The sequence below is a fragment of the Rhinopithecus roxellana genome, chromosome 13, assembly GCF_007565055.1.
Source record: "Rhinopithecus roxellana isolate Shanxi Qingling chromosome 13, ASM756505v1, whole genome shotgun sequence".
Classification (NCBI taxonomy): Eukaryota; Metazoa; Chordata; class Mammalia; order Primates; family Cercopithecidae; genus Rhinopithecus; species Rhinopithecus roxellana.
The window spans coordinates 21,939,998-22,012,086 of record NC_044561.1 but is presented as its reverse complement, the minus strand read 5'-3'; positions in this window follow the sequence as shown (position 1 = coordinate 22,012,086).

Here is a 72,089-nt window from a genome sequence, read left to right as displayed (position 1 = left end):
TAGACATATGTAACAAACCTGCACGTTATGCACATGTACCCTAGAACTTAAAGTATAATAAAAAATAAAAAAATAAAAAAAATAAAAAAACAAAAAGGAATGTCATGATCAAATTACTTCAAACCAGTAACAACAGGGAAAAAAAATCTTAAAAAAAGCCCAAGGGAAAAAAAAGGCATTTTATGGAGAAAAAGCAATAAGGTCAGTAAACTCCTCTTCAGTAACTCTGCAACCCAGAAAACAATGGAATAAAATCTTTAACCTACTTATGCCTAGTGTTCCATTACTGGAACGCTAAGCGTATGGGAATTATTTATATCCTACTGCTCAAGGTCATCACTAAGGTCTGATTTTTCACTCATGCAAAAATTCAAAAAAATGCAACCTCGGCATAAATTGGTTAAAGTGCTGGGGGAAAAAAATTTCTCAATCTAGTACTTTAAATCTAGTAAAAAAAAAATCCTATAATAATGAAGGTAAAATAAAGATATTATTAAACAAACAATACCTGAGAGAATTTATCACCAGTAAATCTGTACTATACAATAAATTTTAAAGAAAAAAAGTTCTTCAGGCATATGGATAATGACAACCAGACAAAAACTTGGATCTATAAAAAGAAATAAATAGTGCTAACAGTGTGAAACATCAATAAATATAACATTTTTCTTATTTTTAAATTTCTTTGAAGACAATTTGTCTAAATAAAAAATAATGTAGTTTAGAGTTTATAATATAAGTAGAATGAAATTTGGTGACAATAGAATTCAATTTGGGAGCTGGAATAATAGAATGAAATTTGGGAGATATACAGTTGTAAAGTTACAACATACATGATATGGAATTTCTGAAATAACCTGTTAAAGAGGTAAACTGTAAAGCCTAAAGCAAATCCTAAAAACAATAAAGCAAAGAAGTATAGTTAATTAGCCAACAGTGAAGATAAAAATAAATCATTAAAAACTCTCAATTCAAAAGAAGAAAAAAAAAAAACAGAATGGAACAGAAACAAACATAAAGGTGATAGATTAAAACCAACTATAATGAAATTTACATTAAATGAGAACAGTCTAATGTTCCATACAATAAAACAGCAGAGATCATCAGACTAAAGAAAAAAGCAACTAGTAACTACATGCTATCCATAAGAAGACCATCTTAAACATGACACACAAAACAAAATAAAAACAAAAAATAAAAATAAATAAACATAATGACACAGGTAAGAAGAGGTTTTTTTAAAAAAAAAGTATGTCATACAAAGCTAATTATAATAAATCTGGAGATATTATATTAATATATTAATTATAAATTATTGAAGTGAAAATTATCGATTATATATTAATGTCACACAGACTTAAAAATACCATTTGCGAAAAATACAAATTATATATATATATATATATATATATATATATATATAGTAAAGAGCACAATCCACAAACAAGACATAACAATCCTAAATTAGTATATAACCACCTAAAAACAGAGCTTCAAAGTATATAAGGGAAAAACTAGCAAGTGGAAGAAAAAAGTGAATAAATCTACAATGCTAGTTGGATATTTGAACTCTTACCTGACAGTAAATTATAGAACAACTACCCAGAAAATCAGCAAGATATAGAACACTTGATTATCATTATCAACCAAGTGGATCTAATTGACATTTACAGAATACTCCAATCTATAACAGCAGAATACACACTCCGGAATCGGGACTTACTATTAAATAGGTATAGACTTCCAGTTTTGCAAGAAGAAAAATGTTCTGGAGATGAATGGTGGTGATTGTTGCCTAACAATGTGAATGGACTTAATGCCACTGAACTGTAAACTTTAAAATGGTTAAAATGTTCAATTTTATGTTATGTATATTTTAACATAATTAAAAATAAATAATTTATTAAAATATTACATTAGACATCAATAATAAAGAGCTTTCAGGTTAATCCTGAAGTATCTGAATTAAAACACACGAGTAATCTATGAGTCAAGGAATAAACATAAGAGATAACAGAAAATATTTTGAAGTAGTTTAAAATGAAAACACTATATATCAAAATTTATAGAATGCAGTTAAAGCAGTACTTGGAGGGAAATGCATAGCTTCAGATGCTTATAGGAAAAAAAGTCAGGTCCAAAATCAATGATAGAAGAACAAAGTAAGTAGAAAGAAAACATAATAAAAATAAGAACAAATATCAATAAAATTTAAATGAAATCAAAACAAATTCAACAATATTCATTCATGCTAGTAATCAAGAAATGCAAATTAAAGCAACGTTGAGAAATGTTTTGCACATTACCCTAGCCAAAAATATTTTTTAAAAAACTAATTCAAGGACAAATAGAGGCCTGGTGCAGTGGCTCACTCCTGTAATCCCAGCACTTTGGGAGGCCAAGTTGTGAGGACTGCTTGAGTCCACGAGTTTGAGACCAGCCTGGGCAATGTAGCAAGACCCCATGTCTATAAAATAAAAAGTAACAAAAATAGCCAGGCATGGTGTGTGCACCTTATAGTTCCAAGTACTTGGGAGACTGAAGCAGGATCACTTGAGTACTGGAGGGCAAAGCTGCAGTGAGCCTTGATTATGCCACTGTACTCCAGACTGGACAACAGAGTAAGACTCTGTCTCAAAAAAAAAAAAAAAGAAGGAGAAGAAAGTAGAAGAGAAAGAACATGAAGAAGAAGGAGGAGGAGGAGGAGGAGATGAACAACAACAGGAGGGGGGAGGAGAGGGAGGAAGAGGAGGAGGAAGAATAAAAAGAGAAAGAAAGGAAGAGAGAGAAAGGAGGGAGGGAGGAAGGGAGGGAGAAGAGAAAATCTGAAGAACCTTATATCTATTAAAACAATTGAATTCATAATCAATTTTCCTAGGAAGAAAACTCCAGGTCCAGACAGCTTCACTGGACAATTCTATCAAATATTTAAGGAAAAAATTACAATCCTACACAGACATTTTTAGAAAAGGTACTAAGAGGAGACATTTTCAAACTCCTTTGATAATGTAACATTATATTGACAATGAAAGCAGACAAAGACATAAGAAAACTACAAACCAGTATCTTTAATGAACACAGATGAAAAAATTCTGAATAAAATTGCAGCAAATCAAATCCAACAATATCTAAAATAATAAAACACCATGACCAACTGGGATTGATTCTCAAATGTTAAACAAACCTTGTGGCTGGGTGCAGTGGCTCACACCTGTAATCCCAGCACTTTAAGAGGCCAAGGCGGGTGGATCACCTGAGGTCAGGAGTTTAAGACCAGTCTGGCCAACCTGGTGAAACCCCAACTCTACTAAAAATACAAAAATTAGCCAGGCGTGGTAGCGGGCACCTGTAATCCCAGCTACTCGGGAGGCTGAGGCAGGAGAATCACTTGAACCCGGGAGGAGGTTGCAGTGAGTCGAGATCACACCATTGCACTCCACCATTGCACTCCAGGGCGACACAGTGAGACTCCATCTCAAAAAAACAAACAAACAAACAAACAAACAAAAAAAACCCTTGCATTCCTAGAATATTTCCCACAGTTGCCTTAACATTTGAAAATGGGCCGGGCACGGTGGCTCAAGCCTGTAATCCCAGCACTTTGGGAGGCCGAGACGGGCGGATCACGAGGTCAGGAGATCGAGACTATCCTGGCTAACACGGTGAAACCCCGTCTCTACTAAAAATACAAAAAACTAGCCGGGCGAGGTGGCGGGCGCCTGTAGTCCCAGCTGCTCCGGAGGCTGAGGCAGGAGAATGGCATAAACCCGGGAGGCGGAGCTTGCAGTGAGCTGAGATCCGGCCACCGCACTCCAGCCTGGGCGACAGAACAAGACTCCATCTCAAAAAAAAAAAAAAAAAAAACATTTGAAAATGAATCAATGAACAACAATCAGAATAACAAATAAAACCATGTAATCCGTTAAACAGATATAAAAGAAAGCATTTGATAGTATTCAAGATCCATTCATAATATACTTTTTAACAAGTCTCATCAAACTAAGACTAGAATGAAACTTTCTCAACATGATATAAGGCTTCTATAAGAAAACTTAACATTTAACATTGTCAGAGGCGTTTGACCCAGAGCAACTCCATCTTGATTAGGAGATGGGTAAAATAAGCCTATGACCAACTGGGCTGCCTTCCCAGGAGGTAAGACATTCTTAGTCACAGGATGACATAGGAGGTCACCACAAGATACAGATCACAAAGACCTTGCTGATAAAACAGGATGTGGTAAAGAAGCCAGTCACAACCCACCAACACCAAGATGGCCCCAAAAGTGACCTCTGGTCATCCTCACTGCTCATTACATGCTAATTGTCATGCATTAGCTACTAAAAGACACTCCTACCACAGTGCCATGACAGTTTATAAATGCCATGGCGACATCTGGAAGTTACCCTATATGGTCTAAAAAGGGGAGGAACCCTTAGTTCCAGGAATTGCCCACCTTTTTCCCAGAAATCTCATGAGTAATCCACCTCTTGTAGAGCATAGAATCAAGAAATAACTGTAAGTATACTCAATCGAGCAGCCCATGAGGGTGCTCTGCCTATGGAGTAGCCATCCTTTTATTCCTTTACTTTCTTAATAAATTTGCTTTCACTTTACTCTATGGATTCGCCTCAAATTCTTCCTTGTGCGAAATCCAAGAACCCTCTCTTGGGGTCTGGATTGGGACCCCTTTCCAGTAGCATCACACTTACTATTAATAGTGAATTTTCTCCTGAAGGTCAGTAACAAGGCAGGTATATAAATTATCATCCCTTCACCGTACTACAGATTCTAGCCAATGCAACAAGGCTAGAGAAATCCCAATAAATCTACAAATTTTAAAAAACTAATAAAAGTGGCTAGATGTAGTGGCTTACACCTATAATCCTAGCAATTTGGGAGGCCATGACAGGAGGATCACTTAAAGTCAGGAGTTCAAGACTAGCCTGGGCAACATAGTGAGACCTTGTTTCTACAAAATATATATATATATATATGCCAGGCATAGTGGCATATACCTATAGTCCCAGCTACTTTTGAGGCTGAGGCAGGAGGATGGCTTGATCCTAAGAGTTTGGGGCTACAGTGAGCTATGATTGTGCCACTGTACTCTAGCCCAGGTGACAAAGGAAGACTATGTCTCTAAAAACAAAAAATAAAAAAACTAATATAAATAATAGGTGAATTTAGCAAAGTCACAGGATATAGTTTCAATATACAAAAATCAATTGTATTTCTAATACTAGCAATAGACAATTGGATATTTAAATTTAAAAATATATATATCATTCACAATGTTATCCAAAAACATGAAATGTTTAACAATAAATCTAACATAATACATGCAAGACTATTTAAGAAAAATTACAGAATATTGCTGAAAGAAATGAAATAAGATCTTTAATTAGAGAGGTATACTATGTTCAGAAACGTGAAGACTTGATATTGTTAAGATATCAATTCTACACAAATTAATCAATAGAATTCAATGCAATTTCAATCAAAATTTCAACAAGATTTTTTGTAGAAATCAGTAAGCTGATTCTATAACTTACATGGAAATGTAAAGAACCTAGGGTAGCCAGAGCAACTCTGAAAGAACAGAACAAAGCTAGAAGACTTATACTACCTTATTCTAAGACTTACTATAAAGCTACAATAATCAAGATACTGTGGTATGTGCATAAGGATAGGTATGTAATAAATCAATAGAACAGAAGAGAAAATCCAGAAATAGGCCTCAAATATATGGTCACCTGATTTTTGACAAAGGTACCAGGTGCAGTGGCTCACGCCTATAATGCCAGCACTTCGGGCATGGCCCAACATGGTGAAACCCCGTCTCTACTAAAAATACCAAAATTAGCCAGGCGTGGTGGTGCACACCTGTAGTCCCAGGTACTTGGGAGGCTAAGACAGGCGAATCACTTGAACCCAGGACGCCGGGGTTGCAGTGAGCCGAGATGGCACCACTGCACTCCAGCCTAGGTGAAAGAGCAAAATTCCGTCTCAAAAAAACAACAAACAAACAAAATTAAAGACTGTCAACACCATGTGTTGGAGAAGATATCAAGTAACTGAAACTCTATATTGTTGGTGAGCATGTAAAGTGGTACAAATACTATGGCCAACAATATTGTAGTTTCCTTGAAGGTACCATGTGGCTCAGTAATTCTACATCTAAGTCTTTACCCAACAGAAATAAAAACTTATTTACACAGAGACTTGCACTTGAATGTTCACAGCAGTGTTATTCATAATACTAAAAAATAAAACTAACTCAAAGGTCCATCAACAAGTAAACAGATAAATAAATTATAATATATCTAGAATACCACAACAGAATACCACTCAACAATAAAAAGGAGTAAATTACTTATGTAAGAGCAATATGGATGAAACTCAAAAACATCACAATGAGCAAAAGAAGCCAAACACAAAAGATTCCATGCTGTGCGACTCCAAACATATGAGACTCTAGAAAGGGCAAATCTGATCTATAGTGACAGAAAGCAGGTCAGTGGTTGCCTCAGGTAGGGACACAGGGATGGAGCAACCAGAAAAGGGCAAAAGGAACTTTCCAGGGTCATGGAAGTGTTCTATATCTTGACTGCACAGTCAAAATATATAAATCTGATTGCACGGGTTCATTTGTTAGGTTCATTGAGCATTGAACTATATATTTTAGATGGATGTTTTATATTTGCATGTAAATTATACTTCAATAAAGTGATTTTTAAGATCTCTCTGCGTGTGTGTGTGTCTCATACACACATACACATGGAACATGGGCAGTAATGCTACAATATTCCAGGGCTGTGCAGTCCAATGATTGGGACTGCCAAAGTTTTTCCCTGCACAAATGCAGGCAAAGATTCATTTAAGCACCAATCATCCTCCTACACTTCAGCTGAATGAATGAAGGTGAAGTAGTACAAGACTCTACACTTAATTCATTTGAACAAAGTGGTTCTACCATTAATAAACGATGTAAAACTACACACAAGATTTTTGTCTCTCCCTTATAAAGTATGCAAAACATTTTCTGCCTCTCATACAGTGTCCTCTTTCTACCCCCAGTCAATGAATCTAGTAATCTGAGTCACAATTTTATACTGCAATCAAATCAAAGAAGCTGTCATTTTTTATTTAACATCCATGGGCTGTAGTCATGAAAAATTTACTCACTGTAATATGGTTGCATTCCTTCCATAGTCAGACTCTTAATAATATGATGCAATATTCTTAAGGACATTTTAATGCTGAAGCATGTTAAAGAAAAGTAGCATAAAATAACTCTACAGACATGTATCATTTAACTCTCCCTAGTTAAAAAAAAAAAAGTAAACAATGCAGAACCGGAGCCAACAGTTAAATACTGGCTAAACATTAAACAATTTTAAGTAAAGACATATTTAATCATAGTTTCTTAGCACTACAAGCACTCCATCAAGAATACTAGATACGAAAATTGTGGGTCATTAACCTATATTTCTAACCACCCAATACTGCTGCTCTCTTTTGGAACTCTTTTATGTCATATAATTCAAATGCACCAGTTTTTTACTATTATCTAAATATCATCTAATAAAAGACAAAAGCTCTGTCAAGTGACATTTAATTTTCTTTCCATATCTAAGCACTCCATGTTTTTGACAGTGGCTTACAGAGTGAGGGGAGTACAATTTTTGTTCACCCTGAGGATACAGCCTAGCCCCATATCATCTTAGAACAAGGCCCCAAAGGAAATATGGGGCTTGAATTCTGCTCTGAGGCAGGGCAGAGACTAACTCCAGCATAAGGAATTAATAATTTGGCCACGTGCTCTCAGTCTCAGTCTCCAACCAAAGACATCAAAAGCTAGATGGAGCATCTCAGACCTAATCAACCATGTACCAACATTCTTGATGCTCCAACAAATCAAGAGTAGAACTCAATTCTTCTCATTACCAGTCCACAGTGCACAGTTCTAGCCAATCACTAAATTCAATCCTGACAAATACACTACAAGCACCCACAATAACATTAAGCCAATCTGTAATTATCTCCAGGCAAAGCTCTGAGCAAAACTGTAATGTAGATAAAATGTGTCACTGGTTCTTCAAAGTCTCTTTTCTTCCCTTTGTTCCTTAACCTGTGATGTTCCTTTACTGTTTTTCCTACTTCACCAGGCATTCGGTGAGCTTGTGCTCTTTGTATCCACCTCTCTATTAAACCCTAGTCTTAGGGAAAGATTGAGAAATGCATTTATAGCAAGCTGAGCATGAACCCTTCTCAAAAATTATATATTTTAACCATGAGCAAAGAAATAATCAATTCATTCTGGTATCTCAGGGTGTTGAGGAAGTATGAGGTGGGTAAGCGAAGAGACCTTCCAGCCCAGTATCAAACCACCATGGCAATCTCTGAACAATAAGGCAAGCCCAGCCTATCCCACACCATTTAAAGCTACATTTTATTGTAATTTAACATCACCACAAATCATCAGTTATAAAGCTCAAAGTCACACTGGTTTGCTAGCTTTCACAAAGAGCAGCTTTACTGACATTAACAGCACCATTTCTTACTACCTATGCATCTGTCAAACCATCTGAGCAAATAGCTGAGAGGCAGTGTGCCAGGCAGGCTCCTGGCAGATGGATATGGCTGGAAGCATTCAGCAGATCAGTTTGGTGGTGAATGGTAAAACTGCCATTTGGAAATTTAAATTGTCTGCCTAAATACCACCTATCAATCCAGCATTATTATAGTTTAAAGTTTTCCAAGAAGGCCATTTTTCTCATTGGCTCATAAACATGTTTCCTTACCTCTATGTCAGTCATGATGTTCCCCTACCTATGATGCCTCTTTTATTCACATCCAAATCCTACCAATCCTTTAGGGCTTGTTCAAGTCCCACATTCTTTAAGAGGACTTCACCTGACTTTACCACTATAATAAGTTTTGTTAATAGTAATCCAAATACCATGTTTGAAAACTATTTTAATGTTTCCTCCAAATTCTAACACCTCTACATTGTATTTTCTTTTTCTTTTTTCCTTTTTTTTTTTTTTTTTCTGAGATGGAGTCTCGCTCTGTCACCCAGGCTGGAGTGCAGTGGTACAATCTCAGCTCACTGCAGCCTCTGCCCTCTGGGTTCAAGAAATTCTCCTGCCCCAGCCTCCCTAGCAGCTGGGATTACAGGCATCCACCACCACACCCAGCTAATTTTTCGTATTTTTAGGAGAGATGGGGTTTCGCCATGTTGGCCAGGCTGGTCTCGAACTTCTGACCTCAGGTGATCTACCCGCCTCAGCCTCCCAAAGTGCTGGGATTACAGGTGTGAGCCACCACGTCTGGCCTCTAAATTCTAATTATTGAGCACACTATTATTGTCTATTGATCAGTCTGGTTTTCCATATATTCATCTTATTATATTTAAGGGCTCTGAGTTTCTTGAGGGCAACTATCAGGTCCTTCTTATTCATTTATTAATTCAACTAACCTTTAGTAAATGTCTACTGCTGCCAGGCCCTGTGTTAAACATCAGGAATGTAAAAAATAAAAACAAACAGTTCTCAAAGGATTTAGAGTCTCTCCTTTTTAAGTCTATCTTAATTATCTGGTACTCATTGCAATGCCTAAAGTTAATACATAATGATTAATCAACTGTTTGCCAATTAACTGAACAAAAACATCTTTAAATTTTAAAATACAAAACAACTATATTCTGTAGTTTAGATCCCTTTTCAAAAGAAGAGCTATGTGGTTACATAGTTTTTACAGTTAAGATATTTGCAGAACAAAAAATGTGCTTGATTTGCAAACTGGAAGAGATAAGTCACTGTAAAATTCATGGTCTTCAATGTTTTTCTTCAATCTAAAGATTGGACATCACTGATTTCACAAAATACAGTTGTAAATTATTGTATCATACCTTAAATCTCCAAACTTCTATATTGAAAAGTCAAAGCTTTTAAGTTTCTTCTGCTCACAATCAAATAAGATCTGTACTTTAATTCCCAAAAATTTTAGTCCTGTGAGGATTGTGATCAATCCACCTTAAGATCAATGATAACCATTTTCTCTGTGGCTGTTTAGTGAAAAAATATCTTCTAGTGAGGAGATGCAACAGTCTAACACATAACATTTGCCATTTTCAAAGAGGTACTCCTCACTACATCCCTGAAAAAAGAGATAAATGATATTACTGACATTTTGCAGAAGTAGATCGTAAATTCTTTAAAAGAATTTTTTAGGGACAGAGACCCATAATTTCAGAATTGTGGCTACAATTCATTTTGAAATTTTAGCCAAAGCAGTTTAAGATCCCATTTCCCTCTGAAAACATAAAATGTCAGTAAGGTTTATCTACATTACTATGGTTTCATTATCCTCATTCAAGCTACAAATCTTTAAAGATAAGACTATTTTAGTTTATTTCATCAATCACAAGATTTCTAAATTCCTATTTAAATAACTCAGTGGTCAGGGATTAACTGTAACAGTGATATACTGTCCCTGTAACCATCCTTGTTAAAGACTAATCAAGTATTCATGGCCTACTTCTATCATGAGTGTGCCTCTATCATTTGTATCAGTAGCAAAGCTAACATAAAAAATTACCTCCAATGTTACTTTACTCTACAAAAAACTATAAAAAGAGAAAAATGAAACATTAAAAAGTATCATAAATTCTATTTTATAGTATAATGACATAAATGCGAAGGTTTAAAAGACTAGTACTGCAGCAAAACATTTGGTAAGTCTTGACAGAATTTTATCTACTGTTCCAGAATTTAAAAATAAAAATTAAAAACTAGAAAAAAATTTGAATGGAGTTATTTTAAGTGATTTCCAAGGACTCACATAAACTTAAGGCAAAGGGGGTGGAAAAAGATATTCCATGCAAATGGACACTAAAAAGTAAGCGGGAGCAACTATTCTTGTATCGGACAAAGTAAACTCTAAAGCAATAGCAGTTTAAAAAGACAAACAGGGACATTATATAATGATAAAAACTAGTTCAACAGGAAAATATCACAATTCTAAATGTATATGCACCTAACACTGGAGCCCCCAAATTTATAAAACAATTACTACTAGACCTAAGAAATGAGATAGACAGTAACACAGTAATAGTGAGGGACTTTACTAGTCCAGGAGATTGATAAATTCCTGGAAATATACAACCCTCCTAGATTAAAGCAGGAAGATATAGAATCTCGGGACAGACCAATAACAAGCAGCAAGATTGAAATGGTAATTTTAAAATTGCAAACAAAAAAAAGTCCAGGACCAGGTGGATTCACAGCTAAATTCTATCAGACATTCAAAGAAGAATTGGTACCAATCCTATGGACACTATTCCAAAAGATAGAGAAAGAGGGAATCCTTCCTAAATCATTCTATGAAGCCAGTATAACCCTAATACCAAAACCGGGGAAGGACATAGCAAAAAAAAAAAAGAAGAAGAAGAAGAAAGAAAGAAAACTACAGACCAATATCCCTGATGAAAATAGATGCAAAAATCCTCAACAAAATACTAGCAAACCAAATCCAACAGCATATCAAAAAGATAATCCACCATGACCAGGTGGGTTTCATACCAGGGATGAGGATGGTTTAACATAAGTAAGTCAATAAATGTGTTATACCACATAAACAGAATTGAAAGCAAAAATCACATGATCATCTCAATAGATGCAGAAAAAGCATCTGATAAAAATCCAGCACCTCTTTATGACTAAAACCCTCGGCAAAATCAGCATAGAAGGGACATACCTTAATGTAATAAAAGCCATCTTCAACAAACCCACAGCCAACATTATACTTAACAGGGAAAAGCTGAAAGCATTCCCCCTGTGAACTGAAACAAGACAAGTATGACCACTTTCACCACTTCTATTCAACATAGTACTGGAAGTCCTAGCAAGAGCAATCAGACAAGAGAAAAAAATAAAGCACATCCAAATCAGCAAGGAGGAAGTCAAACTGTCACCGTTTGCTGATGATATGATCATACACCTAAAGAACCCTAAAGATTCATCCAAAAAGCTCCTAAAACTGGTAAATGAATTCAGCAAAGTTTTAGGGTACAAAATTAATGCACACAAATCAGTAGCTCTGCTATATACCAACAGCAACTAAGCTGAGAATCAAATCAAGAACTCAACTCCCTTCACAATAACTACAAAAAAAAAATAAAATACTTAGGAATATACCTAACCAAGCAGGTGAAAGACCTCTACAAGGAAAACTACAAAACACTGGTGAAAGAAATCACTGATGACACAAACAAATGGAAACACAGCCCATGCTCATGGATGGGTAAAATCAATATTGCAAAAATGACTATCTTGCCAAAAGCAATCTACAAATTCAATGCAATTCCCATCAAAATATCACCACAGTTCGAGTTCACAGAACTCGAAAAAAAATCCTAAAATTCATATGGAACCAAAAAAGAGCCTGCATAGCCATGTAAGACTAAGCAAAAAGAACTAATCTGGAAGTATCACATTACTGACTTCAAAGTATACTGTAAGGCCATAGTCACCAAAACAGCATGGTACTGGTATAAAAATAGGCACACAGACCAATGGAACAGAATGTAGAACCCAAAAATAAACCCAAATACTTACAGCTAACTGTTCTTTGGCAAACTAAACAAAAAGTGGGGAAAGGACAACCTATTCAACAAATGGTGCTGGGACAACTGGCAAGCCACATGTAGAAGAATGAAACTGGATCCTCATCTCTCACCTTATACAAAAATCAACTCAAGATGGATCAAAGACTTTTAACTCTAAGATCTGAGACCATAAAGATTCTAGAAGATAACACTGGAAACACCCTTCTAGACACCAGCTTAGGCAAACACTTCATGACCAAGAACCCAAATACAAATGCATCAACAAAATAAGATACATAGATGGGACTTAATTAAACTTAAAAGCTTCTGCACAGCAGAAGAAATAATCAGCAGAAGTCTGGCACAGTCACTCATACCTGTAATCCCAGTACTTTGGGAGGCTAAGGCAAGTGGATCCCTTGAGGTCAGGAGTTCGAGACCAGCCTGGCCAACATGGTGAAACCTCATCTCTACTAAAAATACAAAAATTAGCTGGGTGTGGTGGCACACAACTGTCATCCCAGCTACTAGGGAGGCTGAAGCAGGAGAATCACTTGAACCCGGGAGACGGAGGTTGCTGTGAGTCCAGACTGTACCACTGTACTCCAGCCTGGGTGACAGAGTGAGACTCCATCCTTCAAAAGAAACAAAAGAAAGAAAGAGGCCGGGCGCGGTGGCTCAAGCCTGTAATCCCAGCACTTTGGGAGGCCGAGACAGGTGGATCACGAGGTCAGGAGATCGAGACCATCCTGGCTAACACGGTGAAACCCCGTCTCTACTAAAAATACAAAAAACTAGCCGGGCGCGGTGGCGGGCGCCTGTAGTCCCAGCTACTCGGGAGGCTGAGGCAGGAGAATGGCGGGAACCCGGGAGGCGGAGCTTGCAGTGAGCTGAGATCCGGCCACAGCACTCCAGCCCGGGCAACGGAGTGAGACTCCGTCAGAAAGAAGGAAGGAAGGAGGGAGGGAGGGAGGGAGGAAGGAAGGGAGGAAAGAAAGAAAGAATCAGCAAAGTTAGCAGACAATCCATGGAGTGAGAGAAAATCTTCACAATCTATATATCCAACAAAGGACTGATATTCAGAATCTATGAAGAACTCAAACAAATCAGCAAGAAAAAAACAATCCCATCAAAAAGTGGGCTAAACACATGAATAGACAATTCTCAAAAGAAGACATACAAATTACCAACAAGCATATGGAAAAATGCTCAACATCACTAATTATCAGGGAAATGCAAATCAAAACCACAATGCAATACCACCTCACTCCTGCAAGAATGGCCATAATGAAAAAATAATAGATGTTGGCATGGATGTAGTGAAAAGGAACCACTTTTACACTGTTGGTGGGAATGCAAACCAGTACAACCACTAGGGAAAACAGTGTGGAGGTTCATTAAAGAACTAAAAGTAGATCTACCATTTGACCCAGCAATCCCGTTACTAGGTATCTACCCAGAGGAAAAGAAGTCATTACGCAAAAAGATACTTTTTTGTATTACACCTATGTGTAATAATACAGCAGCACAATTTCCAATTGTAAAAATACAGAACCAGCCCAAATGCCCATCAATCAATGAGCAGATAAAGAAAATGTGGTATATTTTATACCATGGAATACTACTCAGCCATAAAAAGGAACGAAATAATGGCATTTGCAGCAACCAGAAAGGAACTGGAGACCATTATTCTAGGTGAAGTAACTCAGGAATGGAAAACCAAACATTGTATGTTCTCACTCATATGTGGGAGCTAAGCTATGAGGACACAAAGGCATACGAATGATACGCTGGACTTTGGGGACTAGAGGAAAAGGGTAGGGGTTGCCGAGGGATAAAAGACTACACTTTGAATACACTGCTTGAGCGATGGGTGCACCAAAATCTCAGAAATCGCCACTGAAGTACTTATTAATGTAACCAAACACCAACTGCTCCCCAAAAACCTATTAAAACAAATTTTTAAATGCAATATTTTAGTTATGTCTTTTTTAATTCCACAAATTAGACATTACTCTTTCATACAGATATTTCTTGTTTACATTTATCCATGTTTACTAATTTTGTTGCTCATCATCATATATCAGACTTTTCTGAGATCATTTTCCTTCAGCATAAAATATACCCTCTAGTGAAGGGTTCATGGCAAACTCAGTTTTGGTTAATTAAAAAAAAAATGCCCTATTTCTTGGCTGGGCACGGTGGCTCACACCTGTAATCCCAGCACTTTGGGAGGCCAAGGCGGGTGGATCACATGAGGTCAGGAGTTCAAGACCAGCCTGGCCAACATAGTAAAAACCCGTCTCTACTAAAAATGCAAAAATTAGCTGGACGTGGTGGCATATGTCTGTAGTCCCAGCTACTCAGGGGGCTGAGGCAGGAGAATCACTTGAACTCGGGTGGCGGAGGTTGCAGTGAGCCAAGATCGCACCACTGCACCCCAGCCTGGGCAACAGAACAAGACCCTGTCTCAAAAAGAAGCCCTATTTCTCTTTCATTCTTAAAAGACCATTTTTCTAAATATATAACACTAGGCCAATTGATACCTTCCTCCACGCTATGCATGCCGACACTGGTCTCTAGCTTCCAGTTTTGCTATTCAGAAATCTAACATCAGTCCAAGTGTTATTATTCTCTAAGTAATCCATTTTTTCTTTCTGGTTACTTTTAAGATTTTTCTCATTGCCTTTGATGTTCTTTAGTATATTAGGCATCTAATGCTGCATGAGAAGTTATCCTCAAAACATGGTGACTTAAAACAATAAACATTTATTATCCCACAGTTTCCGTGGTTGAAGAACTCAGAAGCAGCTTAGATGGCTGATTCTGCCTCTAGATATTTTATGAGGCTGCAATTGAGATGTTAGCTAGAGCTACAATCATCTGAAGGCTTGGCCAGGGCAGGAGGATATACTTTCAAGGTAACTCATTCATATGCCTCATAAGTTGATGCTGGTTATTGGTAGGAGGGCTCAATTCTTCTCCACCCGGGCTTTTCCATGGTTGCCTGAGTGACCTCACAACATGGTGACTGGCTTCATCCAGAGAGAGTGCTCCAAGAATGGGAAAGGTGGAAGCCACAATGTCTTTAACCTCCAACGTCACACTCCTTCATTTGCACAATACCCTTATTAGTTATGAAAGTCAGCCCCATTAAGTGTGAGTGAGAACAATATAAGGGTGTGAAAGAAAGAATCATTAGGGATCATCTTGGAGGCTGGCTACCAGACACAGTTTCACCTACAATATCTTTAGGTGTGGGTTTAATTATTCTGCTTTGTAAAAGTAGAGCTTTTCTATATATATAAACTCAAGTCTTTCAATAATTTTAGAAAATTTTCAGGCATTATCTCTTCCAATATCGTCTCTCCTGCATTTTCTTGTCTTGCTTTCTGGGATTCTGAGTAGAGACCTGTATTAAACCTTCATATTCCATTTCTCTTAACCTCTCTGTCATATATTCCATTTCTCTGCCTCTGTGCTACATTCTATGTGATTTCTCCAAACCATCTTGTAGTTCACAAATTCTCTCTGAAGCTAGGTTAATCTGCTATTTAACCAATCTGTTGGGGTTTTTATTCCAACGACTACATTCTTCACGTACAGACATTCTATTTGGTTCATTTTCAAATCTTCTTGGTCATATTTGATACTCTCTTGCTGCTCGCTCATTTTTGTGAGTTCATCTCTTATATCTTTAAATATTTTATGCATAGTTATTTAATATTCTATACCTGATCCCTTCAATATCTTAAGTTCTTGGGGTCTGTTGTATTTTTCAGCCAACTCCTTAATAATGATTTGTTTCCTTCTGTATTTGATCATCTTGGATTGTGACTTCAAATCTAGTTGATCTTAAACAGAAAATCCTTGGTGGTAAATGAAGAAAGTTTTCCTTCAGAGACAGAATTTATATTTGCTTCCTCCAGGAACTATGGGCTCTATCAATCTTCTCTGGCTCCCTTCAACAGTCCCTGGCTTAAGGCTGGAATTTCATATTCAGCTTTCTTATCTTGTTACCTACCTAAGGCTTAGACTCCCAACTGCCATGCTGATATAAACATTTACCTCCAAGGCTACTTTCATGTGTGATTATTTTTTACTGTTTCAGTCTTAGTTCATAATTTTTAGCTGTAATTTTGTCATCGTTGTTTTTTTTTTTTTTTTACTTTTGATAAACGTTGTATAATTTCACTTAATTTCTGCAAGTCCAGCAATGCATTCGTTAGTGGTTTGTTGTGAAAGGTTCCCATAACCTAACTTGTCTGTTATTCTTCCGAAGGTGAAATACTCAAATCCTTTCCTTACCCATGCTCATCTTTTACCTGATAAATAATTCCAGAGGAACTATCATGGACTAATTTAACATTTATCATAAGTAATTTATTATTCAGAGTTCATTTACATGGTAAGATGTAAACTGTCACCAAGAAACCAAAAATGTTGGTGTATTTTTGTCAAGTAGTACCTCACTGATGTGGATAAAATGCGGATTCAGCATGTCAGAAATATTGGCCAGGCGTGGTGGCTCACGCCTGTAATCCCAGCACTTTGGGAGGCAGAGACAGGTGGATCACCTGAGGTCAGGAGTTCAAGACCAGCCTGACCAACATGGTGCAATCCTGTCTTTACTAAAAATACAAAATATTAACCGGGCATGGTGGCACATGCCTGTAATCCCAGCTACTTGGGAGGCTGAGGCAGGAGAATCACTTGAACCCAGGAGGCGGAGGTTGTAGTGAGCTGAGATTGCACCATTACACTCCAGCCTGGGCAACAATAGTGAAACTCAATCTTGAAAAAAATAAAAAAGAAAAAAAGAAAGATATATTGCAAAAACTTAATAATAGATTATCCTAAAGAATTTCCATTTCTGGCCGGGCACAGTGGCTCACGCCTGTAATCCCAGCACCTTGGGAGGCCAAGGCAGGCGAATCACCTGAGGTCAGGAGATCAAGACCAGCCTGGCCAACATGGTGAAACCCTGTCTCTACTAAAAGTACAAAAATTAGCTGGACATGGTGGCAGACACCTGTAATCCCAGCTACTCAGGAGGCTGAGGCAGGAGAATAGCTTGAACCTGGGAGGCAGGGAATGTAGTGAGCTGAGATCGCACCACTGCACTCCAGTCTGGGCAAAAAAAAGTGAGACTTTGTCTCAGAAAAAAAACAAAACAAAACAAAAAATAACACACATACACACACACACACACACACACACACACACCAAAAAAAAAAAAAAAAAAAAAAAGAATTTCAGTTTATTTCCAAGTGAATGATGACCCAAAAAGAGTTGATATGTTGATATGTAGAGAGCCTGCTCAAAAATGGTTCACATGACTTCATTAATCATGCATGCCCCTAGATATCTTTATCTTATCTATATGCTTAGAAACAGTTTTTCTACAAAGATCAATTGATATGCCCTAATCCAAAATGTTGGTTAAAATGTCATTAGTTTCACTTAGGCAAACTTGTATAACCAAGATCAGTTAAAATAATACTAAAAACCTCAGTCTCCAAAGAATCCGAAAGTACTCCAGCCACAATAACTTCAGTTTTTGGTTTGCTCATTCAAGTACTATAGTTTTTAAAGTTCAATCTTTTAAGAAGTTAAACTTAAGACCTATAACATTCAGCCCATACCCGATTACCAAGTCTACTAATTCTGCCTGCTGAATTTATCTACCATACTCCATCCCAACTGCCACCACCCTGGCCTAAGACAATATTTATCATTCCTCCCCTAAGCAGAGCAACAGTATCTATTTCCCCACCTACAGTCCTGCCTCTTTGTAGTCCATCATCCATACTATAACCAAAGTGGTCTTTTTTCAGGACATAATGTTAGTATTTGACACAATGGGTCATTCCCTCCTTCACTTAGCTTCTAGGATATCACGTTCTCCAGTTTTTTCTCTTATCACATTGGCTGCTCCTCCTCAGGCTCCTTTGCTGATCTTCCCATCTTTTCCTAAATTCTGAATGTTGAAGTGCCATAAGACTCAGTCCTCAGTCTTCTCTTTCCTATACAAACACTTTCTAAGTATCTCATCAAGTTTTATTATGGCTTTAACTACCACCTATGTGCTGGCAAATCTCATATTTATAGCTTGAGCTCTGATCTCTCCCATGGGTCCAAATACCTACTTGTCTTCTCCAACTGGATGTCTAAGAGGGATCTCAAATTTAATATCTAAAACAGAACTCTTGGCTTTGTATTACTCCCCTCCAAAAAAAGAGTTTCTCCTTCAGTCCTTCCTGTCTCAGAACTGGCATCAGCATTCACCCAGCAGCACAGGTTAAGGACCTCTGAGTCATCCTTTATTCCTCTCTTTCTTTCACAACCCGAATTCAAATCCCTCCAAATCCTACTTGATGCTATCTGGAAAACATATATCCTAAATCCAGCCATTTTTACCACCTCAACAGTTATCACCCTAGTCTAAGTTATCATTTCTTTCCTGGATTGCAGCAACAGCGCTCTAATTGATCTTCCTGCTTCTAGCCTTACCACTTTTTACTTTATTCTCTGCCAGCCACCATAATGACATTTCCAAAATATAAGTCACTTTGGTTCCCTGCTCAAAACTTTCCAATGACTTCCAATCATATTTAAAATAAAATCCAATGTCTTATCATGGCTGACAAGGTCCTGTAACTTATGACTTGGGCCCTCCTACCTCTCTGACCTCATCTCTTATCTCTCTTCTCACTCACAAACTTTCTGCAGTTTTTCCAATACATAATCACTTCCACCCAAGGAACTGTCTGTTTTCTCTTCCTGGGACATGCTTTCCCCAGATCTTCATATGACTCACTTCCTTACTTCATTCAGGTCTCTGCTCAAATGTTACCTAATCAAAGAGGCCTTTCTCAGATGACCTCCTCAGGGTGAACTTCCCTGACATTTCTACCTAAAATTGCTACCTCTCCTTCATTTTGTTTTTTTGTTGTTGTTGTTTTTGTTTGTTTGTTTGAGACAGATTCTCACTCTGCCACCCAGGCTGGAGTGCAGAGGCATGTCTCGGCTCACTCCAACCTCCTCCTCCTCCTGGGTTCAAGTGATTCTCCTGCCTTAGCCTCCCAAGTAGCTGGGACAACAGGCACCCACCACCACGCCCAACTAATTTTTGTAATTTTAGTAGATAGGGTTTTACCATGTTGGCCAGGCTGGTCTCAAACTCCTGACCTCAAGTGATCTGCCCGCCTCAGCCTTCCAATGTGTTAAGATTACAGGCATGAGCCACTGTGCCGGCCCCTTTCCTTCATTTTCTATCTCCTTACCTTACTTTGTTTCTTCTATAGGACTTACGATTACCAAAAATATACTGTATATTTATTTTTCTGTCTGTTTCCTGCATCAGAATGAAAATTGCATAAGGCAGGAACTCTGTCATGATCAATTCTAGATACCCAGTGTCTAGAATAGTACTTGACATGCAGTAGGTATTTAATAGATAAAATGTCATTCCCCTGTGAAAAACTCCTCAACAGTTCCCCATCGCCTCTTAGGTAAATTCCAATCTATGTAACATGAGTTATAAAATCCATTGTGATATGGTTCCTGCCTCAACTGGAACCACTGTCTTCACACTCTCAATGCTAAGCCTGGAACACTCTTCCATATCCTTTCCTCCTCATACCTAGCTAAACCTTACTTATTCTTTCAACTCTTGTCTTAAATATTACTTCAGAAAGGCTCTTTCTGAATCACTCAACTAGGTTTACTATGATTAATCCCCTTGCCATATTTTCTTATAGTAGTTTGTCTTTTCTCTATCATGATGTATTAGTTTTGTAATTACTCAGTATGTTGGCCCTGACAAAACACATACTCCTTGAAGGCAGTGACTACGTCTGATTTGTAAACTATTATATCTCTAGTATCTAACACAGTATTTGACACATACAACATACTTAAATACTTATGGAATTCCCAAATGAATCATGAAAATTTGCACTCACACAAAAAGGTGAATTAGACACTTAGATCACCTTTAAAACCCTAAAGCATAGTAATTAAGTACTTTGAATATAAATAATGAGGAAAAACTACATGGAAAACAAAATTATGTAGTACATGGAGAAGAGAATAAAAAATATAACCACCCTCTTTCAGGCTAATGAAAAATGGCTTCCTAGAGGACTAGCCATAGCAATGCTTTCAATTTCTCCATTATAGATGCTTTCAATTTCTCCACTGTAGATGCATAAAAGTATAGGTGTTTGAGCAAAAGAAAAGTTATTTTTCTGTTTCTGATGTGTAAAGGTGAGTTTTAGAGACACTGTCATGAAGACTAGTTGATGCTAGTATTTCTGAGAGGACAAGGTAAAGTTGGGTCCAACAACAGTAAAAATACAGTCTCAAACCAATTGGCATTGCTAGGGTGAAGAACCACTGTTGAAGTGAAACTAACAACAATAAGTAAACAAGAATGAGCATGTACCTTCTCCTACTTCTTGACTTCCATTATCTAAGCACCATGTACTGGTAGAAGGGAGCAGCTGAAAAAAAAATAAATGTAGTTTGTCCAGTCCCACACCAGTAACATAAAGAGAATAGAAGGGTAGGTTTGGAGCTGACAAACAATAGCTAAACAACCAGCTCACAAATCTTACCATCAAAAATTGCCAAAAGCACAAAAGAAGTCTTGCCTTCTGGCATGAAAGTCAATTACTTCATCAGAGGAAAGGTTTTCAAGCATTTTAAGACAGAAAGGGGCCAGCACAGTGGCTCATGCCTGTAATCCCAGCATTTTGGGAGGCTGAGGCAGACAGATCGCTTCAGTTTAGGAGTTTGAGACCACCCTCAGCAACATGGCAAAACCCTGTCTCTACAAAAAATACAAATATTTGCCAGGTGTGGTGGTGTGTACCTGTAGTCCCAGCTACTTAGGAAGGTGAGGCGGGAGAGGGTTGCTTGAGCCCAGGAGGCAGAGGTTGCAATGACCTGAGATGGAGCCACTGCACTCCAGCCTGGGTGACATGGCCAGACTCTGCCTCAAAATAAGAAGAAGAAGAATAAGACAGACAAACTCTACAAAAAAAAAAAAAAAAAAAAAAACAGAATCTATAGAAATATTTTAAAATAAAATATTTTTTAAAGTTTTTTGCTCAATGACCTTACACTGAAAATGTAATGGACGCAATAAAAAATGATAAAGGGATATCACCACGGACCCCACAGAAATACAAACTACTATCAGAGAATACTATAAACACCTCTACGCAAATAAACTAGAAAATCTAGAAGAAATGGATAATTTCCTGGACACTTACACTCCTCCAAGACTAAACCAGGAAGAAGTTGAATCCCTGAATAGACCAATAGCAAGCTCTGAAATTGAGGCAATAATTAATAGCCTACCAACCAAAAAAAGTCCAGGAACAGATGGATTCACAGCTGAATTCTACCAGAGGTACAAGGAGGAGCTGGTACCATTCCTTCTGAAACTATTCCAATCAATTGAAAAAGAGGGAATCCTCCCTAATTCATTTGATGAGGCCAACATCATCCTGATACCAAAGCCTGGCAGAGACACAACAAAAAAAGAGAATTTTAGACCAATATCCGTGATGAACATTGATGCAAAAATCCTCAATAAAATACTGGCAAACTGGATTCAGCAGCACATCAAAAAGCTTATCCACCATGATCAAGTGGGCTTCATCCCTGGGATGCAAGGCTGGTTCAACATATGCAAATCAATAACTGTAATGCAGCATATAAACAGAACCAAAGACAAAAACCACATGATTATCTCAATAGATGCAGAAAAGGCCTTTCACAAAATTCAACAGCTCTTCATGCTAAAAACGCTCAATAAATTCGGTATTGATGGAACATACCTCAAAATAATAAGAGCTATTTATGACAAACCCACAGCCAATATCATACTGAATGGGCAAAAACTGGAAAAATTCCCTTTGAAAACTGGCACAAGACAGGGATGCCCTCTCTCATCACTCCTATTCAATATAGTGTTGGAAGTTCTGGCTAGGGCAATCAGGCAAGAGAAAGAAATCAAGGGTATTCAGTTAGGAAAAGAAGAAGTCAAATTGTCCCTGTTTGCAGATGACATGATTGTATATTTAGAAAACCCCATTGTCTCAGCCCAAAATCTCCTTAAGCTGATAAGCACCTTCAGCAAAGTCTCAGGATACAAAATTAATGTGCAAAAATCACAAGCATTCTTATACACCAGTAACAGACAAACAGAGAGCCAAATCAGGAATGAACTTCCATTCACAATTGCTTCAAAGAGAATAAAATACCTAGGAATCCAACTTACAAGGGATGTAAAGGACCTCTTCAAGGAGAACTACAAACCACTGCTCAGTGAAATCAAAGAGGACACAAACAAATGCAAGAACATACCATGCTCATGGATAGGAAGAATCAATATCGTGAAAATGGCCATACTGCCCAAGGTCATTTATAGATTCAGTGCCATCTCCATCAAGCTACCAATGACTTTCTTCACAGAATTGGAAAAAACTGCTTTAAAGTTCATAGGGAACCAAAAAAGAGCCCGCATTGCCAGGACAATCCTAAGTCAAAAGAACAAAGCTGGAGGCATCATGATACCTGACTTCAAACTATACTACAAGGCTACAGTAAACAAAACAGCATGGTACTGGTACCAAAACAGAGATATAGACCAATGGAACAGAACAGAGTCCTCAGAAATAATACCACACATCTACAGCCATCTGATCTTTGACAAACCTGAGAGAAACAAGAAATGGGGAAAGGATTCCCTATTTAATAAATGGTGCTGGGAAAATTGGCTAGCCATAAGTAGAAAGCTGAAACTGGATCCTTTCCTTACTCCTTATACGAAAATTAATTCAAGATGGATTAGAGACTGAAATGTTAGACCTAATACCATAAAAACCCTAGAAGAAAACCTAGTTAATACCATTCAGGATATAGGCATGGGCAAGGACTTCATATCTAAAACACCAAAAGCAACGGCAACAAAAGCCAAAATTGACAAATGGGATCTAATTAAACTAAAGAGCTTCTGCACAGCAAAAGAAACTACCATCAGAGTGAACAGGCAACCTACAGAATGGGAGAACATTTTTGCAATCTACTCATCTGACAAAGAGCTAATATCCAGAATCTACAAAGAACTCAAACAAATTTAAAAGAAAAAAACAAACAACCCCATCAAAAAGTGGGCAAAGGATATGAACAGACATTTCTCAAAAGAAGACGTTCATATAGCCAACAGACACATGAAAAAATGCTCATCATCACTGGCCATCAGAGATATGCAAATCAAAACCACAATGAGATACCATCTCACACCAGTTAGAATGGCAATCATTAAAAAGTCAGGAAACAACAGGTGCTGGAGAGGATGTGGAGAAATAGGAACACTTTTACACTGTTGGTGGGACGTAAACTAGTTCAACCATTATGGAACACAGTATGGTGATTCCTCAAGGATCTAGAACTAGAAGTACCATATGACCCAGCCATCCCACTACTGGGTATATACCCAAACAATTATAAATCATGCTGCTATAAAGACACATGCACATGTATGTTTATTGCGGCACTATTCACAATAGCAAAGACTTGGAATCAACCCAAATGTCCATCTGTGACAGACTGGATTAAGAAAATGTGCCACATATACACCATGGAATTCTATGCACCCATAAAAAAGGATGAGTTTGTGTCCTTTGTAGGGACATGGATGCAGCTGGAAACCATCATTCTCAGCAAACTATCGCAAGAACAGAAAACCAAACACCGTATGTTCTCACTCATAGGTGGGAACTGAGCAATGAGATCACTTGGACTCGGGAAGGGGAACATCACACACCGGGGCCTATCACGGGGAGTGGGGAGAGGGGAGGGATTGCATTGGGAGTTATACCTGATATAAATGATGAGTTGATGGGTGAAGCACACCAACATGGCTCAAGTATACATATGTAACAAACCTGCACGTTATGCACATGTACCCTAGAACTTAAATAAAAAAAAAAAAAAAGAAACAAGTTTTGGGCAGAAAAAAAAAAAAAAAAGAATTAAGTCATGTCCTCTGCAGCAACACAGATGGAGCTGGAGGCCATCATACTAAGCAAACTAACGCAGGAACAGAAACCTAAATACCATGTCTTCTCATGTATAAGTGGGAGCTAAACATTGAATACACATGAACACAAATTAAGGAACAACAGACACTGGGGCCTACTTGAGGTTTGAGGGTGGGAGGAGAGTGAGGATCAGAAAACTACCTATTGGGTGCTATGTTCATTACCTAGGTGATGAAATAATCTGTAAACCAAACCAATGTGACATGTAATTTACCCATGTAACATGTACCCCGATCCTAAAATAAAAGTTGGAAAGAAAAAAACATTTAATGGTTAAAATGATATATTTTATGTTATGTATATTTTACAATAAAATTAAAAAGTAACAGCGAAAGTATATGGAAGGTAAGTTCCAAACAAAATGCTAAAAAAGTTGAGCCTTGTCGCCTCGAAAGATCAAGAAAGCTAGATGGTTAAGGGGAGGTCAAGGAGATATAAGGCACTACAGAGAAGTGTGGGAATTCCTTGAACCTTTATATATGCTTACCTTTGATAAAAATGAAAAGTAAATTTAAAAAACAAATAAGGAAATTTTAAAGCTGGCATTTTTTTCCTAAGATTATAGACTACTCTTTAATTTGCTCTTCAATTAAAGTACAGCATACAAAATGATAGTATCTTTAACATCTGAGGAAAGCATATGTCCTGAATAGGTCAATGCTCATAAAAATACATTTATGCCTATTCCTCAGTGCCAAGTATATGAGGCTATGTGGAATTTTGGACAGTTGCCAAATTAAGCAAAGTAAATCTTTGCTGAGTAAATCTTTGGCACTACTTCTACCTGACTAAACTTTCTACATCATAACTGAAGCTGTGTATATCTATTCTTACAGAGAAACAATCTAAATAATTACACATGAAATTACATAAATTCTCTATTGTATTTCCATTAACAATTCAGATACCACCAATTCAGAATTTATAATTCAGAAAAGACAAATTATTAATTTTAAGAATATGTTTAGGCCAGGCGCGGTGGCTCAAGCCTGTAATCCCAGCACTTTGGGAGGCCAAGATGGGCGGATCACGAGGTCAGGAGACCGAGACCATCCTGGCTAATACGGTGAAACCCTGTCTCTACTAAAAAAAATACAAAAAAACTAGCCAGGCGAGGTGGCGGGCACCTGTAGTCCCAGCTACTTGAGAGGCTGAGGCAGGAGAATGGCGTGAACCCGGGAGGCAGAGCTTGTAGTGAGCTGAGATCCGGCCACTGCACTCCAGCCTGGGCGACAGAGTGAGACTCCATCTCAAAAAAAAAAGAAAAAAAAAGAATACGTTTAAAAATTAAGAATTTACTTTGCTCTCAAATCAAGACTCCACCATAAATATTAGAGGTTTAAGTAGTTAAAAATGCACTGCAACTCATCTGATTGCAAATAACATAAATTGTGATAACCAAATGCTGACAAGAATGTACAGCAATAAGAACTCTAATTTATCCTGAAGGGCAGCAGGATAACCTGAAACAAATCTTTGAAACATAATTTCATATTATGTAGTAAAGGTTAACGTAATGTATACTCAGGTTGGGCATGGTGGCTCACGCCTGTAATCCAACACTTTGGGAGGCCAAGGCAGGTGAATTACCTGAGATCAGGAATTCGAGACCAACCTGACCAACATGGTGAAACCCCATCTCCACTGAAAATACAAAATAAGCTGGGCATGGTGGCACATGCCTGTAGTCCCAGCTACTTGGGAGGCTGAGGCAGGAAAATAGCTTGAACCCGGGAGGCAGAGGGTTGCAGTGAGCTGAGATCACGCCATTGCACTCCAGCCTGGGCAACAAGAGCGAGACCCCATTTCAAAAAAAAAAAAAGATAATGTATACTTTGCCACCCAGCAACTTAACTTCAAGAGAAACTCATATAAAGAATTGCTCAGCCCGGAGCAGTAGCCCATGCCTGTAATCCCAACACTTTGGAAGGCTGAGGAAGGCAGATCACTTGAGGCCAGAAGTTGGAGAACAGCCTGGTCAACATGATGAAACCCCATCTCTACTGAAAACACACACAAAAAAAGAAAATAGCCAGGCAGTAGTGCACAACAAAGTCCCAGTTACTGGGGAGGCTGAGGCATGAGAATCCCTTGAACCCAGGAGGCAGAAGTTACAGTGAGCTGACATTGCACCAACACAGCGACACTGTCTAAAAAACGAATTGCTCATAGCAACATTGAGAATATTCATAACAGCATTGTTCATAATAGGAAAAACTATGTAAGCAATATAAATGTTGAAATTACATAAATTATAGTATATCTATGTCAGTGGAATTCTATAAAGGACTGAAAATGAACAAATTATGACTACATCATCAAAGTAGATGAATATTAAACATGGCCCTGACCTAAAGATGGAAGTCTCAGAAGAATACTTAGAGGATCATTCAATTTATTAAAAAATTTTGAAAACAGGCAAAAGTAGGTAATATTAATACATTGTTTAGGGAATCTACATATAGCTAGATGACAAAACTATAAAGAAAAATAAGAGGATGATTTATTACAAACATAAGAACTATTTATCTTAGTAGGGGAGTGAGATGTGTGGAGAAGAACACAGCATCTAAGGAACTGGTAATATTCTATTTTGTTTTGCAGTTGGTTACAAAACTGTCCACTTGGTGATTAACTTTTAAAGCTATGCCTATAAGTTTTATGTACAGTTATGTAATACCTCACAAAAGTAAAGGGATGCCAGGTGCAGTGGCTTACATCTGTAATCCCAATACTTTAGGAGGCCAAAGTGGGAGGATTGCTTGAGGCCATGAGTCTGACACCAGCCTGGGCAACACAGGGAGACCCTATGTGTACAAAAAGTTAGAAAATGAGCCCGGCTACTTGGGAGGCTGAGGTGGGAAGATCACTTGAGCCTCGGAGGTCAAGGTTGCAGTGAGCAATGATTGCATCACTGCACTCCAGCCTGGGTGACAGTGAGACCATGTCTCAAAAAAAAAAAAAAAAAAAGTACAGGGAAATTAATCTTATAAAAAAGAGAAACAGGCCGGGCGTGATGGCTCATGCCTGTAGTCCCAGCACTTTGGGAGGCTGAGGTGGGCAGATCACAAGGTCAGGAGATCAAGATCATCCTGGCCAACATGATGAAACCCCATCTCTACTAAAAATACAAAAATTAGCCTGGTGTGGTGGCGTGCGCCTGTAGTCCCAGCTACTCGGGGAGGCTGAGGCAGGAGAATCACTTGAACTTGGGAAGCAGAGGTTGCAGTGAGCCGTGATTGCTCCACTACACTCCAGCCTGGTGACAGAGCGAGATTCTGTCTCAAATAAATAAATAAATAAAGCAATAAAGAACAGAAAAATGCATTGAAATTAATGTGAGACTTGTGAACAGTAATTTTTTTCAATTTGTATGGGTACATAGTAGATATATATATTTATGGGTACATGAGATATTTTGATATAGGCATATAATGCATAATAATCACAGCAGGGTAAATGGGGTATCTACATCACTTCAACTATTTATCCTTTCTTTGTGTTACAAACAATCTAATTATACTCTTTTAGTCGCTTTTAAATGTACAGTAAATTATTGTTGACTGTAGTTGCCCTGTCGTGCTATCAATTACTAGATCTTACTTATTTTGTCTAATTATATTTGTGTACCCTTTAACCATTCCCACTTCCCCCCATCCCCACTACCTTTCTCAGCCTCTGGTAACCATCATTCTACTCTATCTCTGTGAGTTCAATTGTCTTAATGTTTTTAGCTCCCATATATAAGTGAGAAGATGCAAAGTGTGTCTTTCTGTGTCTGGCTTATTTCACTTAACATAACCTCCAGTCCCATTCATGTTGTTGCAAATGACAAAATCTCATTTTTTTTTTTTTTTTTAACAGCGTCTCACTCTGTCACCCAGGCTGGAGTACATGGCACAATCATAGCTTACTGCAGCCTCAACCTCCCCAGGCTCAGGTGATCCTCCCATCTCAGCTTCCCAAGTAGCTGAGACCACAGACATGCACCACCACACCCAGCTAACTTTTGTATTTTTTGTAAGACAGGATTTCACTATGTTGCCCAGGCTGATCTCAATCTCCTTAGCTCAAGTGATCCACCTGCCTCAGCCTCCCAAAGTGCTGGGATTACAGGCATGAGCCACCATGCCCAGTCAAGATCTCATTCTTTTTTGTGGCTGAATAGTATTCCACTGCATATGTATGTATGTGTGTGTGTGTGTATATATATGTATTTTCTTTATCCATTTTCTTTATCCATTCATCTGTTGATGAACATTTAGGTTGCTTGCAAATCTTGGCTAATGTAAATGGTGCTGCAATAAAAATGGGAGTGCAGCTATGTTTTCGATATACTGATTTCCTTTCTTTTGGGTGTATACCTAGCAATGGCATTGCTAGATCACATGGCAATTCTATTTTTAGTTTTGAGGAAGTTCCAAACTGTTCTCTAAAGTAGTTTTACTAATTTACATTCCCACAGTGTATGTGAGTTCTCTTTTCTCCATATACTCAACAGCATTTGTTATTGATTATCTTTTGGATAAAAGCCATTTTTACTAGGGTGAAATGATAGCTTATTGTAATTTTGATATGCATTTTTCTGATAATTATGTTGAACACCATCTCATATGCCTTTTTGCCATTTGTATGTCTTCTTTTAAGAAATGTCTATTCAGATTGTTTGCCCATTTTTAATTCAGATTACTAGATTTTTTTTTCCCATAGAGTTGTTTGAGCTCCTTATATATTCTGATTATTAATCCCTTGTCAGATGGACAGTTTGCAAATATCTTCTCCCACTCTGTGGGCTGTCTCTTTACTTTGTAGATTTGTGGTCTGCACTTTGGGTCTGTGCAGAAGCTTTTAACTTGATATGATCCCATTTGTCCATTTTTACTTTGATTGTCTGGGTTTATGAAGTATTACTGAAGAAATATTTGCCTACTCTAATATTCTAGAGAGTTTCCCCCAATGTTTACTTTTAGTAGTTTCATAGTTGGAGGTCTTAGATTTCAGTCTTCAATCCATTTTGATTTGGTTTTTGTGGCAAGAGAAAAGGGTCTAGTTTCATCCTTCTCCATATGGATATCCAGTTTTCTCAGCACCATTTATTGAAGAGTTATCTTTTCCCCCAATGTATGTTCTTGGCACCTTTGTCAAAAATGAGTTCACTGTAGATGTATGGATTTGTTTCTAGGCTTCCTATTCTGTTCCGTTGGTCTCTGTGTTTGTTTTTATGCCAGTGCCATGTTGTTTTTGTTACTACGGCTCTGTAGTATAATTTGAAGTCCTCCAGTTTTGTTCTTTTTGCTTAGGGCAGCTTTGGCTATTCTGGGTCTTTTGTGGTTCCATATAAATTTTAGGATTATTTTTTCTATTTCTGTGAAGAATATGATTGTTATTTTGAAAGAGATTGCACTGAATATGTAGATTGCTTTAGGTAGTATGGATGTTTTAACAATATTGATTCTTCCAACCCATGTACATGGAATATGATTCCAATTTTTTGTGCCCTCTTCAGTTTCTTTCACCAGTGTGTTACACTTTTCATTGCAAGATCTTTCACTTCTTTGGTTAAGTTTATTCCTAGGTATCTTATATGTAGCTATTGCAAATGGGATAACTTTCTTGATTGCTTTTTCAGATTGTTTGCTGTTGGCATATAGAAATGTTACTGATTTTTGTATGTTTATTTTGTATCCTGCAACTTTACTGAATTTATCAGTTCTAATAGTTTTTGGTGGTCTTTTTAGGTTTCTCCAAATATAAAATCATATCATCTGTAAAAACGGATAATTTGACTTCTTCCATTCCAGTCTGGATACTTTTTATTTCTTTCTCTTGTTTGATAGTTAGGACTTCCAGTAGTATGATGAATAACAGTGGTAAAAGTGAGCACCTTTTCTTGTTCTAGATCTAAGAGGAAAGTCTTTCAATTTTTCCCCATTCAGTATGATACTAGCTGTGGGTCTGTTGTACATGGCTTGTACTGTATTATATTCTTCTCTACCCAGTTTTTTTTTTAAGTATTTTTATCAAGAAGGGATGTTGAGTTTTATCAAATGCTTTTTCAGCAACAATTGAAATAATCATATGGGTTTCAGCCTTTGTTCTGTTGATATATCACATTGATTGATTTGCATCTGTTAAACCATTCTTGCAACACTGGGATAAATTTCACTTGGTCATAATGATCTTTTTAATGTGTTGCTGAATTCAGTTTGCTAGTACTTTGGTGAGGATTTTTTCATCAGTGTTCATCAGGGATGTGACTCTGTAGAGTTTGTTTGGTTTTTTTAATGTACCTTTATCTAGTTTTCGTAGTGGCAGCATTAGCCTCGTAGAATGAGTCTGGAAGTACTCCTTCCTCCTCTAGTTTTCAAAATAGTTTAATCAGGATTGTTATTAGTTCTTCTGTAAATGCTTGGTAAAATTCAGCAGTTAAGCCATCAGATCCTGGGGTTTCCTTTGCAGGAAGACTTTTTATTACAGCTTCAATCTTGTTCCTTGTTATCGGTCTGTTGAGGTTTTCAATTTCTTCATGGCTCAATCTTGGCAGGCTGTATGTGTCTAGGAATTTATCCATTTCTTCTAGGTTTTCCAATGTATTGACATACAGTTGCCCATAGTAGCCTCTAATCCTTTGAATTTCTGCAGTATCAGATGTAATGTCTCCTTTTTCATCTCTGATTTTATTATTTGGGTCTTCTCTCTTTTTTTCCTAGTCTGGCTAAGGTTTGTCGATTTTATCTTTAAAAAAAAACTTTTCATTTTGTTGATCTTTTGTATTATTTCTTTCACTTCACTTTCATTTATCTCTGCTCTGATCTTTATTATTTCTTTTCTTCTACTAATTTTGGTTTGGTTTGCTCTTGCTTTTCTAGTTCCTAAAGATGCATTGTTAGATTGTTTATTTGAAGTTTTTCTACATTTTTGATGTAGACACTTATTGCCATAAACTTTCCTCTTATTACTGCTTTTGCTGTATCCCAGAGACATTGGTATACTGTGTTTCCATTTTCACATTTGTTTTGAGAAATTTTTTTATTTCTTTCTTAATTTTTTATTGACCCAGTGGTCATTCAGGAACATAGTCTTTAATTTCCATTATTTGTACAGTTTCCAAAATTCCTCACTATTGATTTCTAGTTTTATTCCATTGTAGTCAGAGAAGATACTTGAGATGATTTCAATTTTTTTGAATGTTGTAAGACTTGTTTTGTAGCCTAACATAAAGTCTATCCTAAGAATGATCCATGTGCTGACAAGAATGTGTACTCTGTAGACACTGGGTGAAATGTTCTGTAAATACCTATTAGGTCCATTTGGTCTACAGTGTAGACTAAGTCCAATGTTGATTTGTGGATTTTCTGTCTGGATGATCTGTCCAATGCTGAAAGTGGGGTGATGAAGTCTCCAGCCATTACTGTATTGGGATCTATCTCTCTCTTTAGTTATAATATTTTCTTTATATGCGCACTCCAGTGTTGGGTGTATATATATTTACAACTGCTATATCCTCTTGCTGAATTGACCCCTTTATTATTAAATAATGACCTCCTTTGTCTCTTTTTATAGTTTTTGTCTTTAAATCTACTTTGTCTGATATAAATATAGCTATTCCTGCTCTTTTCTGGTTTCCATTTGCATGGAATATCTTTTTCCATCCCTTTATTTTCAGTGTATGTGTGTCTTTATAGGTGAAGTGTGTTTCTTGTAGGTAACAGATGATGGTGTCTTGTTTTTTTATCCATTCATCCACCCTATGTCTTTTGATTAGAGTGCTTAGTCAATTTACGTTCAATGTTATTATTGATAACTAAGGACTTACTCCTGCTATTTTATGTGTTTTCTGGTTGTTTTGTGGTCTTTTCTTCCTTCTTTCCTTGCTTCCTGTTTTCCTTTAAGTGAAGGTGATTTCCTTAGTTGATACTTTTTAACTTCTTGCTTTTTATTTATTGTGATCTACTGTATGTTTTTTGATTTGAGATTACCATAAGGCTTGCAAATAATATCTTATAACCCATTATTTTAAACTGATGACAACACTGATTGCATAAACATACAAATAGACAAGCAAAAAGAAAACTAATGAAAACGCTACACATCAGCCCCTCAATTTTTAACTTTTGTTTTCTATATTTACATCTTACTATACTATGTCTTAAAAAGTTGTAGTCATTATTTTTGATAGGTTCACCTTTTAGTCTTTCTACTCAAGATATGAGTAGTTTACACCACTGACACACAATATGTTCTCGGTAGTTGTTGAACTGAACAAATTATTTAATTAAAATTAAAAAGAAACAAGAACTAAAGGAGGGAGCAAGATGACTGAATAGTAACCTCCAGTGATCCACGCCTCCAACCCCCACCACTACAGGAACACCAAACTGAACAATTATTCAAACAAAAAATCACCTTTATAAGAACCAAAAATCAGACGAGCAATCACAGTATCTGGTTTAACATCATATTAAGGAAAAAGGTACTGAAGAGGATAGAAAAGACAGTTCTGAATTGCCTACATCACCCTTCCCTTATCTCCTGGCAGTGCCCATGTAGCATGGAGAGAAAATGTGTTTTTAGGGGAGGCAGAGTGCAGTTATTGTGGAACTTTACATTGAAACTCAGTGCTTCCCTGTTACATTGGAAAGCAACATGGGGCAGAACTCAGCCAGTGCCCATGGAAGGAACATTTAGACAAGCCCTAGCCAGAGGCAAATTGTCTATCCCAGCTGCTGGAACCAGAGTTCCAGCAAACCTCACCACCATGGGCTAAAGGGCTCTGGGATCCTAAATAAACTTCAAAGGCAGTCTAGGCCACAAGGGGTGCAATTCCTGGGCAAGCATATATATACAAGTACAGATACATACATACATACACACACACACACACACACACACACATAGTATAGCTATATATGTGGTTATATGTATAGCTATATATGTGTATAGCTATATATAGTACATATATACATAAACACTATATGTAGCTATATATAACTAATTATATAGTTATATGTATAGTTATACATAGTTATATGTATAGTTATATATAAATATATATTCATTTATCAATAATTATAGTCATATATACAAATGTGTGGGTATACATACACACACAAAAATCATATAATCACATATGCAAATGTGTGTGTGTATATATATATCTATGTATATATATATACACACAAAAAAAAAAAAACCTAAGGGCCGAGCATGGTGGCTCATGCCTATAATCCCAGCACTTTGGGAGGCCAAGCGGGAGCAGATCACTCTAGGTCAGGAGTTCAAGACCAGCCTAGCCAACATAGTGAAAGCCCATCTCTACCAAAAAATACAAAAATTAGCCAGGAGTGGTGGCACACACCTGTAGTCCCAGCTACTCGGGAGGCTGAGGTGGGAGAATCACTTGAACCCAGGAGCAGAAGTTGCCGTGAGCCAAGATCGTGCCACTGCACTCCAGCCTAGGTGACAAAGTGAGTCCTTATCTCAAAACAAAAAAAAAATTATACACACATACACATATATACACACACACATATATATAACTAGATAAACAGATCATTTCAATGTATTGTGTTGATAAAGTCTACAATAAGGACACATACAGGGAAATAAGTAAACATAAACAACAGGCACTCTACCCAACCTGAAGGTAGTTATTGACTTATTATTTCTTCTCTGCCAAATAACAGGTGATTATACAGGCTGAATGGATAACTGCACCTTCCTAATTTTCTCATTATAGGGTTGTGTCTTATAATGTGATTCTTCAAATCTCATTAATGTACCATGACATCTTTTACCAACTCCTATTTTCAATTTACTTTTTCATGAGTCCCATGAATTTATCTATCTGCTTAGAACTAATTTTTAGGTTTTTTTTTTCTTAACTTTAATTAAAATAGAGGCAGGGTCTCACTATGTTGCCCAGGCTGGTCTTGAACTCCTGACCTCAGGTGATCCACCTGCCTCGGCCTCCCAAAGTACAGGTATTATAGGCATGAGCCTCCACATCAGGCCAACTAATTTTTAGTTTTTTTACACAAATTCCAAACATAGCTATATTTAAAGTAAGCATTTACTAAAGAAATTATAAAAATATTTACCAAATACCAGTAAGATACTAAACACTATGCAAAATCTAGAATTAAATATTCTTCCTACTGAATGTAGAATTATAATTATTTTTATCTGAATCTATTTGCTTTTGTTTGACAAATCTAGTATGAATTCCTAAAGTAATTCATAAAATCTGTTATTTTTGGAGAAAACCACTGACTCTTCAGATTTCAGCTATCTATCTCATTCTGAAAGTACAGCAAAGGCTGTCTCAAAAAGTTAAAATATTAGAAGTTTCAAACTATATCCTTTGAGACTAAATGAAAATCAATATTTATTTAAATCAAATACTCTCATTCTATTATTATTTGCCTTTGCAAAGACTCTCCTCCATAGTTAAGAAAAATGTATTTATAAAAAATAAAGTAAAATTAATTTTAATAATTTTATATATCGATATGGTTTGGATTTGTGTCTCCACCCAAAACTCATGTTGAATTGTAATCCCCAAATGTTAGAGGAGGGTCCTCATGCGAGGTAACTGGATCACGGGGGCAGATCTCTCCCTTGCTATTCTTGGGATACTGAGTGAGTTCTCACAAGATCTGGTTTAAAAATGTGTAGCACTTCCCCCTCACTCTCTCTTCCTCCTGTTCCAGCCATTTAAGATGTGTCTGCTTCCCCTTCACCTTCCGCTATGATTCTAAGTTTCCTGAGGCCTCCCCAGCCATGCTACCTGTAAAGCCTGAAGAACCAACCTCTTTTCTTTATAAATTACCCAGTGTTAAGTGTTTTATAGCAGTGCAAGAATAGACTAACACGACATCCTTTGAGATAATACACCCTATAATGTCACAAAATAGGGAGGTAGTAGTGAACTAATATTAGGAGATTCCAAAGGATAAATAATACATTGTAATTCAGTGAAGAAAAGTCTAAAGTAATGGAAGCATTTAAGGAAGGTAATTATCATGAGTAAATATCAAATGCATACCTAAAATTTAAAATTTCAATCAGGTTAGGAGCATGATACCACTAACAAATAGAATTCAACAATTTTTCTCTACAGATATCATTGCAAGAATATTTCTTCCCTCTTTGGGAGACCAAGGTGGGAGGATTGCTTGAGCCCAGGAGTTCAAGACCAGCCTAGGCTGGTGAGACCCCATCTCTACAAACAAACAAACAGAAGAACATTTCTTCCTTTTGTAATATGGCTTATTTTCATAAGTATCTATGTTACTTTGCATAATCTTACAACTAAATCATGTATCTGTAAGCCTGTAAACAATACATGGATATATGTGGTATCTCAAATATCTAATACAAGGCCTTAAACAGAGTTAAGGACTTTATAGACTTTTGAAAGAGAGTATTACTTGGAACATTTTGGCAAGCACAATGTTTTATCTCAAAATATTATTAAGTGGTTTCCTTTTCTGAAAAAAAGCAACATTACTATAATAATTTTATGGCCCATAAAGCAAAAATTCATACCTATAATTATCACCGATTTTTCTTAGATAATAATAGATGATTACTATACATGTTTTCAAATTTATCTTATCAGAATATATTGGGATGATTAACTGACCAAGCTCTGTCTAGTGCTAAAACTTAGAATGCCTTAAATATTGCTACAGCATTAAGGGGTGATAGGAAGAAGATCTCAAAAAACAGAAGCAAAAATATTTATTTCTTAGCGCCACCAAGAAGACATAATAGAGCTTAAAAGTAGCGCTTAAACAGAACAACTTAAAACTTACACACAGATTATGTCTCACAGAGGATAAGTAAAATGAACTAAATAATCCAAGATGTTGAAAATTCTTTCATATTTCTTTCAAGGAAGACATGGCTGGAAACAGTACTGTATAAAAACAGTCTAACAGCTGCAACTGTGTATTACTTAAGGAGGACTAAAGACACCATCTAATTATTTTTTAATGTCAAAATAGTAAATATAAACATTAAAATGAGAAAAGGAGATTGAAATCCATGAAATTATATATGCTAAATTTCAGGGGTAACCTAATATGACTAGAAAACTAACGAATCCCAAAAAAATCCATTAAGCAGTTTTATGTCTGAAAAATTGGAATGCATCTTTTTTGCAAATTAAAGACAGATTGTAAAGAAAGGTTAGAGCTTGGAAAGTTCCTTGCTCATCAAATTAAAAACAAAAACTCTATTCATAAAAAAAAAATACTTATGTGGTCAAGTCACATTCTCTGTTTTAAAGTTTTTATATGCAACTTGGGGTAAACACTTTACTTGTTATTCATAATGAGAAATGATCAGTATAATGGAGGTTCCTAGAGCATGTGGGAACATTCCAGGTGATATGTAAGTAGCCGTTTAAGATACCATAGGAAAAGAAGAAACACACCCTTAATACCCAGAGGAAAGCGTGTGTTCACATGATCAACAGCTGGACTTGATTAAAAAGAAATACCAGGTTAGGCTAGATGGTGGTTCTTCCAGTTACATGACGACACAAATGAGAAATGCTACATTTCTCACAGCCTGTTGCCTAGCGATCTCAATGCCTGCCCCTCTACCCACCCCCACAATGCAACCACTTCTTCTGCCTTTCTTACAGCATTTAAGTATTTTTGTCATTTTATAAAATCATTTTTTTAAATGAGGACATCATTTAAAAAAGATTGATTTCACTTATAATTTGTGATTCATTTTCATTTTCATAAGCAAGATAAATAGAAACTGAAATTTTTTCAACAATTAAGTAAAAGTTACAAATGTGTACAATATTGCTTTAAATGAAATAAATTGCACTGGGACAGCAGAATTCCTGCTTTCTGAGGATTGAAAGTTAAAATGCAGGATAAAAAGCAGATGACTAACAATTCATTCTTCCTTAAAATCAGCTGTGTAATACAACAGAAGGTTAAGACAGAACGTAGTACTATGGAAACAACACAGTTTTATGGAACTGTGAACTAAAGAGTTACATTAAATACCCATAATTCCTTGTGAAAATCTCTTTGTTTTTCTGCTTGTCAGCATCTGCATTTTACAGCTGCCTCTTTCAGTATGGACCATTTTGCAGAAGTTCAGGAACTTAAAACATTAATATCCAGGAGGTTTTAAAAAAATCACAGCATTAATAACTTACACAGAAACTTCTTGACTATAAGCTAAGCAGAAAATAAATCTGAAGACTGGAGATGACTATTTACAGAATATAAGAATAAAAATATATCTTTCAACTTGGAAAAAGCATTTATACATGCAAAATTATTTTAAAACCAAAAAAGCAGATGGGTCAATACCAGGTCTGAGGTATTATTTACCACAAGGTTAAAATCCCCAAAAACTAGTTATTCTTATAAATATATTCTGATTCTCTCAATCATGTATTATTTTCTCTCTCTCTCTCTGTTTTTTGTTTTTTTTTGTTTGTTTGTTTTTTGGCGGGGGGGGGGGGGGGGCACGATCATACACAGCTGATAGCAGCCTGAAACTCCTGGGCTCAAGCGATCCTCCTACCTCAGCCTCCCAAGTAGCTGGAACTACAGGCACATTCTTTTCTCAAATGAAGACCATGTTTTTTTCTTCTGAAATAGCCTGATGCAAGAAACAAAATTCCAACAGTATTCCATTTCTTTATTTCAACATGATCCCTTTTCTTCCTCATCATTATTCCAACATAATGACAAAAGTAGCTCTCACATCTCCTGATACCACCATTGCTCCTACTGCTCATTCAAAATATTCCTCATTTCAAGACAGGTTTCTCCCCAGGAATCTGGATTCTGCAGGTTAACAATAGGATTTCCGTAGCATCACCATCTTTACTTCCTTTATCCAACCTAGCTAAAGCTAGTGTAATTCTAGCCTGTCTCATTTTTTGATATCTTGGATCCAGATCAGCAATGTCCAACGGAACTTCATGTGATAATGGGAAGATTCCATATCTAAGCTAACTAATATAGTAGCCATTAGTCACATGTGGCTATTGAATGTTTGAAATGTAGCTAGTGTAACTAAGAGACCTTTTTTAAATATTATATTTAATTGTAATTAACGAGTTTAAATTTAAATAGCCACATATATCTAGCACCTACCATACAAGACAACACAGATTTTGATTGAGTCCTTTTATTCCTACCAGAAATGATGTACTTTGTTTTGCAGGTGATGAAGAGTTACTAAAAAGTTGGATTTATATTTTAGAAAGCTATTTACATTTAGAAAGCTTTCTCTGTCTGCTTTATAAGAGAATAATTTTAAGGGTTGGAAAGAAAAATAAATGATGAAGTTCTGAAAAGTGCTCATCAGATCTGGCAATTAGGAGATCAATGGTAAACTTGGACTAAGAAGTTATAGAATAGTAGAGGTGGAAACCTAGACCTCCAGTAGTGACTACAAATATAGACTATTCTTTTAAGAAGTCTGGCTCTGAAGAAAGAAAGGAAGAAAGGAAGTGGGGAACAAACATCATGGAGAAACTATCCTGTGAGAGAATTTGAAATAAGGACCAGGACCTTAAATTAATTACTCTATTTAACTTTTTATCAGTAGTCCCCAACATTTTTGGCACCAGAGACTAGTTTTGTGAAAGACAATTTTTCAGTGGACCCGGAATTGGGGAGATGGTTTTGGGATGATTCAAGAACATGAACATTTATTGTGCACTTTATTTCTATTATTATTAAGTTGTAATATATAATGAAATAATTAATATAACTCACCATAATGTAGAATCAGTGGGGGACCTGAACTTGTTTTCCTGCAGCTATACGGTCCCATCTGGGAGTGATGGGAGACAGTGACAGATCATCAGGGATTAAATTCTCATAAGGAGCACGCGACCTGGATTCTGTGAATGTGCAGTTCACGATAGGGTTCAGGCTCCTATGTGAATCTAATGCGGTTGCTGATCTGACAGGAGGCGGAGCTCAGGCAGTAATGCAAGCGATAGAGAGCGGCTGTTAATGCAGATGAAGCTTCACCCACGCTCATCTCCTGCTGTGTGGCCTAGTTCCTAACAGGCCATGGACCAGTATCAGTCCATAGCCCAGGGGTTGGGGACCCCTGCTTCACATGATCCTCAAAACAAACCTGTAGTAAGCCTTATCTCCATTTTATAGAAATTAAGCCTCAAAAGGGCTAGTTGATTTGTCCAGGGACACCATGGTGGAGCTGGGATTTAAAACTAGGGTTTTTTTCATGCCAAAATTTATTGTCTTAAAGATCAATAAAGAACTGAAGAGAGAAATACAGGATTGAAACAGTAAAGAATCTGTAGAAAGATGGGCAAGGGGAAGGATAGCATTAGGAGAAATACCTAATGTAGATGATGGGTTAATGGGTTCAGCAAACCACCATTCCCCATGTATACCTATGTAAGAAACCTGCAAGTTCTGCACATGTATCCCAGAACTTAAGGTATAATTAAAAAAAAAAAAAAAGAGGCCGGGTGCGGTGGCTCATGCCTGTAATCCTAGCACTTTGGGAGGCCAAGGCGGGTGGATCACGTGGTCAGGAGATCGAGACCATCCTGGCTAACACGGTGAAACCCCATCTCTACTAAAAATGCAAAAAATTAGCTGGCCGTGGTGGCGGGCGCCTGTAGTCCCAGCTACTTGGGAGGCTGAGGCAGGAGAAGGGCGTGAACCTGGGAGGGGGAGCTTGCAGTGAGCCGAGATCATGCCACTGCACTGCAGCATGGGCTACAGAGCGAGAAAGAAAGAAAAAGAGAGAGAAAGAAAAAGAAAGAGAAAGAAAAAGAGAGAGAGAGAGAAAGAAAGAGATCAATTTTAACTGTGTTTTAGTTACATCTGTATTGGACGCAGTTTTACAAATAAAAGTAATAAAAATCAATAACATATAGATTTTAAAAAAGAATCTGTATAAAGATTAAAGATAAAGTGAGAGAACAACTGACGGGGCAAGACTCCATAGATTTCTATCTATGGAAAGACAGATATCAAGTGAATACAAACGTACACATATTTATAGTATAAGGGGATGACAGGAAACAGATGAAATTAAAACCTGATGATCTTTCTTTTCCCTGTAAAGCAGAAAGCAAGACTCTGTGTAAGAGGATGAAAAGGAAAAGGAAAGTTTAAAGATTGATGTTTTGGCATAGTCACTATGGGAAACAAGAGAGGAATGAACCTCATACCTGAAAAATTATTGCCTGTTTATCACTAGACCTTAGATCTTGATGCTTAGCTAATAATGCTGAGTACCTGGCACATTTAAAGCATATATAGAAAGTGCTTCAATCAATATTTTTTGTATGAGATCAAAATTCTTTGGATATATATATACAATTTTCAGCTATTTCGTATAAATAATACAAAGATATGAAGTGTCACCTTTCATTGGACTTACTACAAATCAGAGGAAACTAAATGTGATTAATAATTTTATAACTGGCAGGGTGGTAGTTCACGCCTGTAATCTCAGCACTTTGGGAGGCCAAGGTGGGCAGATCACTTGAGGTCAGGAGTTTGAGACCAGCCTGGCCAACATGGTGAAACCCTGTCTCTACTAAAAATACAAAAGTTAGCCGGGTGTGGTGGTGGGTGCCTATAGGCCTAGAACTTTGGGAGGCTGAGGCGGCCGGATCATTTGAAGCCGGGAGTTCAAGACCATCCTGGGCAACATGGTAAAACCCCATCTGTACTAAAAATACAAAAAAAAAAAAAAAAATTAGCCAGGTGTGCTGGCATACATCTGTAATCTCATACACTCACGAGGCTGAGACATGAGAATTGTTTGAACATCACTTAAACCCAGAAGGTGGAGGTTTCAGTGAGCTGAAATTGTGCTGCTGCACTTCAACCTGGGTGACAGAGTGACAGTCTGTCTCAAAAAGATAGTAATAATAATTTTATAATTAATAATGCTAAGACCATGCATTTGTACCACAATTTGAATTTTTATGCAGGCCTTTCAGATCAATTATCTTGAATTCTGAACTCTAAAAGAATCCTCCTAATTTTTATTTATTTATTTTATTTATTGAGACAGAATCTTGCTCTGTCACCCAGGCTGGAGTGCGCAATCTCAGCTCACTGCAAGCTGGGACTATAGTCATACACCACCACACCTGGCTAATTTTTCTACTTTTAGTAGAGATCGGGTTTCCCTATGTTGGCCAGGCTGGTCTCAAACTCCTGGCCTCAAGTGATACCCCCACTTCAGCCTCCCAAAGTGCTGAGATTACAGGCATCAGCCACGATGCCTGGCCTCAATCCTTCTAATTAAAACATTCAAAGTCAAATAGCTTTTTAACCTCTAAAGTGTTGGTGATTTTCCTGAAAACTAAAAGAAAATGCACTTATAAAAACATGCTGTTATTAAGAGTAAAATATAATTTTAAAAATATATATAAAGCTGTAAACTTCAGTAATTAAACATACTTTCTGTCATCAGGAACTATAGCTTACCTTTAAATGTCATTTAAGCTTGGCTTTGATAGGAACAAAGCTTAAAATTTTAAAACACCACAACACTTTGGATGTGGAATACTGGAAGTAGGGTTACTCACACCCTTACAACAAGAAAAACGTAAATAATCTGAACAAATTCTAGAAACCAACAGAGGGCTGAAGTTGCAGGACAATCAACCATGCTCAAATTTAAAGAAAGGCAGGTGTCTCCACGGAGAAATGGGAGACGAGCACTTGATTACTGGAAGCAGACACCACTTGCTATGCATCTCATAGAAAAAATGCAGCTAAAATTTATATCAAATCACTAGAGCCAAATGTGGGCTAGTATGAAAGCAGCAACTTCTCTCTTTAAAAGGATTTCGGGTTCAATGACATACAATACCAATTCCATAGCCAACTTCTGGTTTTGGAAGGGATTTTCCTCTGCTCTGCAAATGAGTCTGTCTAGCCTCCATGTCCACAGACAGTCAATATTCAGTCAAACCAAACCATCAGAATCTCAAATACTACTTTGCTGGTTATCCACAGGACACCTGACCCTGACAGTCAATTTTGTTATAACATTTGAATCTAAGTCTCAACAGGAAACACCCCTTCTGCTATATCATCTCATCTAACACTGTTCTTGTCATTAATTTTTAATACATAGAACTCCAGGCCATGAAGATCAGATCCTAGAGGAAAAATTACCATCTTTCATTGAGTATCATACTTAATTTCTGTATATTCTATGCTTAAGCCTTCTTAGCCCTCATTTCTCTTTCTGATCTCACACAAGGAAAAGAAAGTACCATTGAAGTACTCTGAAATGAGATCCTCCAATTCTTATCTCAAGCATTCCTAAATTCTAAAGATGAAACTACCAGTCCCCTATCTTCCAGCCTCTAGTTTATCCAAATAATCCTGTTGTACAATCTTAGTGACTATTCTCCGTGTTAAACAAAATTTAGAGGAGGCCCTTGATTTGAGCTGAACTCCTATACTAGACCCTAATAGACCAAACAGAAATGGAGTTACTCTTGTTTAAGTTTCACATCACAAAACTGAACTACAACTAAGCTGTTTATCTGACTGTTCAAGAAATCAGGAGAGAAATAATGGCCAAATTCCCAAACAAGCCAGCATTAGCCACCATGATAAGAAGCCCCCTCTGCTTTAACCCTTACAAGGAAATTAACTTTAAAAGGACCAATCTGCTTTTTGTTCCCTCTTTCTGCTTTCTTCATTCAGCCTTTTCCTGTCTATATTCACTGGCCACATTGCAGATGGGAGCTCTCTGACCCTGTTCTGGTTTTGAGGGTTGCCTAGTTGTGAGTCATTCTTTGCAAACTCTGTTGAATGTATTTTGTCTAAAGTTTTTCTTTTATCACTCAAGATTGTTATATGTAAATCCACAGTTATGGAGTCTAATGAGGTAACCCTGCAGTTACCTCTAGTTGAATTATAAACATAACAGAAAACGGTCGGGCATGGTGGCTCACGCCTGTAATCCTAGCACTTTGGGAGGCCGAGGTGGGTAGATCACAAAGTCAGGAGTTCAAGACCAGCCTGGCCAAGATGGTGAAACACCGTCTCTACTAAAAATATAAAAATTAGCCGGGCATGGTGGTGGGTGCCTGTGTGGTGGGTGACTGTAATACCAGCTACTCAAGAGGCTGGGCAGAGAACTGCTCGAACCCGGGAGGCAGAGGGTACAGTGAGCCCAAATCATGCCACTGCACTCCAGCTTGGGGGACAGAGCGAGACTCCGTCTAAAAAAAACAAACAGAAAACCTGAAACTATAACTTCTTATTTGATCTCATGGGCTTCTTCCAATTTCTAAATTTTTTTTATTTTTGAGACAGAGTCTCGCTCTGTCGCCCAGGCTAGAGTGCAGTGGCACGATCTCGGCTCACTTGCAAGCTCACCTCCCAGGTTCATACCATTCTCCTGCCTCAGCCTCCCGAGTAGCTGGAGCTACATGTACCTGCCACCACACCTAGCTACTTTTTTATGTATTTTTAGTAGAGACGGGGTTTCACCATGTTAGCCAGGATGGTCTCGATCTCCTGATCTCGTGATCCACCCCCGTTGGCCTCCCAAAGTGCTAGGATTACAGGCATGAGCCACTGCCCCCAGCCTCCAATTTCTAAATCCTGCAGAAGGCTTCAGTAATATTCTCCAGCTGGGTGCAGTAGCTCATGACTGTAATGGCATCACCTTGGGAAGCCAAGTTGGGAGGACTCCTTGAGGCCAGGAGTTCGAGACCAGCCTGGGCAACACAGCAAGACACCCATCTCCACAAAACAAAACAAAACAAAACAAAACAAAAAAAATGTAATATTCTCCATGAAAATTTTAGAACAAACCTGTAAGAAGTACTAATCTTTACAGCAGTGATCCAAGATATTCACTTATATCACAAATTAGCATGATCGATGAACTTTTATAAAACAATTACAGACAGTGGCTCAAGCCTGTAATCCCAGCACTTTGGGAGGCTGAGGTGGGTGGATCACTTGATGTCAGGAATTTGAGACCAACCTAGCCAACGTGGTGAAACCCAGTCTCAACCAAAAATACAAAATTTATCCAGGCATGGTGGTAGGCACCTGTAGTCCCAGCTACTCAGGAGACTGAGGCAGGAGAATCGCTTGAACCCGGGAGACGGAGGTTGCAGTGAGCCGAGATTGCACCATGGCACTTCAGCCTAAGCACCAAGAGGGAAACTCTGTCTCAAAAAAAAAAAAAAAAAATTACAGAATTGTGACTTTTTGTTGGGGGGAATTGTTTTTTATTTGGAGACAGGATCTCACTCTGTCACCTAAGCTAGAGTACAGTGGAGTGACCGTGGCTCACTGCAGCCTTAACCTTCCAGGCTCAAGTGATCCTGCCACCTCAGCCTCCCAAGTAGCTGGGACCACAGACACGTGCCACCATGCTCGGCTAATTTTTTATGTTTAGTTGAGATGGGGTTTCACTGTGTTGCCCAGGCTGGTCTCAAACTCCTGAGTTCAAACAATCCTCTTGCCTCAGCCTCCCAAAGTGCTGGGATTACAGGTATGAGCTGCCATACTTGATCCAGAAGTTCTTATTTTTTAATATTTAATTAAAGGACATTTATAGGCCAGGCGCAGTGGCTCACATCTGTAATCCTGGCACTCTGGGAGGCTGAGGTAGGAGGATCAATGGAGCCCAGGAGTTTGAGACCAGAGTGGGCAACATGGGGAGACCCCACCTTTACAAAAAATTTAAAAATCAGGCCGGGTGTGGTGGCTCACGCCTATCATCCCAGCACTTTCAGAGGCCAACACAGGTGGATCACTTGAGGTCACGAGTTTGAGACCAGCCTGGCCAACATGGCAAAACTCTGTCTCCACTAAAAATACAAAAATAAAAACAAAAAAAAAAAACATTAGGCAGGTGTGGTGATGCATGCATGTAATCCCAGCTACTCAGAAGGCTGAGGTAGCAGAATCACTTGAACCCAGGAGGCGGAGACTGCAGTGAGCCCAGATTGCGCCATTGCATTCCAGCCTGAGTGACAGAGTGAGACTCTGTCTAAAAAAGAAAAAAAAAAAAAAAAGAAAGGAAAACAGCCATGTATAGTGGCCTGTGCCTGTGTGGTCCCAGATACACAGGAGGCTGAGGCAGGTGGACTGCTTAGGCTCCAAGAGGTCAAGGCTGCAGTGAGCCATGGGTAACAGAGTGGGTAACCACCACAGTCCAACCTGGATAACAGAGTGAGACCCTATCTCAAAAATAAAAATAAAGAACATTTACAGAAAGTGATCAGCAACTTCTGTATCCACTGAAATTACACCTAATACTTTCAGAAATTATAGTTACAAAGCATCTTTTAATATATACATTTTTGATATCTTGATCAGGCTCATGCCTAATTGATCCAATGATATTATTGCTTCCAGGATGCCACACTTTGTTTATTTCTGTATCACTATTACTCCTCCTCCATTTCCTTTGCTTGTTGTTTGTCTTCTCCCTGCCCTCCGAATGGTAGAGTACCTCCAGACTCACTTCTTAGACATCTTCTCTTTTCTGTCTACATCCCCTCAGTAATTCCATCCAGTATCATGATATAAAATATAAATTTATTTCATATTAGAGCTTAGGCCTCTCTCGCAAACTCTCGACACAAATATTTAACTGCCTACTCAACATTTCACTTAGATGTACTTTAGGTATCTCAAACCCAACATGTCCAAAACTGAATTTATGATCTTCTTCCCAATCCAACTCTAACTGCAACTTTCTTCATCTCAGTTGATAGCAAATCTAGGTTATGTTCAGGCCAAACACCTAGGAAGCATCCTTGACTTCTTCCAGACTATCAGAAAATACTATTGCCATTATTTCAAAAGATATCCAGAATTTGACTACTACTTATTACCATGATCATCTCTCATAGGGATTAGTTCAATGGCTGCCTAACACCGCTCTGCTCTTTATCCTTGACTCCCAAAGTTCAGTCTCAACACAGCAGCCAGAATATTCCTCTCAAAAGGTAAGTCAGATCATGCCACTTTTCTGCTCAAAACCTTCTAATGGCTCCAATATTTACTGAGTAAAAGTCAGGGTCCTTACAATGGCTTAAAATGACCTACATGATCTTGTAACTCTCAGAAAGTAATGTTCTATTACTTTCCCTTTCGCTCACTGCATTCCAGCCACATGAAACTCCTTCCTCAACTATGTTAGGTTCTCTCTTGCCTGATGGCCCGAGCAAGGCCAAGGGCATAATTAAGAACACTTTCTAACCTGGGGAACATAGTGATATCCTGTCTCTACAAATAAAAAAAATTAGCCAGGTGTGCTAATGGCCTTGCTCTTCCCCCAGATAACCTTCATGGTTAACCTCCTCACATCCTTCAACACTTTGCCCAAATGTTACCTTCTGCATAAAACCTACTCTACTCCACTTCTCTCACCAGCACTACCTTTACTTTGCTTTTATTTTCCCCCCAAGCATTTAACACCTTTTAATGTATATCTCTTAATGTTTTATCTCATTAGAAAGCTCCATCTGAGTTGATGCAACTTTTTCTTTGAGGTCACAGACGTATCCCAAGTGCATATAATAGTATTCAACATTCAACACTCAGTTAGCAGTTGTTAAATGAAAGAACCAAATCTCATATGCCAGTGGTCTGTCAGTGGCTAAGGACCACAACATTGCTAAGAGCCATGAGGCCCTATTCCTTTTTGTTCAATCTAACCTAATAAATAAATTATAAAACCTACTAGCCTTGCAAATAATGAAAAGCCTGGCAAACTACGGATTCAAGCTATTGTTCCTAAAACAATAAAAACATAAATATAATCCAAAGGGAGCCATACCCCATTGCAAGTTTTCGGTCTATACATACTATTGAGAGTACACTTATTGTTTGCAGGTAAAACAAAGTTTAGAAAAATTATAACTTTAGAAAATAGAACTGAAGTTCAAAGTTATTTAAATGAGTTTGTGAAATGGTCTGTTAAAAAAAAAAATGACCCTTAATAGGTAAAACTATTCCTTTTATTCCTTGAGGGTCTCGCTCTATACCTCACGTTGGAGCGCAATGGCACAATCACAGCATCAAAGCTCACTGCAGCCTCGACCTCCTGGGCTCAAGTGATCCTCCTACTTCAACCTCCCAAGTAGCTAAACTGCAGGTTTAGCTGGCTATTTATTTTTTTATATTTGTAGAGACAGGGTATTGCTATGTTCCCCAAGCTGGAAAGTGTTCTTAATTATAAGAAGTATACAATTTTAAATAAAATTTACATAGAGCTCTGCTGTCTACAAACTGTTTTTATAAAGAATCTTGTTTGAATCTTATACCAAGCCTGTGACAGATGTGTTACTAACCTCATTTTGTAAATATGGTAACTGAAGCTAACAGAAGTTAAATGACTTTCCTAAGTGACTCAGCTGGTAAATAGAGATTCCAAGACTCAATTCCAGGTCCATGCGCTTTTAAAAAATTTTTTGAAATAATTATAGATTCATAAGAAGTTATAAAAATAGTACAAAGGACCCACTGTACCCTTCACCGAGTTCCCTCCAATGGTTTCATCTTATACAGGTGTAGTAAAACCTCAAAACCATGAATTCTCATTGGTCTATATACCTTTTCTTATAGTGTCTGGGAATGAAAATGGACTACACTATGACTCAAAGATTTTTTTTTAATTCAGGTGAAGACAATTTACATATATGAGCTAGGAAGTAATTTCTAGGAATACACTATTTTGCTCTAAGAATTATGGGAGTATTACATCGCACTTGGATATTTATATTTAACGATGTAAACAACATAGCTGAAAAGTATTTGAAAATATGAGTAAAAAGAAAGAGGGCAGAGCTGCAGGGAGGGTGAGTCTGAATGAAAGAGACTGTCATGCAGCCGTCCAAGGGGCCACCGAATGGAAGGGTAGGGTGGGTAGACTACCTGGTGGAGCAGAGACAAGGGCAAGTTGGGCATGGAAGGGCAAGGCCTGCACGAAGTTGGGTGTGGTAGGACATGAACTAGGTTATGAAGAGAAGCTATGAGTGGGGGACCTGGAGAGACAGGATCTAGGGGGTCTATGGTGCCTGCCATCTAATGAGTGGGATTTGCTAGGTGTGGTGGTGAGCACCTGTGGTCCCATCTACTGGGAGGCTGAGGAGGGAGGATCGCTTGAGCCCAGGAGTGTGAGGCTACAGTGAGCTATGATCACACCACAGCACTCCAGCTTGGGTGACAGAATGAGACTTTGTTTCTAAAAAATTTAAAATTAGGCCAGGCACAGTGGCTAATGCCTATAATCCTAGCACTTTGGGAGGCCAAGATGGGAGGATCGCTTGAGGCCAGTAGTTCGAGACCAGCCTGGTCAACACAGGCTTAAATTAAATCTGTAATTTAAAAAAATAAATAAAGGTAAAGTGGACCAAAGTTGATGTGATAAACTTCTCTTCATTTATGTGACTGGTTATGCCACAAGATCTCTCTGCTCTGGCTAGTTCATAAAAATTACTCTTGAATCTCATGAATAACGATCCTTCCGTTTCAAACCCAGATTTTTTTTCCTCCTCCCTTCTGTATTCATGACAGTAGTGTTACAATTAACTGCTTCCTTCTTGTGGAAACTTTTTCCTTCATTGGCTTTTAGGACACTGACTCTCTTGATTCTCCTTTATTCCATCTTTTTTGTTTTCTATTACCTATTACCTTTTATCAAAAACCTACCCTTTTCTTAGAGCACAAGAATCACAGTCACATTTAGGACACAGCAATTTTTCCAGGTCTAAAATATTACTGACCATCATTTGGGCAACTTAGCACAACCATCCACTCTTCTTAGGTCTCCTCCATATTTCCCAGAACCTCTTTTGTTGTTTAGATTTGGGTTAAATTTTGCTAATGAAAGGAACCATGTAAGATTTGGAAAGAGCAGAAGCCATTATTTTCTGAAGGTGGCTGGAGGCAGAAAAGCAAACATTAATTTCATAGTAGCTTTTGGGTAAGTGTTTGAGAATCACCTGCTTATTGCTATAGCCCTAAATATATGGCAGAAACTTTCCCAGAGATGCTTCATAATTGCAGCAGTTTTCCAGTGAGCTTTTGAGAACACTGAAAGTCTTCAGTGTTCACGTTCAGTGATCTTCAGTGTACCTTTCAGTTGTAGTTTCTCTAATTTTCCAAAATGATTTATATGACATTCACTCCCCTAGCTCTTCCAATATTCATGCAAGCCCTAATTCCCAGACTAAAACTTATTCCCAAAATATTTTAAATGCCTCTTTTTGTTGTCAGGCTCAGACTCTTAGCAACCAGATAGATAGACAGACAGACAGACAGACAGACAGATAGGTAGGTAGATTGATGAACTGATTGATCATTCGATAGATAGATGAAGAGTTTAGATTGATTGATTGGTTTATATGTTCATCAAATACCCCAGGAAGGATGCAAAATAATCTAGTAATGGCAATTGCCTTTGGAGAGGAAAACTGAATGGCTAGAAGAATAGAAGAAAATAGTTTTTACCGTATACTCTTTTTGTACCTTCTTAAATTTTATTATATAAGTATGTATCAACTATCCAAAAAGGAAGTAATTATTTAAAAGTATATATTCATATAATTTTTGTTTTATTCCTTTAAGGGCCAGACAGACCCAGAAGGTTTTTCTGTCCATGGCCATTTACTAGTTCTACTACATCTTCAATCCCTGTGCAATAGGTAGTGGTGGAGTAGGGAGGGGAAGAATGACTTTTCAGGAATGAGGTATTTTGCACTCTTAATTAAAAAATCAGCTATAGAGCTATTGTCAAGGCTTCTTGAGTTTGGAAGAAATTGTTTTATTAATTCACTGGCATATTAAACAACTACTCATGAAAGATACAAAGACGAAAACAAAAAGTCCCCAGCACTATAATTAAGGCACAGATAAAGTACTAGAAGCTGTGATGAGAGACACTGATGTTGAACTTAGAACTCTGAAGACAAAATGAATTTTAGAGATTTAGCCTCCAGCATTATTTTTAAATTAAATAATAAACCAATCTTGTCTCTCATTCCCTAAGAGAACTACAATTAAATAATTGTTTATTAATATAATTATATTTATTAATATAAAAATTAATTTTATTATTTATATTATTAATAACAAATAACATTATTTTTATGGCCACTAACCTTAATTCTGTAAAGATACCTAACCCTAACTCTCCAAAGTAGTTAATTAGATAATGTAACACAAAACCTTCTGAGGTCTGGGGAAAAACTGCCATAAACTGAGAATCACTGAAGCAGCAAGCCACTGTTAGGGTTTTAAGTTTATCCTTTGGTACCTTGGGGCAGAAAAAAAGGTTGAGACTCATTGTCATAATTCATTTTAAAGTAACATTCAATTTATAAAAATTTTAACCTCTCTATAGCTTTTAGGAAAAATCTGTAGTAGAGCACAGTAATAGTATAATATAGTATAAAGTGAGGTGCTCCTATGTGTATAACAATCCCTAGATATCACTGCACTACAAGTACTGAAATAGACAGGATCTTCTCTTTGAGGAAGGAAAACTCTTGAATACAAGGTAATACAATTCTATAGGAAAGTCAAAATATCTCTTGAAATCTTCACCATCTGATCAATAAGAAGGAAAGTCTCTGCATGTTAAACTCACTAATCACTAACAGACTTGCAGTGCTGTTTAGCATGCCTAAGCACACAATCTTCTTGGTATACTACTGCCTCCTGGGGGTTACAGTATATTACTACTCTTCTGAGAAAATAGTATCGGAGTGAATCAACAGTACAGACATTCTTTGCTACTAACAATACAATCCAAAAGGTCCATGTTGTAGGCCTTTTAATAACATACTAGTAGGTTTTTCATAAATAATCTCTCTTTTTAAAAAAAGCATATTTATTTCTACCTGAATAATTGGGAACTAAGTACACAATAAAACTTAATTATAGAAAGTGGTTGTTAATATGATTGAGGACATCAGGACTTACACAGCATTTTGCATTTTCAAAGCACTTAGCCAACATTAAATGATTAATCTTTACAACATTCTTGAGGGCAATATTATCACCATCTTTTTGTAGAAAAGTAAATAGCAAGGTTAAGTAAAGTATTAGAAAGTCAAGAATTGGTCAGTAACTAATCAGCAAAGTGCCTCAGGAGAATGGTTTAATGTAAAACATGAAGCACTAATACATTAACTCATCTCTAATACCCCTTGACCTACTTCTAGGAGAAATTAATTCTTTCTATTTGTGACCCCGTAGCATTTTCTAGATTCTTTTATTTAAAAACCTAACACTTTTATATTACAGTTATTGGATTGTCAGTCTCCCTGACTAAACAGTGCCTCCACAAGATTTTGCGCAGTGTCCAGCACATGGCAAGACACAACAATGAATCAGTCATTTGTTCAACAAACGATTACACGTCTTTAATAAGTAATAATATGTGGCCAGGCGCGGTGGCTCATGTCTGTAATCCCAGCACTTGGGGAGGCTGAGGCAGGCAGATCATAAGGTCAAGAGATTGAGACCATCCTGGCCAACATGGTGAAACCCCATCTCTACTAAAAATACAAAAATTATCTGGGCATGGTGGCACACTGCCTGGAGTTACAGCTACTCGGGAGGCTGAGGCAGGAGAATCGCTTGAACCTGGGAGGTGGAAGTTGCAATAAACTGAGATTGCGCCACTGCACTCCACCCTGGGCGACAGAGCGAGACTCCGTCTCAAAAAAAAATAATAATAACAATAATAATAACATGTAAGTCACTGTTCTACACACAGGGGATATGCTGGTGAATAAGAAAGCCAAGCTCCCTACTCTCATGGAGCCTACATTCTACAAAGGAAAGGCAGATGACCAAAAAACAAAAACAATCAGACAGTAAAAACAGCTTAAGAGGAAATTCAAATAGAATGATGTGACTAAAGGTGGCTAGGTGGTTATATTAGATTAGGCAGTTATATTCAAGCTGATCTCCGAATTGTAAGAAAACAACCAGTCATAATCACACAGAGAAAAGACAATTCCAGGTGTCAAGTACCAAAGAATCAAAGTGGAGAAGAAATGCAAATATTAAAGGAATGGGGAGGAAAAAAGGCCGATTATAGTGGGCAAAGGAGTGAGTGCTAAAAGACGATTATCACAGAGGTAGACAGAGACCAGATCAAGGTTTCCTTGGGCCAGGATAAGAATTGTATTCTAAAAGAAAAAGAATTTTATTCTAAGTGAGATGGGAAGTTATTTAAGGCTCCATAATACTTACTGCTTATTTGAATTGCTGTATTTGCCTCGTAGGTGGCACTAAAAGGAAAATTAATACTTAGAAATGAAAATTACTATGCTATTGGTTAGGGAGCTTTTCTGTTTAATAAATTACTTTTTAATGAAAAGTTATTTTATAATTAAATGTTCAGACTAAAAGATAAAGCAGCAGTGTCTACTAACATTTTAATAGAAGTTAGAATAATGAGATTTTGACAGTCATTATTGGAAGAAATTGAAGAGCTCCTGCATAAACTACTGTACATTATAGATGACTGTACCAGGATCTTATGCTAATCACTTATTAATTTTGCAAAGCCTAAGATATCTCCAAATAGCTCATGATATGTAACAGACAGACATCTGGAGAGGAGGCTCCTAAGTGAAAGTATGGAAGTGTCATTAAATCTCTTCCTCTTATCAAAGAAACCAGAATGAAAAAGTAGCATATATTTAGAAGCAAGAACACTTCTCACCATATTAACTGAACAAAATACAGCAATAGCCTAGAAATTAAGGTCAGGTTCATATTTCACCTGGGATGATACAGGTACTAGAGAAGCCTCAAGGGTAACACCAAGTCATAACATCAAGATTCAGTTAAATTTAATCTCACACATAATCGCTCCAGAGAAAATATTATCATTTGCTCATTCTAGGTGGCTTGAACATTTGTTGTATTAAAGTTTGTGTATTTTTTACCTTTTTAATGTGGTTTTTAGTTGTCATAAAAAAACACATAACACCAAAATTGACTATCTTAGTCATTTTTAAAGGTTCAGTTTAGCGGTGTTAAGTATATTAACACTGTTTTGCAACAGATTTCCAGAACATTTCATCCCGAAAAACTGAAACTCTACACTCACTGAACAACTATCCATTTCCCCCTTTTCCCAGCCTCTGGCAACCACCATTCTACTTTCTATATAACTCTATGTTTTTTGAATTATAATATTACATTGTAACAATACCCAGGCCCCTACAAAAGAAACTATGCACATAAGCATCTGAATTGGTGTTTTAGTTTGTTTTTGTTTAAACACAATTTCCTAAACCAAAATGTGTATATAAAGGGCTAAGAACTGCCTCTAATATAGACAGGAATACAGAAGTGACTTAGAAATACACTGTAATATGCACTGCACTATTTCCAGTCCACCATGAATATCACCAATTATTATGGAGAAGCACGGTTACTGGCAACTAGCAGTACGGCAACTAGTCAATATACGATCTATTTATATGGGAAAAAAGTACATAAGGAGAATGAATACTGGACTTAAAGTTTTTAAAAACCTAAATTTGAGAATAGGCTAAAAGAGATTACTAAAATCCTCTTATCTTTTTTGGGGGAGTGGCGAGGGACAGGGTTTTGCTCTGTCACCCAGGCTGGAGTGCAATGGCGCAATCATAGCTCACTGCAGCATTGAGCTCCCAAGCTCAAGCAATCTTCCTACCTCAGCCTCCTGAGTAGCTGGGACAATAGGCACATGTCACCACATCTCTTGAGCTCAAGCAATCCTCCTGCCTCAGCCTCCCAAAGTGCTGGAATTATAGGCATGAGCCACGTGCCTGGCCCATTTTTAGCCTTTATATTTTACAAGGAACTTCCACATACACAAATTCATTTAGTCAAGTCACAAGCCCTCCAGATTTCAGTTTTCTTAATCATTTTCTGTAAAACAGGGATAAAAATATTCGCCATGCTAACGTCACAGGGTTAAACCATGGAAAAACTGCAATAATAAATATAAATGCAACTTAAAAGTGATAAGCAGGCCGGGCGTGGTGGCTCACGCCTGTAATCCCAGCACTTTGGAAGGCTGAGGTGGGCGGATCACGAGGTCAGGAGTTCAAGACTATCCTGGCTAACATGATGAAATCCCATCTCTACTAAAAATACAAAAATTAGCCAGGTGTGCTGGTGGGCGCCTGTAGTCTCAGCTACTTGGGAGGCTGAGGCAGGAGAATGGCGTGAACCTGGGAGGCAGAGCTTGTAGCAAGCCGAGATCACGCCACTGCACTCCAGCCTGGGCAACAGAGCAAGACTACGTATCAAAAAAAAAAAAAAGTGATAAGCACTACTGTATGGAGGTAAGTTACCTGAAGACTGCCTGAAGATAAATTTTTAAAATGCATTACTTCTAACCAACGAATAGTTACACATTTAGTAAACAGTGACTACATACAATTTATGTCAAATGATTTATAGATTATCCTGGATATAAAGAGTTAGTAAAATTTCCTCTATCCATTTGGGGAATAGGAAACAAACTCTCTGAAATCTGCTAATGGTGAGGTAGAAGTTAAAAGAAGATCAAAATATAAATCTATAAGTCTACATATTACATATAACAAGAATGACAAGGGAGTATACTTTATTCCCATCACATTAAGGAGTCAAGACTATAAGTATAGTTATTCATGATACAGAGCAGCAAATCTTTAGAGAATCAGTGATGTGATAGATTACAAAACTGTGAGTGAAATGCTTGTTCAAAGAAAATTACAAGAGCACAAGCACAGGCAAGATTCTTATAAGACAAACACACACCAAAATCAAGAACAAAACTACTCTCTGTGTGCTATATAGTAAAAATTGTGGGATTTATATGAAGAATACTACATCTCACTCCTTAGAAGTAGGTCTTATTAAATTTGCAAATATAACCAAGAAGGCCATATAAAATCCTTTCGACTCATAAGGATTAAAGAAAAAGAATAGCCATAAATGGCAAGTTCTTTATCCCTACTTCTAAATTGTATAATTTAGCCTATATTTTGCCTATACAAATCAAATGTAGGAAGGAGGTAAGGCATTATCAAATTCTGAACCTTTGGTAACTAATTTTTAGAATCACCTTTTTAATCCCTCCCCCATTTGAAAGAAATGCTTTGCTATGACACCATTTGCTGAATGTCTACAATCAGCTTGGCACAATGGCTCATGAACCTTCAGCAAAGCTGATCTGATTATGATGGGATCCACAAAATCCAAGTAATTCAGTCTATGAGCAAGCTGAGCGTGGTGGCTCATGCCTGTAATCCTAGCACTTTGGAAGACCAAGATGGGAGGATCCCTTGAGGCCAGGAGCTCACGACCAGCCTGGGCAAAATAGCAAGACCCCCATCTCTACTAAAAATAATTTTTCTAAAAAAAAGTAACTTAGTCCATGAGGGGTCCAAATAAGGGTAGTCAGTGCCATGTCAATTAGAATAAGGCTGTAGATTGAGACTTTAAAGTAGTTATAAGTACGATGAGGTATAAAGGTTCTATTTTCAATAAAATACTGACCCAAAGGTTAAAAGTCATTTGTTCCTCAGGTTCTTTGAAACCAGAGTAACAAACTCTGGTTGTTATTGGGTAACAAATTTGTCCCTTGGAATACAGCAATTTGGCAACCATCCAACTAATTTCATTTCTTTCAGTCCACAAAAAAATATGGATCATCAGCCATAATTCTTCTATTCTTCCTTTCAACAAATATTTATTGAAAGTTTACAATGTGCTAGGCACTTAACAGTTTGATCAGTCAATATAGCTTACAACTGCCATAGAACCTTCAAATAAAATTACTGCAGGCCGGGTGCAGTGGCTCAAGCCTGCAATCCCAGCACTTTGGGAGGCCCAGACGGGTAGATCACAAGGTCAGGAGATCGAGACCATCCTGGCTAACACGGTGAAACTCTGTCTCTACTAAAAAATACAAAAACTAGCCGGGCGAGGTGGCAGACACCTGTAGTCCCAGCTACTCGGGAGGCTGAGGCAGAAGAATGGCGTAAACCCAGGAGGCAGAGCTTGCAGTGAGCTGAGATCAGGCCACTGCACTCCAGCCTGGGTGACAGAGCAAGACTCCGCCTCAAAAAATAAATAAATAAATAAATAACTGCATGACTAAACCTTATTGCTTAGTCTTTAAAAAATAATTTATGGGAGAAGCACGGTGGCTCACATCGTAATCCCAGCCATTTTGGGAGTCTGAGGCAAGAGGGATGCTTGAACCCAGGAGTTCAAGACCAGACTAGGCAACAGAGTGAGACCCTGTATCTACAAAAAGGTTGAAAAGAAAAAATCAGCTGGGCATGGTGGCACACACCTGTAGTCCCCACCACCCAAGAGGCTAAGGTCGGGGGGTTGCTTGAGCCCAGGAGGTTGAGGCTGCAGAGAGCCATAATCACGCCACCGCACTCCAGCCTGGGCAACAAAGCAAGACCTTGCTTCAAAAAACAAAACTAAAAATATGCTCAAGGACATATATCTCAATGAATGTTGAGCCTGGGCAACAAAGCAAGACCTTGCTTCAAAAAATAAAACTAAAACTATGTTCAAGGACATATATCTCAATGAATGCATGCATTAAATACAACAAAAATTGATATAGAGCATGCAAAAGTAAATGTAAAAACAGAACCAGCTGAACACTTAACATTCTTTCCAATTGTGAAGTTCTACAAAGATGCTGTAAGACTGTTAAAATAACGAGATTGGATAATATGTATTGAGTATTTATCATTATACTGAAAAATTTATAATATCTTCAGAGAATACACATCAACCTACACAAGACTACCAAAAGCTACATAATGTAGAATAATCTTAACTATAAATTAAACACAAGAGGGCGCCCAAGTCTGGAAAATTCTTCATAAAACCAAAGGCAAATTGCATTTTACTCAACAATTTACAGCTCTTAAAGCATGGTCACAAGGATTTATAAAAGATTCTTCCTGCATGTACTTAGCCAATTGTACTAAAAATATGTCCTTTTCTCAATATACTTTCTAGAAATCAGATCACTGCTTCTCCAGTATCTAAAATTCTGTGTCTAAATTGACTTTAAACCTAAATTAGTATTTTATCATTAAGAAAAATTATGATTCTTACTCAATTTATACCACTTTTATGTCAACTTCTCTTTGGAAGACCTACTATTAGGAAATTAACCTACTATTAGGAATTAACTCTTAAAATATTTATTTTCAAATATCACTAGAGCTTACCCATTGAATAATTATAATAAACTTGTTTATTATAAACCTGATGATCATAATAAACTTGTAGGAAATAGATCTACAATTTTTAGATATTTAAGCAAATCTATATCAGCTGTTTAATTCTTGAACAGTGAACATTCTATCAATAATATTCCGTTGCAAGAGTTGCCAACTGATTACAAATGGTAGCCCATGATTTCATCAGTTCACTCCCTCATGAAATAACAAGACTACCTGAGAAGACTACATACAGTAGCCCTCCATATCCATGGGTTCTGCATGTGTGGATTCAACCAGCTATGGATTAAAAACCTTTTTTTAGGCCGGGCGCGGTGGCTCAAGCCTGTAATTCTAGCACTTTGGGAGGCCGAGACGGGCGGATCACGAGGTCAGGAGATCAAGACCATCCTGGCTAACACGGTGAAACCCCGTCTCTACTAAAAAATACAAAAAACTAGCCAGGCGAGGTGGCAGGCGCCTGTAGTCCCAGCTACTCGGGAGGCTGAGGCAGGAGAATGGCCTGAGCCCGGGAGGCGGAGCTTGCAGTGAGCTGAGATCCGGCCACTGCACTCCAGCCTGGGTGACAGAGCAAGACTCCGTCTCAAAAAAAAAAAAAAAAAAAAAAAAAACCTTTTTTTAAAAAATTGCAGTTGTACTAAACATACAGATGTCTTTTCTTGTCATTATTCCCTAAGTGATACAGTATAACAACTATTTATACAGCATTTATATTGTATTAAATATTGTAAGTAGTCTAGAGATGATTTAAAGTTTGTAGGAGGATAGAAACAGTTTATATGCAAATACCACCTCATTTTATATAAGGAACTTAAGCATCCACAGGTTTTGATATCCATAGGAGGTCCTGGAACCGATCTCCCAAGATACTAAGAGATGACTATACTAAGATTATAGAGCCTATAGACAGAAGCATAATCCAAAATAATTTAGAAGCACATTCTGCCTACCTAACCCAAGATTCACAGCAGAGTACACCACACACACACACACACACACGCAGGGTTCTGGGTTTGTAGCTCTCTTTAGTTTTATATAGCACTAATGCTGACTGTTACATATGAAATTATTCTAATGCCAACTCCTATTCTGATATATTCTGCTTTATTCCTATACAAAGAGACACCTGGCATAAGGATTTCTGATAGACACAAGCACAAAAATATTAGTTATCCCTTACATATTATCAACCTAGAGAAACAAAGCAAGGGATGGACTGGATGCTAGGATCAAGAGAGTCAAGCAAGCAGTCCAGACTAGCAACAATGAACTGCAGGTTAGGTACTATGGGAAAAGGCTGACAGTCCAAAGAAAAGCACATGGAATATATCATTACAGTGATCAAAGGTCAAGGCGCCAATCAAGAAAATAACCATCAGGAACCCAAGAGTGGTCAAAATCCAGTCACCCAAATAAGTTGCCTGTAATGTGAGCACCTGGTACAGAGCTGATACTACAGCTTAACTATCTAAACTAGAGAATCCTAATATGCTTCTTGCCAGATAATTGATCCTGGACCAGAAAGGAAAGGGTGTCTCTAAAGGACATTACTGGAGCAATCATTCAAATTTCAAGGGGGTCTGTGGTTTAGAAAGCAGTACTGTATCAATGATGATATCCTAATTTTAATGGTGGTACTGTAGTTTTATATCAACGTTACCAATACATACTGAAGGATTTAGGGGTGATCGCACATCATGTGTGCAACTTATTCTCAATTCAGAAAATAACAGTAATAGTAATAGAAAAAGAATTATACGCCAAACATGACAAATGTTAACAACTGGGGGATCTAGATAAAAGATACACAAAAGTCCTTTGTACTAATCTTGCAAATTTTCTCTAAATTTAACATTTCAAAAGTAAAAATTTAAAAATATATACATAAAATGTTAAATGCTTTGACAATGAAGTATAGTATATTTTAAAAGAAATATCTAAACTGATCAACACAAGAAATTATTTCACAATAAGAAGGTAAAAAATAAATGACATGATTTAGCAATAGAATACATCACAAAAACTAACTAAACTAATAAATATATACAGCGATTCTAACTTTAGTTTAGTTTTGTTTTTTTTAGACGGAATCTTGCTCTGTCATCCATGCTGGAGTGCAGTGGTGCGATCTCAGCTCACTGCGACCTCCGCCTCCTGGGTGCCAGCGATTCTCCTGCCTCAGCCTCCTGAGTAGCTGGGATTACAGGCGTGCGCCACCACACCAAGCTAATTTTTGTATTTTTAGATCACCATGTTGGCCAGGATGATCTCAATCTCTTGACCTCGTGATCCGCCCACCTCGGCCTCCCAAGGTGCTGGGATTACAGGCATGAACTGCTGCGCCTGGCCCCTAACTTTGTTCTTAAAAGCCTTGCTGGACTTCAATGAACAACAAATATTATTTCATCATTTGGACAGAAATGGGAGAAAAAAGAAGAAATAATATTTCCACTAAATTAAGTTAAAAGGCACTCTTTCCAGAGAATTGAAATGAAGGTAATAACGTAAACATTCTAGAAACTTATATACAGGTTAATTTTTTTTTTTTTTTTTTTTTTTGAGACAGGGTTTCACTCTGTAGCCCAAGCCAGAGTGGAGTGGCACAATCATGGTTCACTGCAACCTTGGACTCAGGCTCAAATGATCATCCTGCCTCAGCCTCCTGAGTAGCTGGGACGACAGCTACATGCCACCATACCAGTTAATTTCTTTTTTTAATTATTTTTTGTAGATATGGGGGTCTGGCTTTGTTGCCTAGGCTTGTCTCAAACTCCTGGCCTCAAGACATTCTCCCACCTCAGCTTCCCAAAACACTGAGATGACAAGTGTGAGCCACCATGCCCAGCCCACAGGTAGCTTTTTCAATACGATAATGTAAAAACAATCCTTATAACAGTCCTCTTGAAAACAGAAAATAGTGTAATACTTCTGAAATATTAGTAAATCTCTGTACAAAAAAAAAATCACGAACTTTAACCAATGACCAAATTTATTCAATGACTTCAAGTGTTGCTATACCAAAATATAAGAATGTTTCCATTTTAGTAGTAGTAATACTTCAATTTCCAAAAGAGACTAATTTTATTTAAGTATATTGGTCATCTATCTTATCACTTTAAAAACGTTTTTGAAAAAACTATTTCTTGGCCAGGTGCAGTGGCACACGCCTGTAATCCCAGCATTTTGGGAGGCCGAGGCAGGCAGATTACCTGAGTTCACAAGATTGAGACCAGCCTGACCAACATGGCGAAACCTCATCTCTACTAAAAATACAAAAATTAGCTGGATGTGGTGGTTTGTACCTGTAATCCCAGCTACACGGGAGGCTGAGGCAAAAGAATCTCTTGAACCCAGGAGGCAGAGGTTGCGGTGAGCAGAGATCACGCCACAGCACTCCAGCCTGGCTGACAGAGCAAGACTCGGTCTTAAACAGAAAAGACTTCTTTACCACTATTTCTGGAGTAGCTTTCATAACTTTTTATCTGAAATGCTGTTTTGAGAATATTAAAAAATGTTTCTATAAAAAGACTCTGGAAACTCCTGGGATAATTTTCTCGTTTCATTAAGACAGAAAATGCTGGCCAGGCACGATGGCTTGCGCCTGTAATCCCAGCACTTTGGGAGGCCAAAGCAGGCAGATCACCTGAGGTCAGGAGTTCGAGACCAGCCTGACCAACATACTGAAACCCTGTCTCTACTAAAAATACAAAAATTAGCCAGGCGTGGTGGCAGGCGCCTGTAATCCCAGCTACTCAGGAAGCTGAGGCAGGAGAACTGCTTGAACCCAGGAGGCAGAGGTTGCAGTGAGCTGAGATGGTGCCACTGCACTCTAGCCTGGGTGACAGAGATGAAAGAGAAGAGAGAATAGAGACGAGAGAAGAGAGATGAGAGAGGAGAGGAGAGGAGAGGAGAGGAGAGGAGAGGAGAGGAGAGGAGAAAGAGAAAGAGAGAAAGAAAGAAAACAAAAAGAAAATGCTGCCAAATCTTTATTATAAGAGACAAGACTAATAGAAACCTTTAAAAGTTGTGTCCTGATACATTTTATATATCACCCACAAAGCACATATCTACATTTTAATCAATGTCACTGTCAAGTATATATGACAACAAACCTCTCACTTCATTTTAAAATATGCATCCACATTCCTTAGTGATAAACATACCATATGAGAGTTGGAAATGAAATTTATTACTTAACATATGTTTATAACTTAGTATCATTAGAATGAAACATTCTTAAAACAAATTATGACAAACCTGAGAACATAAATAACTGAGCTCCTCTTTTCTGAATTTCCTTCACAGCATGATTTCTCTTCTTGCCAGACTTCCTGAATCACTTCCTAAGGACACAGCATCCATCTTAAAGTAGTTGTTTCTATCCCATGAAAGCCTGGTTTCCAAGGAGATGCTATGGACTCTAACATTACTTTAGGCTAACATTTATGAGAAAAATCCCTTTTGGCAAAAACTCTTAGATAAGTAATTCTCCTCTTAGATCACCAATAATATAATAAAAACTAAATGTACAAATAAGTAAACAATGACCAGTGGCCTTAAGAGAGTCATTTCAATACCAAATAGAAAAGTTACCAATCAAATGGTGGCAGCTAGAAAACATACTTTTGTTTGTAGTTTTTTCTTGAATAACAAAGAAACAAACACTTCTTTGTGTCTTCTAACATGTATCCAAGAAGAGACAGAAATCTTTCAATCACTTTTTTACCTCATCTCTTATAACAGCACACTCAGTAAAAGAGGATGATTTTCCCCAACAAAGGAGGACAGTCCTTTGATGAAAGGTATAGGAGTAGCTGCACTCCCCCTGCTAGAACCACCAAACAAGGGCTACTCTTCTATTACAGATTTTTATCTTCTTTTTAAGTAAAAACTAGAAAATGTTAAATTGATATATTCATAATATGAAATATTATGAAGCTGTTACAAGTAAATTATGTGTAAATTGCCAGAGAAAAATAAGCACATTACAAATCTAACACTTAAAAAGTATCCCTTTTTAGGAAGATGTTGATCCAAGGATACAAAGTTTCAGTTAGATTGGAGGAATAAATGTTAGTGGTCTATTAAACTGCATGGTGGCCACAGTTAATAAAAACGTGTAATTCAAAATTGCTAAAATAGATTTTTAATGTTCTCAACACAAAAGAAATATAAATTTGGTAAGGCAATGTATGTGTTAATTATCTGGACTGAATCCTTCTATAATGCATAATAGATCAAAACATCACATGGTACTCCATAAATATATATACTTGTCAACTTTTTTTTTTTTTTTTTTTTTGAGACGGAATCTCTCCCTGTTGCCCACAGGCTGGAGTGCAATTGGAGTGCAATGACACAATCTCGGCTCACTGCAACCTCCACCTCCTGGGCTCAAGCGATTTTCCTGCCTCAGCCTCCCCAGTAGCTGGGATTACAGGCGCATGCCACCATGCACAGCTTTTTTTTTTTTTTTTTTTCTATCTTTAGTAGAGATGAGGTTTCACCATGTTGGCCGGGCTGGTCTCAAACCCCTGACCTCGTGATCCACATGCCTCAGCCTCCCAAAGTGTTGGGATTACAGGCGTGAGCCACCACACCCAGCCAATTGCCAATTTTTTAATTGTTCTAAGTATCTCTTTTCTTTAAAAAGCATGTAAGGGTATATCTGTGAGTACATGTGTTTATGTGTATAAAGTTACAGATATATTGTAAAAGGTCTCAAAAAATATTCAAACTGAATAAAAATAGTTAACTCTAGGGACTGGAATGGGCAATGGGGTGAGCAACAGACATAAGGGAAATATGATTTTTATTGTTCAAAATTTTTCCAAAAGTAACTTTGAGTTACTTTTGTAATTTAAAAAATTTATATGTGTGTATATGTATATACAAGCAATTTACAGACTGACCAAAAAGACCTGAACATAGATTCAAATGCATACAAATTATAAGACTGTCATAAAATCATGTCTTTAAGGCATATAAAATAATGGACGATACAGTAACAATAAACCATTTATTGCCAAAGATAAACAGGTAATAACAATTGTTCTGGCAATGAAATCCATACTATGAAAAGAAGTGTGCATTGCCTTTGATGGATTTAGCTTATGATGGTGACAGGTAGCCACTCCAAAATGTGGTGCCTAGGCATATCAAATATTTTAAGCTGAAGTAATTTGAGAAATGGTTAGTGCTGGAAGAAATCTCTGACCTTCCTCTGAAGCAGGTCCTAAGACTCTCCTTAAACCTGATGGAAAGGAATATCTTACGCTGGGAAGACAGAAGTACTGAGAAGAGCCCAAACAGGTGTTGATAAGTTTCTCCCCAGTTTATTACCTCTAGTTCATACCCGCATTGTCCTGTCACATTTTTTCACAACTTTCCACTCCTTATCAAACCTAGCATAAAAATGCTCAAGCTTAACTATTTATTTGGGTCTTCATTTCCTTATGAAGGCTCTCATGTCATGTAAAACTTACGTTAAATACACTTATATACTTTTATCTTGCTAATCTCATTTGTTATAGCGGCCCCACTTGAGAACTTAGAAGTGCAGAAGTAAATATATTTTTTCTCTCTCATAGTTAGAATATAAATTTTGCTTAAATTTAAAGAAAACATCACTTTCTTACATATGAAAAAATTCCCTTTCCTGATTATCATTCCATCTATACAAGGCTGAAAAATTGAATTTTCATCTCATTAAAAACAAAACTAAAATTACGCAAAATAATTACATAAGACAATTTTATTGTAAATATTTATTCTGAATACAGTGTTTGACTCATAACTGATTTTTTTAATGTCACAAGACAGCATGCACAGATGTTAAGACAATTTGGAGTAGGTAAGTAGAGGTTCTAATTCTGATTTTTTTTCTCTCACTCTGTAACCCTGGGCAAATTACTTAAATCTCCCTGAATGTTACCTTACCTTTAAAATACAGATAGCACCACCTATAACAGGTGATTATTATGAGGATCTGCCTTTCACTCATGAAGTTCACTAAGTCTTTACAAAGCATATCCCAAATCCCTCAGGTTCTCTCCATTTCCACTAATCTAGTCCAAGTTAGCTTCATCATTAGCCTCCCTGCTTCTGCTTTCACTCTCCTACTTTCCATTTCCCTCACAGTGGTTGTTTATACTTTCCCATAAATTAAACTGTGGAAAAGCACTTCCAAAAGGGCAGAGTAAAGCCTTCCAAAAATCTGCTCTTCCACAAAAGCAATGAGAACACTAGCAGAACTTGTCAAAATCAACTTTTTCAGGATTTCAGAAATTAACCAACAAACTGTACCAACCCAAGAAGTGTTTCTTCAAAAGAAACAGCTGAATCTCAGTAAAAGCAGCAAGCTTTGTGGGGTTTTTAACTCGCACTATTTCTATCCCTTTTTCTCCACCTATGTGATCGACTTGAAAACCAGCAGCCTTCTCACCAAAATGGGTATGAAAACCAGAAGCTTAGGAGTAAACAGAGGGCTCAAAATCGTTTGGACCTCTTCAAAATACCCTACCCCCAGAAAATTACCACTATTTGACCTGTCTGGCAGCTCCCTAGGGAAGTTCCATTCATAAGACTATATTCGGCCTAACTCAGAGGTAGCTGTGTGAACAACCCTCTTTACAGGGCATCTGTCAAATAAAATCAGTGGCAACTGCTTAACATCACAACTGCCTGATGCAGCAATACATATTGGGTAAACAAGAGTTTAATGAAAAACTTTAAAAGAAAAATCTGGATAATGAGATGTCCCTAGGGGGCTTTTAAAACTCCAAAATATCCCTGGGAATCTAAAAATGTGCAGTACTATGTGCATACCCAAGAAGGACCTAAGAAGCTCCTAATCTTTCATCTGGCTGTCCTTGAGGTTCTACACAAATGGGAAGTGAAGGTTAAGAGTTGTAATCCACCCGAGTGCTGAAGGTGTGTCCACACATACACGGGGAACTCTTTGGCAAAGGCTGGGAAACTTAGTAGTTCAAAGCATTTAAGAAATCTCTATTGAGCTGAGGACTATGCTACCTGAGCAGACTTCAGTAGATCTACACATGACAAAGAATAGAGATTTTAAAGTGTTAGTTTAGGAAAGTCACTAACACACAAAAGCCAATAACAACAACAACAAACTCTGGGAGAGGGGGAGATCTGATTTCCAAAGTTGCCACATTATATTACCTAAAATGTCCAGTTTTCAACAAAAAATGATGAAACACAAATAGAAACAGGAAAGTACTGCCCATACACTGGGGGAAAAAAGCAGTAATAGAAACTGTTCATGATGAGAAAATCAAGATATTGGACTTACTAGATGAAGATACTAAATTAGCCATTAAAAACATGCTCTATGGAAACTATGTCTAAAGAATTAAGGGAAAACATGAGCAATATCTTATCAAATGGAGAATATCAATACAAAGAAAGTATGTTGTTTGAAAACCAAATAATTCCAGAATTAAAAAATACATAATAAAAAATTTACAGGGATTGCTGGCAAGATGGCCGAATAGGAACAGCTCCAGTCTGGAGCTCCCAGCGAGATCGAAGCAGAAAGCAGGTGATTTCTGCATTTCCCACTGAAGTACCCGACTCACCTCATTGGGACTGGTTGGACAGTGGGTGCAGCCCACAGAGGGTGAGCTGAAGCAGGGTGAGGCATCACCTCACCCAGGAAGCACAAGGGGTCAGGGAATTCCCTGCCCTAGCCAAGGGAAGCTGTGAGGGACTGTAAACAGTGCACTCCAGCCCAGACACTGCACTTTCCTCATGGTCTTTGCAACCCACAGACCGGGTGATTCTCTCCAATACCTATGCCACCAGGGCCCTGGGTTTCAAGCACAAAACTGGGTGGCCATTTGGGCAGACACCAAGCTAGCTGCAAGAGTTTTTTGTTTGTTTGTTTGTTTTGTTTTGTTTTTTTTCTTCCATACCCCAGTGGTGTCTGGAATGCCAGTGAGACAGAAACATTCACTCCCCCCGGAAAGGAGGCTACAGCCAGGGAGCCAAGTGGTCTGGCTTGGTGGGTTCCACCCCCACCAAGACCAGCAAGTAAAAATCCACTGGCTTGAAATTCTCACTGCCAGCACAGAATTCTGAGGTCGATCTGGGACACTCGAGCTTGGTTGGGGGACAGGTGTCTGCCATTGCTGAGGCTCGAGAAGACAGTTTTACCCTCACGGTGTAAACAAAGTCACCAGGAAGTTTGAACTGGGTATAGCCCACTGCAGCTCAGCAAGGCCACTGTGGCCAGACTGCCTCTCTAGATTCCCCCTCTCTGGGCAGGGCATCTCTGCAAAAAAGGCAGCAACCCCAGTCAAGGGCTTATAGATAAAACCCTCATCTCCCTGGGACAAAGCATGTGGGGAAAGGGGTGGCTATGGGCACAGCTTCAGCAGACTTAAACGTCCCTGCCTGACAGCTCTCAAGAGAGCAGCGGATCTCCCAGCACAGTGTTCAAGCTCAGCTACGGGTCAGACTGCTTCCTCAAGTCAGTCCCTAACCCCCATGTGTCCTGACTGGGAGACACCTCCCAGTAGGGGCCAACAGACACCTCATACAGGAAAGCTCTGGCTGGCATCTGGCGGTGCCCCTCTGGAAAGAAGCTTCCAGAGGAAGGAACAAGCAGCAAACTTTGCTGTTCTGCAGCTTCTGCTGGTGATACTCAGGCAAACAGGGTCTAAAGTGGAGCTCCAGCAAACTCCAACAGACCTGCAGCAGAGAAGCCTGACTATTAGAAGGAAAGCAAACAGAAAGGAATAGCATCAACATCAACAAAAAAGGAAGTCCACTTGGAGACCCCATCAAAGACCAAAGGTAGATAAATCCATGAAGATGGGGAGAAACCAGCGCAAAAAGGCTGAAAATTCCAAAAGCCAGAACACCTCTTCTCCTCCAAAAGATCACAACTCCTCACCAGCAAGGGAACAAAACTGGACGGAGAATGAGTTTGACAAATTGACAGAAGTAGGCTTCAGAAGGTGGGTAATAACCAACTCCTCCCAGCTAAAGGATCATTTTCAAACCCAATGCAAGGGAGCCAGGAACCTTGAAAAAAGGTTAGACAAATTGCTAACCAGAAGAACCAGTTTAGAGAAGAACATAAATGACCTGATGAAGCAGAAAAACACAGCACGAGCACTTCATGAAGCATACACAAGTATCAATAGCTGAATCAATCAAGTGGAAGAAAAAAATATCAAAGATTGAAGATCAACTTAATGAAATAAAGTGAGAAGACAAGATTAGAGAAAAAAGAAGGAAAAGGAATGAAAAAGCCTCCAAGAAATATGGCACTATGTGAAAAGACCAAATCTATGTTTGATTGGTGTACCTGAAAGTGACAAGGAAAATGGAACCAAGTTGGAAAACACTGTGCAGGATATTATCCAAGAGAACTTCCCCAACCTAGCAAGACAGGCCAACATTCAAATTCAGGAAATACAGAGAACACCACTAAGACACTCCTCGAGAAGAGCAACCCCAAGCCACATAATCGTCAGATTTACCAAGATTGAAATGAAGGAAAAAATGTTAAGGGCAGCCAGAGAGAAAGGTTGGGTTACCCACAAAGGGAAGCCCATCAGACTAACAGCAGATCTCTCTGCAGAAATGCTACAAGGCAGAACAGAGTGGGGGCCAATATTCAACATTCTTAAAGAAAATAATTTTCAACTCATAATTTCATATCCAGCCAAACTAAGCTTCAAAGGTGAAGGAGAAATAAAATCCTTTACAGACAAACAAACGCAAGAGATTTTGTCACCACCAGACCTGCCTTATAAGAGTTCCTGAAGGAAGCACTAAACATGGAAAGAAACAACCGGTACCTGCCACTGCAAAAACATACCAAATTGTAAAGACCATTGACACTATGAAGAAACTGCATCAACTAACGGGCAAAATAACCAGATAGCATTGTAATGACAGGATCAAATTCACACAATATTAACCTTAATGTAAATGGGCTAAATGCCCCATTTAAGACACAGATCGACAAATTGGATAAAGAGTCAAGACCCATCGGTGTGTTGTATTCAGATGCCAAGACATCTCACATGCAAAGACACAGATAGGATCAAAATAAAGGGATGGAGGAATATTTACCAAGCAAATGGAAAGCAAAAAAAAGCAGGGGTTGCAATCCTAGTCTCTAATAAAACAGAGTTTAAACCAACAAAGATCAAAAGAGACAAAGAAAGCCACTACATAACGGTAAAGGGATTATTGCAACCAGAGAGCTAACTATCCTAAATATATATGCACCCAATACAGGAACACCCAGATTCATAAAGCAAGTCCTTAGAGACCTACAAAGAGACTTAGACTCCCACACAATAACGGTGAGAGACTTTAATACCTCACTGTCAATATTAGATCAACGAGACAGAAAATTGACAAGGATATTCACAACTTAAACTCAGCTCTGGACCAAGCAGACCCAATAGACATCTACAGAACTCTCCACCCCAAATCAACAGAATATACATTCTTCTCAGCACCACATCACACTTATTCCAAAATTGACCACATAATTGGAAGTAAAACACTCCTCAGCAAATGCAAAAGAACGGAAATCATAACAAACAGTCTCTCAGACCAGAGTGCAATCAAATTAGAACTCAGGATTAAGAAACTCACTAAAAACCGCACAACTACATGGAAACTGAAAAACTTGCTCCTGAATGACTACTGGGTAAATAACAAAATTAAGGCAGAAATAAAGATGTTCTTTGAAAGACACAATGTACACAATGAACAAAGACACAATGTACCAGAATCTCTGATATGCATTTAAAGTAGTGTTTAGAGAAAAATTTATAGCACTAAATGCCCATGAGAGAAAGCATAAAATATCTAAATTTGACACTCTAACATCACAATTAAAAGAACTAGAGAAGCAAGAGCAAACAAATTCAAAAGCTAGCAGAAGACAAGAAATAACTAAGATCAGAGCAGAACTGAAGGAGATAGAGACATGAAAAAGCCTTCAAAAAATCAACGAATCCAGGAGTTGGTTTTTTGATAAGATCAACAAAATAGATCAACCACTAGCCAGACTAATAAAGAAGAAAAGAGAGAAGAATCAAAAAAATGCAGTAAAAATTGATAAAGAAGATATCACCACTGATCCTACAGAAATACAAACTACCATCAGAGAATACTACAAACATCTCTGTGCAAATAAACTAAAAAATCTAGAAGAAATGGATAAATTCCTGGACACATACAACCTCCTAACACTAAACCAGGAAGAAGTTGAATCCCTGAATAGACCAATAACAAGTTCTGAAATTAAGACAGTAATTAATAGCCTACCAACCAAAAAAAGTCCAGGACCAGATGGATTTACAGCCAAATTCTACCAGAGTTACAAAGAGGAGCTGGTACCATTCCTTCTGAAACTATTCCAAACAATAGAAAAAGAGGGAATTCTCCCTACTTCATTTAATGAAGCCAGCATCATCCTGATACCAACACTGGGAAGAGACACAACAAAAAAGAAAATTTCAGGACAATATCCCTGATGAACATCGATGCAAAAATCCTCAATAAAATACAGGCAAACCGAATCCGGCAGCACACCAAAAAGCTTATCTGCCACGATCAAGTCAGCTTCATCCCTGGAATGCAAGGCTGGTTCAACGTATGCAAATCAATAAATGTAATCCATCACATAAACAGAACCAGTGACAAAAACCACATGATTATCTCAATAGATGCAGGAAAGGCCTTCAACAAAATTCAACACTCCTTCATGATAAAAACTCTCAATAAACTAGGTATTTATGAAAACATACAGCCAATATCATAATGAATGGGCAAAAACTGGAAGCATTCCCTTTGAAAACTGGCACAAGACAAGGATGCCCTTTCTCACCAATCCTATTCAACACAGTATTGGAAGTTCTGGCCAGAGCAATCAGGCAAGAGAAAGCAATAAAGGATATTCAAATAGGAAAAGAAGAAGTCAAATTGTCTCTGTTTACAGATGACATGATTGTATATTTAGAAAACCCCATCATCTTAGCCCATAATCTCCTTAAGCTGATAAGCAACTTCAGCAGTCTCAGGATACAAAATCAATGTGCAAAAATCACAAGCATTCCTATACACCAATAACAGACAAACACACAACCAAATCATGAGTGAACTCCCGTTTACAATTGCTACAAAGAGAATAAAATACCTAGGAATCCAACTTACAAGGGATGTGAAGGACCTCTTCAAGGAGAACTACAAACCACTGCTCAAGGAAATAACAGAACACACAAATAAATGGAAAAACATTCCATGCTCATGGATAGGAAGAATCAATATTGTGAAAATGGCCATACTGCCCAAAGTAATTTATAAATTCACTGCTATCCCCATCAAGCTACCATTAACTTTCTTCACAGAATTCTTCATATGGAGCCAAAAAAGAGCCCGCATTGCCAAGACAATCCTAAGCAAGAAGAGCAAAGCTGGAGGCATCACGCTACCTGACTTCAAACTATACTACAAGGCTACAGTAACCAAAACAGCATGGTACTGGTACCAAAACAGATATATAGATCAATGGAACAGAACAGAGACCTCAGAAATAATGCCACACATCCACAGCCATCTGATCTTTGACAAACCTGACAGAAAAAACCAATGGAGGAAGGATTCCCTATTTAATAAATGGTGTTGGGAAAACTGGCTAGCCATATGCAGAAAACTGAAACTGGACCCTTTCCTTACACCTTACACAAAAATTAACTCAAGATGGATTAAGGACTTAAACCTAAGACCTAAAACCATAAAAACCCTAGAAGAAAACCTAGCCAATACCATTTAAGACATAGGCTTGGGCAAAGACTTCATGATTTAAACACCAAAAGCAATGACAACAAAAGCCAAAACTGACAAATACGATCTAATTAAACTAAACAGCTTCTGCACAGCAAAAAGAAACTATCATCAGAGTGAACAGGCAACCTACAGAATGGGAGAAAACTTTTACAATCTATCCATCTGACAAAGGGCTAATATCCAGAATCTACAAAGAACTTAAACAAATTTACAAGAAAAAAACAAACCCATCAAAAAGTGGGCAAAGGAT